Source organism: Cryptomeria japonica, chromosome 5 (genome assembly GCF_030272615.1).
Source record: "Cryptomeria japonica chromosome 5, Sugi_1.0, whole genome shotgun sequence".
NCBI lineage: Eukaryota > Viridiplantae > Streptophyta > Pinopsida > Cupressales > Cupressaceae > Cryptomeria > Cryptomeria japonica.
In genome coordinates, this window is record NC_081409.1 from 469,881,975 (window position 1) to 469,954,063 (window position 72,089).

Below are 72,089 nucleotides of genomic sequence, written 5' to 3' on the forward strand. Positions count from 1 at the left end.
ATATACAAAAACTTAATAGTTCAAATTGACGATATTGTCTAATGATAGTTCAATCACTTAAGCATTATTTCAAATAACTACATATAATTGATAGTTGCCCTCATGTATATAATATATTTATATATACTCAAACAATCAAGTCGCAATTATCGAACTATCATGCATATGAAATTCATATATTTGTAAACACAACAATCATTAATGAAATCGCATCTACTTATACCAAGATATTAACTCATCCTTTGTAAACAACGTTAAGTCACTAGATCTCTTAACTCTTCCAAATATCAAACTACTTATCACTTATTTAGATGAAATAATTGTAACAATTATCAATAACATGCAATAATTAAAATCACTTAAACACGCAAACTAAGCAAACATCAAGCGATTTCTCATGAAAGGTCAATCAACAAAATATGAAGGTCAACGACTGACAGGACGACTAACTGACGACACTCACCCAAGTGTAACTAAACAAAATCGGGTCAACTACTATCTCCTCCACTTCCATCGAAAAATATAAGGCACACTCAGACTTGTGAAGCCATGTGGAGATGATACCCTGTACCTACCCGGTACTTGTACCTGCAATATCCTGCATCACCAAACCACACATGCATATATACAATATAGAAAACACTGCATACACATCGATGAAGGAGAATCATGATGTTCCCTGTCTCACCAAAATGAGTGAAGGAAAATCTTCTCCTTGCATCCAATACACTCGTAGACACAAAACATACATTGCATAGATAAGGTAAAGTGTCAGTACCTAGCAATAGTCCATATAAAAATGTCATAAATCATAAGTACTGAAATACTGCAAATAAATTATGCATCTCATATCCATATAAAGCATGAAATAACATCATAGAAGTCTGAATAACAAACATGGTAATGTATCCACTAAAAGAAAACAATAATAAAATATGAGTCTAATGAGTTCAAACGAGTAGGGGTACTACAAGCTGCCTAAGTCCAAAAAATTGTCAAACTATGATAGAATGTTTCTCTGAATCCAAGATGCATACGAATGATTTTTTTTAAAGCTATATGTTCATGTCAGGCCCATCTACGGTGACCTATCTCAGATTTTGAAGACTTAGAACCATTTTCAAATTGTAGCTTTTTTCTGTTGGTTTGAAAACCGTCAGATGCATGCAATGTGTAATGCTCCGCCAGGAAACCCCGAAGGGGTAAAGCTAAAACACACTCAAGGGGTGCAATATTATTTTTTTAATAATAAGACAGAACATTAAGATAATACATTGGAGTAATCTAAAGCTTCGATAACATAGTGGAAGACTAAACAAACCTAAAGGGTTTCCCAACGTGATTATGTAACTTAACACCTTACTCAATTCATGACATTTGATCCAATTAAGAAGGTTATCTTAATTACATATTATTACTTGAAACATGGATATAATTTGTTAAGTAAATTAACATTATATATAGTAGGACGCGCTCATCCATTATGGTTGAAGATGAGTCTAACATGAGGATATTTACCCATTGAAGTTAAAACATAGATAACATATGAATTCATTCATTAAGGTTAAAATATAGTTAACTTGATGAGTTCATCCAATTTAGTTAAAATATAGCTAATATGATGAAGTTCATTTATTAAGGTTAAAATATAAATAACCAAATGAGTTCATACATTATAGTTAAAATATCGCTAATAGGATGAAGTTCATTTATTAAGGTGAAAATGTAAATAACCAATTGAGTTCATCCATTATAGTTAAAATATCGCTAATAAGATGGAGTTCATTTATTAAGGTTAAAATGTAAATAACCAAATGAGTTCATACATTATAGTTAAAATATCTCTAATAAGATGAAGTTTATTTATTAAGGTTAAAATGTAAATAACCAAATGAGTTCATACATTATAGTTAAAATATCACTAATAAGATGAAGTTCATTTATTAAGGTTAAAACGTAAATAACCAAATGAGTTCATACATTATAGTTAAAATATCGCTAATAAGATGAAATTCATTTACTAAGGTTAAAATGTAAATAACCAAATGAAGTTCATCCATTAGAATTACAATTTAGGTAATATGACAAGTTCATCCAATAATTTTTAACCATTCATTAAGTTCAATTTTACCTTAAACACATGCCATACATCTTGTTCCAAAACACATGATAATTTCATCATAATTAATGTGGTATTTTCATGCATACTTATTTGCATTAACCTTAAAAGAATACATTCCTTAAAGATCCAATTTATTGCAATAATGAGATGACTGCATACATGCCTTACGATAAATCTCATCTAATCCATGTATACGTACTATCAAAATGCCATCCATACATACTATCACTAAACAAGAAACATAAGGACAAAAGCATCACATAAAACCAAATTGATATTGGAGTTCACCCCTAAAGTGCTACATCTCTGGGTCTGCTCAACTACAAGACCCCTTTGATCATTTAATTAAGTTAAGGGTACATAAGGTTCACATCATTTACAATCCTGCCATCAAGGCGAACACAACCAATATACAAATGACCGCATCGGTCAATAATACATAGATGATCCCTACATAGAAATGGATCCGGCTAAAGATATTAAAAGCAAATACAAAGGTCCATTGCATGATGGTACTCTAACTAAAGACCTAACCAACTATGGTCAACCACAAATCAACGCACTACTCCCGCACTAAAGGACAAAACCAATAATGACATCATCACAAGGCAAGAACTAAACTAGAGACCGTTGATATAAACAGGTACCCAAAATCAACCAAACGACAGGGTCCAAACAAACATATCAAGTCTTGTTGTTTCTTAAGCAAAAGCGAGTATAGAAATCAAACTTGCAGCATTAACCGGTAGAGGCAATATTTTCCCATATTGATTTAAACACTAAATGTCGATCAAGTTTTCTAAATGATTTAAGTTCTCAAAATACAATAACAGAAACGAACACCATTACAAGGTCAATTCAATACCACAATTGCACTAGTACAGTCTTGCCTATTTCCCAATTCAGAGAAAAATATAAATTAACAATTTATTCTACTAAATGAAAATTTCATTTACTTGCCAAATTTTCATAACGATACTTTATTTAACTCCTAATATTTCCAATAGTATATTATTTAAGTTTCCAAAATACCCAATGATATAATATTCCTATTTTCCAATTACCCAAAATAATTATTAACTAGTTCATATTTATTAACCCCTAGATAATAACATATAACCATTAATAATTTACTAATACACAATTCCAAATTAAATATCAATTAATATATATTTATATTAATCCCCATTAATAAAATATATATATTAAAAATAATTTAATAGTACACCGCTTTCAAATTAAGTATTAATTAATACATATTTATTAATCCCCATTGATAAACTATATATTAATAATAATTAATAATAAAAGAAAATAAATAAAAAGTATCAAAAATAAGTTTTAGTCTTTAGATGTCATAGGTTTTATTTTATTTTATTTTTTGTTTAAAAAAAAAAACTAAAAGAGATCTGGGGGGACCACTACGCGGCCCACCTCCCATCACAGGAGAGGTGGGAAGCCCTGTAGCCTCCCTCGCGGCCACCACTTGCAGGGGCTCCTGCAGCCGCCGCAAACGCAAGTCCCTGCGGCTGCAGACGCAGGTCCCTACGGACGCGGATGCGGACGCTGGTCCCTGCGGCTGCGGCTGTGGACGCAGACGCAGACGCGGGTCCCTGTGGCTGCAGACACAGACGCAGGTCACTACAGAGCCCACAGGGAGGAGGGGAAGGGAAGCGGCATGAGCTGAGCCTCGGCTCTTCCACCCGCCAAACCCTAGCCCCAAACAAATTTTCATTTTCTTTTTTTTTTTCATTTGATTTTAAATCAATTCAATAACTCCAAAAAAACAAATAAAATAATAATAACTAAAACCCCAATTTCTTTCATTCACGGTCCCATACAAAGACTGAAATGTATTTTCTAGAATGTTCCAAAAACAACAATATGGGAAATTTTCCCAGCAAGATCATGATTTTTCCAAATACCCAATAACTTTAAGTAGGCAAGATTTTCTCAACCACAAAACATATTTGGCTACTTAAGATGGATTTACTCCCATTTATCCACTCCATTTAAACAATCTTGACCCAAAACAACCAATATTCTCAAAACTAAAACTTAAATCTGAGAACAGTCATGGATTTTTAAACCAGAATTTCATGAAGAACAACCAAACACAATTTTTTTTTTATTTTAACAATGAAATAAGAAGGTAAACAAGAATCCTACCTCTTTTAGCATTCCTAGCAAGATTTTGAAGAAGAGTCCAACCTACAGCTGTAGAAATCCTTCCTTTTCTACAAAAATCCCCAATTTCCTCCATCCAAAAATATTTTTTCCCCAAAAAAATCAACCCTAATTTTTTTTTTTTTCAACATAGGTTACATGGAATGCCAATTTGACTTAATCCCCTAATTTTGAATTTAAACACTTTTTAAATAAAATAAAAATGAAAAATCATTCTTTTCAACTATTCAAATAATCTAACTTGCTTTTCTATTTAAAATTAAAATGCTTCTCTCTCATTTAATTTTAATTTTCTCAATATTAACAAAGCTAACATTTATATTTCACAATATTAATGAGGATAAGATATTTTTAATTTAATTAAATTCCCAAAATCAATCTTTCACACTAAATCAAATATATATGAATAAAACTTACTTTTCTAATCAAAATTGATTTTCTTAAATAATTAAAATTAACCTTTCTTTTCCAAAATGCAAAAGAGATTAAATTATTTCTATTTCGAATAACTTTAAATCTTTCCTTTTTAAAATGCATAAACTGAATAAATTCGTTATTTAAAATTAACCATTAAATTAAACTCGCTATGTAATGCCCTGCCAGGAAACCCCGAAGGGATTAAGCCATAACACAAGAATAGAGATGCAATAATTTTTTTTTTTTAAAGTTACACCACATAAGATACAACAAGATACCAAAGATTCAGATTACATAGCGGAAGACATCAACAACTAACTCCTAAAGAGTTTCCCAATGAGATTACTTAAATATCACAATTCACTTAACTCACACAATTAATCCAATAAGCCGATTATCTTAGCAACGAGATAATTCTTAATCAGGATAATTTCTTTCGAAAGATGGAAATATAAATCACAAGCAAAGATTCATCATTAAGATCCATTCATAATCTTCATTCAAGCTTTTCATTTAAAATTACAACCCAAACATCTAACATTCTAATACACTAGGATTTCATCATAACATAAGAGATCTTTCCAAGCATATTTAAATTCCTTAACAACAACTGAGTATAATTCATTACTCTAAGTTACATTCTTTCATATTCCTACTCATTGCATTTTAAAAGATGATTGCATACTAGCATCAACGATAGATTTCATCTAAACCACTTACGCATTCAACCAACATGCCATTCAAGAAAGAACTGCATATAAACATTTAAAGTTAATTCCATTTATCCACTTAACCATACTAACATAAGCTAATCATACATGATAAAGCTAAATAAAGGAAACATAAGAGAATACATCACATAACACCATAATGATCTCGGAGTTCACCCCTAAAGGGCTACATCTCCGAGTCTGCTCAACTGCAAGACCCCTCTGATAAATAGTAAAGTTAAGAATACAAGAGGTTACTCTATACAATCCAGCCATCAAGGCGATACATAAACAATATACAAACGATTGCATCGGTCCATAAATACATAAACGATCCCTGAAAAGAACAGGACCCAGCTGAACATAATCAAAGCTAAAACAAGAGTCCAGGAGAGCATCCATAAAACTGAGCCGTCACCACCCAAGGTCTATCATGAAGCTGATACTCATGAGGGCAGAGACAAAAGGACGACCCACAAAGGTACTCCTAACAGGACAAAATGACAACACACTAGCGAACGTAGGGACAAGTGTCATCACACAACCTGGTATGGATACCATGGCAAGTCTTCATAGGTCCCGGCCCCATACACTGGGTTACCCTGGCAACCTAATCCGAGCTTCCAGCCCATCCAAGCCTCATGTGGACCCACACATCCTCTCGTGAAGACAACGATGGTAGTTTGCCATTTCAGGCCTTCTCACAGCATGTCGAGTCTATGATAGCACTTGTCCCATGTGTGAGGCACATTTATCTTACTTAGAGATTACATTCTAATCTATTGTTAGGTTATCACTTATTAGACTCACTTTCGACGGGTTACCCAGCAGCCACTTTGGGCGCGGCCCCCAATCGAAAGCCACTTTCCCATACGACACTAGACTAAACTCAAACGAACTCAAAAACCAAGGAATAGACATGGTCAGACGAATGGAGTTCAAGAAGAGAGAAACAATCATCTGGACAACACGACTCAAAGATGAACCCTTACAGACGGTACTCTAACTAGAGACCCGACAAACTAAGGTCAACCACGAATCATCATTCGACACCCACACAAGGAATATGACCAACTTATGACAACATCACAATACAACAGTCAACTCGGAATCGAGGACTGAAACAGGTACCCCAAGTCAAGCCATATGACAGGGTCCTACTAAACAAAGCAAAACATGCCATTTCATAATTAAAGGCGAATACAGAAATTAAACTCGCAAGGCAATAATCAAAAATGACAATATTTCCTCAAATTGATTTAACATTACAAGTCGATCAAGTTTTCTACAAGATCTAAATTAGATTACAGTTATCTACCTCATCTAGGGATAAGTTGTTCTTGGTTTTCTAACTCTCAAGATTCAAAGCATAAACAGACAAATTAAGCCATACTGAGTTTTTAACCAATTCATATTAATAAATCTTAGACAACCATTAATCAACTAAAATAAGATATTTAATCTCCAACAAACATCATTAACATAATGGTTCGAAATCAATCTCTACAGATTCATAATTTTCAATCCCAGAAGCATAATACGGATCACGGAATATAAAAATATAGAAAGAGAATCTAAATGGAGATAATCATTTCCAAAGCATATCGTTAAATTTCTAATGCCCAACGATAAATATTTCACTACTTTACAATTACTCAAATGATATGTTCTACGATAAAATTTAACATCATCAAGTAGTAATTACATCGTATTTCAACGGTTTTCCAATAACATTTTATTCTCTATTATTTTTAAACAATACTACCTCAAATAGCCAAATTCCCTGATCAGCTAGAAGGTAAGGTATTAATTTATTAGCTAAGATCAATCAGAGAATAATCGACAATATTAAATTGCAATATTACAGTCGTAGAACTTAATTGGATAGAGGGCATAAGTCACGAAATGAAGTTGAATAACAATTAACCTATAACCTCTATTATAAAATTAATCATTATCAAACTAACATTTGTGATGATTAATGCCTCCTTAATCAAAATTAAGAACTAATTAAACTTAACATTAAAAACAACTCTCATTAAAATGATATAATATCATATGCATTTTTTTTTTTTTAAACTAAAAAAAAATACATTAAAAAAAATGATTTTAAAAACTACGTTTAACACAAACGCGTTTGAAAATGCGGCAAGGGTGGGCCGTGCCCTAACCCTAGCCATAGGGCAAGGTGTGGGCGGCGCCACTGCGGTGCCCGCAGGTGCCGCGGCGCCCTGCGGCCACCGCAGTGCCACGGCCACAGCAACCTACACAACGAGCACGAGGAAAGAACCACACACGGGGAAGCCCAGGGAAAGGGAAAACGAGCGGGGAGAGGGGAGGAGGAGTGGGTGGAGCTCCGCTCCCCGCCCTCCAACCCCAAACAAAAGGGTTTTCAACACCCAAACGCCTAGCTCGATGAAGAAGTAATACACAGCGTTGTAATTCAACGCACAGGCTCGAAATAAAATTTATATATATATATTTTTTTTTAACACAGTTCGGTATTGATAAAACCAGAATAGCAATGAATTGGTTCGAATTCCATATTTCGGTTCACATACAAGAGATCCATTTTCCTAAACTTGGAGATATGGGTTTTAAAACATTTCCTCATAGAACAGCAAACCCCATAAGAATTTAAGAAAACACAGTCTCCTAAGGAGACTTACAATAAAAAATTCCAGAATGGTAGGATTTCACAACCCCCAAATCCAAGATTAAAACTAAAATTCCATTTCAAAAGAATGGAAATACACATACATTTAAAAAAAAAACCAAATGGATAAACAACTCCTACCTGATCTCGCATTCCTGGCAAGATCTGACGAAGAACCCCAATCTTCAGCTCCCAAATCCCTCTTCTCCATCCAAAATCCTCCAATTTCATCTCCAACATATTTTCCAACCAAAAATTCTCCAAAATGACCATCTCCCCAATTTTCCCCAAATTTGGGTTATATGGAAGAGTTGACCCCATAAATTCCATTTTTGGAATAAAAATTCTTATTTACAATTAATTCTCAAAATTTAATCCTTTCTAACTATCACAACAAATAACTTGTTTTTCGATTAAAAATCAATTTTCTCATTAATCCAATTTAACCTTTCAAATTTCAGAATCCAACAGAATGCAATTACATCTCTTGCGATTAAATACCAAACTTTCTTTTTCAACAGTATATATAAAATGCATTAAATATTCACGATCAGCCATTTAATTGAACTTATTCCCAATCTAAAATGAGTAATCCAAAATCATGAAAATCGCATAACGAAATACCCGATTAATTTAATCCATAAATCTCTAATGCACAAATACATATTTACTCAAAATAATTACTACAGACTAATTAATCAATTTATCCATACACACCAAGCATGCAAACCGAGAAGGTCAACCAAACAGACGACTTGCAAACCCAAACAAAAAGGGATTACCGACGACGACTGGCGATGCTCACTGGAGCACGACTAAGGTCAACTAGGGTCTTACGACCACCTAATCCAACTCTAAGGATTAAAAAGAGGCACACTCAAACCTACACACCCAGGTGAAGCCGAACCTCGCACTCATGCAGTGTTGCACCTGAAATCTCTTGCAACCAAAGATCATACATGCATACATATATAATAACTTAATGAAAGGGTTAGCTCAATATTAATACCACGAAATAGGTACACTAACAACTTGCATACAACTAGTGTGAAAATCACATCAATAGCTATGCGTTAAATCAACCATCTGACTATAATCATTATATTAAGATAAACTAATCAAGATTAAACCAAGGTTAGAAGTAGATTAGGGCAGGGGTACTACACGCTACAAATATAAATAGAGCGATCTTTTTAATTAATGATTATACACATAAAAGAAACCTATTTATTTTAATTCCTCAACTACTAATGTGTAAAGGAACACATTAAATCAAATTAAATACTTAGGACAAAATACTCAATTTTTTACCACACGCAAGGCACACAAACTAAGAAACCCAACCAAATACATGACTCGCAAACCCAAACGAAAAGGAAAACTGACGGACCATAGGTGACGCTCACTTGAGCATGACTAGGGTAGACTGAGGCTTTTATGACCAGCTAACCCAAATTCTAAGGATGAAAGAGTTATACTCAACCCTGCGAATCCAGGTGAAGATGAACCTCGCACCTCGATGGTACTGTACCTACAATCTCCTGCAACCAAGAGTCACACTAGCATATATATATATATATATATATATATATATATATATATATATATATATATATATATATATATATATATTCAATGAAAGTGTTAGCTCGAGATTAATAACAAGAATCAGGAGAACAATTAAACTTACATAAGAATCGATGTGAAAGCACATTAACATGTATGTACAATAATCACAATATTTGACTACAACATTACATAATGGTTAATCAACCATCCAAGAATGCCACATAGAAAAAGTCAACCAAGGTTAAACTGGTTTTACAAAGTTGACTAGGGTAGGGGCACTACATCCTCCCCCCCTAGGCTTCGACTTACTCCCAGAAGTCGTAAGGCACGCAACACGTATTAGCCCTGAAACTCAATTAACAATTATCAATTTTCACATATAAATATTTTCACAAACAATTAAAATATTATTGCTAAATCCTTTACGAATGTCATTATCCATTGACAAGATACATCTAAATCCCTACATTTCTTATAACATTCTGGAGAATTATCAATAGTCATATTAGAGATACAAAAAAATATTCTTCCTTTCATTACACCAAATTAAAGCATTGAAAAAGATATGCCACAATTACCATACTCATCTATCAAACATGACAAGAAAACATGCCATCATGATCAATTTCTTTTACCAATACATATTTTTACAAAACTTTATTGCATAGAACTAGCTTCAAATATCAATTTCTATAACCAAGTTAACTTTCAATGAATAAGAGCAACGTAAATAACTCAATTGTTTACACTTTCCAGGCATATAAGAACATTTCCAATGACTATGCCCCATAACATAGTGACAAGTTAACACCATTTAATCCATGATGACACATATTAACCATCCATGTTGACTGGAATGCACAACACAAAAGGCCACATGTGAGCATGTCTAATGCTCGGTCAAAGATAACATGCACGATCAACATCTCTATGCCTGATCTCAAAACAAATAACATGATCATAAATATCCAACATCTCACTCAAGGGCTTGATGGTGCTAGGGCACACCATAGCAGTGCTACCTTCCATACAAGACCCTTGTGAACATCCCTTGTTGCATAAGGTGTTTAGCCTCCAAGAGATAGTCACCACTCATAGGTAGGTAGTGGATCTTAGCTGTCTCACAGCCTCACATACCCCCATCGTCAAGGTTCCCTACATCTACTTCCTCGTATACACTCAACCAAGACCATCTCCTACATTCTTGGAGAGGAATTCACATTTCAACACAAGACCAGCATATGGAAACAACAAGGATAAACCAGTTTAGCCACCAAAGTACAGAAGAATAAAGATAATAATCATCAATTCCAATAGTAAGAAAAGAAAATAATTCCAAAATTGCAACATCAAATCAAGCAAAAGATCGCAAGATCGTGGCTAAACCTTCAAGGTCAAAATAAAATAAATTGCTGGCCCACAAGGAAATAAAATAAAATAAAAATATCATAAGTGCACATAACATCACTATGTGACTAGCATCTATCCACCAATGAGAAAGGAAGGAACAATCATCTAGCTATCGTAGTAGCTCATCATGTGGTGTGGCCTGGTCACACATCCACATGGCATGGCAGTGTGCACCTCGATATCACCCCGCATCACGTCGTCACGTAGCATGGCTCTACCCTAAACTAGTCGATAGGCCGCATGGAAATGTCTACTACATCCCGCATCATGTCTCAGCACGGCATGGCAATACTCCAAGCGGAAAATGCATGCAATGGACGTATTCTGCATGGTAGTGTACCTCACAAAAAAGGGCACACGCAGGTCACACCCCACATAGTGATGTACCTCTTAGGATACTTATTGTAAGCCAGAGGTATACATGGCTAAGGTCTACCCACAAGTCTACCAACGCTAGTCAATTGGCAGCTCATGTGAAAAATAACATACCTTTCATGAAGACAAGGCAAAATATCCCCCAATAAAACCCATCAATCTGCTCAAGGACTGACATCAATATGCTCAAATAAAGGATAGGAATAGGCTAGCACACATGAACCTTATACATTGGTTCATCACAAGGGAAAGTATTGAGTACACCTATAATACGGTTTCATTACAAAACTATATTTTTCCTCAAAATAGGGAAGCTAAAGTCGCTTCGCATCAACATTACTCGTACGTCATTCCATATTATTCAAGGAATGGTGACTTCTAATACTACCCCTTCACATACTGACATATCAACAACTCGTGGGTTGGCACTCAGTAAGGAAACAAATAAGCAACATCACATAAATAGTATGGTTTCCCATACTCATAAACAAACATATCCTCCATGGTTGATTACTTCACCATCCCATGGGCACACATAGCAAGTACGGGTTTCTTACAATATACAAGGAATAGCACCATTACTGGTTTAGTCACATTTACGGGGAGTACTTTTCAGTACGCTATCATCTATCCAAGGAAGGTTTTAATTATACTTTTCACATGAATAACTGAATAAAGTTTATTCTAGATACAAGTACTAAAATTCTTCTTAACCATTCAAAATTACATAAGGAAATAACATCATTCCGATATCTTTCTCAAAATCCACTAAGCATTCGCATTCACATTACTAACTATGCAATTTTCCTTTCTGAAGCTTAAGACTTTCAATTTTTCATAAGAAACCCAAAAGAAAACATACAATTTCATATGCGTTACAAATATTCTTTTCTTTTAAATGTATGCATTCTTAGTAGCATTTCTATAAATCTTATGATTTAGGCAAAGAGAAGGAAAGGATATTTTGAAAATCAAACTATTTCTGACAAAGACACAAGATCAACAAGATCACACTACAAGCTAAAATTTATCACTATGTCTAACATTCTAATTGCACGGTTTTCATTTCGCTACCATTTTAGGAGGGTGCTAAACAACCTAACATGACATTTCCAATTATTATGGTTGCACAGAATGTTCTAGTTTTCCAAACAACAAATATCAAAACAGGTAATCTTATCGATAATGCAAGACCTTTTGAGAACACTCACTATTCTTAGTTCAAACAAAACATATCAAAACTCTGCAACCTATCCTTGAAAATTCAAGGTACGGTAAGAAGATAAGCGAGGAGATATCAGCTAAATAATACACATTTATGCATACACATCAAACAAGCTTTTCATTCGTACTTTCTAAACATAATAAGGAAACTACATATATCCAAATGCAAGTTCAATGGAGCATTGCTAAAATAGATCCTCAATCAAACCGATTTAAAGAAGCACATAAAACAATCTTTCGTGGAATGCATTAATACACTATCGAAGCTACTATAACATGTTCCCTTTTGATACTTCTTTTACAAACAAGGTAATTTCACATAACAACAATTTGCATATTAATGCACATTACTTAAGATAGAATTTAATTATGCTACTCCTACGAGACACATGGAGAATTCTTTAATGTAACATACAATTTTCTCCCAATAACCAATATGAACTTTCAAACCAAATCCCTTTATAATCTAAATACACATAAGTGTTATAAGGCTCACACAAGGGCTCAAGAAGTCGCAACCTTCTCTCACAAAAAGAAAACTCAAATAAGATATAATTACACATATCAAAATTATTTTACTTTCTAGAGAGAGAGAGAGAGGAGGAAGGGTGATAATCATTCAATTTTCTACATAATAAGCATTCTATACCTACAACACTAGTCCTTTAAGTGAACAACACTAAGCTAGATCATAACCTTAATCAAGCACATTTCGTACTTTTAGATTCAAGACAACACTAACCAACCCAAATGGATTAGCCAAAAGAGTAAAACAAACAATAAGGAAGGTACATACGACTATCTTTCAGAATAAGAGGAATTGTAGACCAAGACATCAATAGGCAAACAAAGGTTATATATTACTCCAAAGCACCCACATCAAGAAGGTGAAAATAGGGTGTGAACACACACGTTACACACAAGTTGAGGTCTGCTCAATCATACTCATACAACAAGGAGGACAATCATACAACATAAGGTAGATACACCTCACACTAACTAAGGGCACAAGCGAAACCAAAGATCCCAGTGTTGCAACATGGGCTCTGATACCAAATGTAATGCCCTGCCAGGAAACCCTGAAGGGGTAAAGCTAAAACACACTCAAGGAGTGCAATATTTTTATTTTTTTTAATAATGAGACACAACATTAAGATACATTGGAGTAATCTAAAGCTTCGATAACATAGCAAAAGACTAAAAAAACCTAGAGGGTTTCCCAACGTGATTATGTAACTTAACACCTAACTCAATTCGCGACATTTGATCCAATTAAGCAGGTTATCTTAATTACATATTATTACTTAAAACATGGATATAATTTTTTTAGTAAATTAACATTATAGATACTAGGACGCGCTCATCCATTATGGTTGAAGATGAGTCTAACATGAGGATATTTACCGATTGAAGTTAAAACATAGATAACATATGAATTCATCCATTAAGGTTAAAATATAGTTAACTTGATGAGTTCATCCAATTTAGTTAAAATATAGCTAATATGATGAAGTTCGTTTATTAAGGTTAAAATGTAAATAACCAAATGAGTTCATACATTAAAGTTAAAATATCGCTAATAGGATGAAGTTCATTTATTAAGTTTAAAATGTAAGTAACCAATTGAGTTCATCCATTATAGTTAAAATATCACTAATAAGATGAAGTTCATTTATTAAGGTTAAAATGTAAATAACCAAATGAGTTCATACATTATAGTTAAAATATCGCTAATAAGATGAAGTTCATTTACTAAGGTTAAAATGTAAATAACCAAATGAGTTCATCCATTATAGTTAAAATATCGCTAATAAGATGAAGTTCAATTATTAAGGTTAAAATGTAAATAACCAAATGAGTTCATACATTATAGTTAAAATATCGCTAATAAGATGAAGTTCATTTATTAAGGTTAAAATATAAATAACCAAATAAGTTCATACATTATAGTTAAATATCACTAATAAGATGAAGTTCATTTAATAAGGTTAAAATGTAAATAACCAAATGAAGTTCATCCATTAGAATTACAATTTAGGTAATATGACGAGTTCATCCAATAATTTTTAACCATTCATTACGTTCAATTTTACCTTAAACATATGTCATACATCTTGTTCCAAAATGCATTATAATTTTATCATAATTCATGAGGTCTTTTCATGCATACTTATTTCCATTATCCTTAACAGAATACATTCCTACAAGATCCAATTTATTGCAATAACAAGACGACTGCATACATGCCTTACGATAAATCTCATCCTAATCCATTGATACATTCTATCAAAATGCCATCCATACATACTATCACTAAACAAGAAACATAAGGACAAAAGCATCACATAACACTAAATTGATATCAGATTTCACCCCTAAAGGGCTACATCTTTGGGTCTGCTCAACTGCAAGACCCCTCTGATCATTTAATTAAGTTAAGGGTACATAAGGTTCACATCATTTATTTAAACATTAATCGGTAGAGGCAATCTTTTCCCATATTGATTTAAACACTAAATGTGTATCAAGTTTTCTAAATGATCTAAGTTCTCAAAATACAATAACAGAAACGAACACCATTACAAGGTAAATTCAATACCACAATTGCACTAGTACAATCTTGCCTATTTCCCAATTCAGAGAAAAATATAAATTAACAATTTATTCTACTAAATGAAATTTTCATTTACTTGCCAAATTTTCCTAACGATACTTTATTTAATTCCTAATATTTCCAATAGTATATTATTTAAGTTTCCAAAATACCCAATGATATAATATTCCTATTTTCCAATTATCCAAAATAATTATTAACTAGTTGATATTTATTAACCCCTGGATAATAACATATAACCATTAATAATTTACTAATACACAATTCCAAATTAAATATCAATTAATATATATTTATATTAATCCCCATTAATAAAATATATATATTAAAAATAATTTAATAGTACACCACTTTTAAATTAATTATTAATTAATACATGTTTATTAATCCTCATTAATAAACTATATATTAATAATAATTAATAATAAAAGAAAATAAAAAAAGACTATTAAAAATAAGTTTTGGATATCATAGGTTTTATTTTATTTTTGTTTAAAAAAAAAGCTAAAAAAAATCAGGGGGAACCACTGCAGGGCCCACCTCCCATCACGGGAGAGGTGGGAAGCCCCGCAGCCTCCCCCGCGGCCACCACTTGCAGGGGCTCCTACCGGCGCCATGGACGTAGGTCCCTGCGGGCATGGATGCAGGTCCTTGCGGTTGTGGACGCAGGTCCCTATGGACATGGACGCAGGTCTCCGCAGATGTAGATGCAGGTCACTGCGGAGCCCGCAGAGAGGAGGGGAAGGGAGGCAGCGTGAGCCAAGCCTCGGCTCCTCCGCCCGCCAAACCCTAGTCCCAAACAAATTTTCATTTTCTTTTTTTTTCATTTGATTTTAAATCAGATCAATAACACCAAAAAAACAAATAAAATAATATTAACTAAAACCCCAATTTCTTTCATTCATAGTCCCATATAGAGACTGAAATGTATTTTCCAGAATGTTCCAAAAACAACAATATGGGAAATTTTCCTAGCAAGATCATGCTTTTTCCAAATACCCAATAACTTTAAGTAGGCAAGATTTGCTCAACCACAAAGCATATTTGGCTACCTAAGATGGATTTACTCCCATTTATCCACTTCATTTAAACAATCTTGACCCAAAACAACCAATATTCTCAAAACTAAAACTTAAATCTGAGAACATTCATGGATTTTTAAACCAGAATTTCATGAAGAACAACCAAACACAATTTTTTTTTAATTTTAACAATGAAATAAGAAGGTAAACAAGAATCCTACCTCTTTTAGCATTCCTGGCAAGATTTTGAAGAAGAGCCCAACCTGCAGCTGTAGAAATCCTTCATTTTCTCCAAAAATCCCCAATTTCCTCCATCCAAAAATATTTTTTTCCCCAAAAAAATCAACAACCCTAAAAATATTTTTTTCCAACCTAGGTTACATGGAATACCAATTTGACCTAATCCCCTAATTTCGAATTTAAACACTTTTTAAATAAAATAAAAATGAAAAATCATCCTTTTCAACTATTCAAATAATCTAACTTGCTTTTCTATTTAAAATTAAAATGCTTCTCTCTCATTTAATTTTAATTTTCTCAATATTAACAAAGCTAACATTTATATTTCACAATATTAATGAGGATAAGATATTTTTTATTTAATTAAATTCCCAAAATCAATCTTCACACTAAATCAAATATATATGAATAAAATTTACTTTTCTAATCAAAATTGATTTTCTTAAATAATTAAAATTAACCTTTCTTTTCAAAAATGCAAAAGAGATTAAATTATTTCTATTTTGAATAACTTTAAATCTTTCCTTTTTAAAATGTATAAACTGAATAAATTGGTTATTTAAAATTAACCATTAAATTAAACTTGCTACAAACATAAATAGAGCAATATTTTTAATTAATGATTAAACACATAAAAGAAACCTATTTATTTTAATTCCTCAATTACTAATGCGTAAATGAACACATTAAATCAAATTAAATACTTAGGACAAAATACTCAATTTTTTACCACACGCAAGGCATGCAAACCAAGAAAGACAACCAAATACACGACTCGCAAACCCAAACGAAAAGGGAAACTGATGGACCACAGGTGACACTCACTTGAGCATGACTAGGGTACACTGAGGGTTTTACGACCAGCTAACCCAAATTCTAAGGACGAAAGAGTTATACTCAACCTTGTGAATCCAGGTGAAGATGAACCTTGCACCTCAATGGTACTATACCTGAAATCTCCTACAACCAAGAGTCACACCAGCATACAAATATATATATATTCAATGAAAGTGTTAGCTTGAGATTAATAACAAGAATCAGGAGAACAATTAAACTTACATAAGAATCGATGTGAAAGCACATTAATAGGTACGCACAATAATCACAATATCTGACTACAACATTACATAATGGTTAATCAACCATCCAAGAATGCCACATATAAAAAGTCAACCAAGGTCAAACCAGTTTTACAAAGCTGACTAGGGTAGGGGCACTACACAATGCAAGGTTGTAAGATAGGTTAAATTTCATTCCATTTATTGTGGGCACCAATTACCACCACGATCATGTCTAGGTGGGCATGTTTATGGTAGGCATGATCTTGTTGTTCCTTGCAACTCGTTGGAACATCCAGATCCAAGACCTACTGATGCCATCTCTCAAGTGCCCTAAGTCCAAAAAATGTTCAAACTTAAACAGATTCTTTCTCAGAATCTAGGATGCATATGAATGATCTGTTTGAAGCTATAGGTTCATGTTAGGCCCATCTATAATGACCTATCTCAAATTTCGAAGACTCGAAGCCATTTTCATAGGGTAGCATTTTTTCGGTTGGTGTGAAAACAAAATTGGGTCATGTACTCATGAATAGTCATACAAAATATGAAGTATAATCATAAATACAAAATGCATCACAAAATTCCATTTATGCATTTATAATCAAACAATACAAAAATTACATATACAAAAATTTGCCTCTAAATATTAATAGATCAGCTCATGGCCATTTCTATAGAATTTGGCTATTTAAATGTACAAAAAATTTATTTATAAATCAGCTCATGGCCATTTCTATAGAATTTGGCATTTAAATATGCACAATTCAACTTATGGCCATTTAAATATACAAAATTTGGCATCTAAATATGCATAAATCAGGTCATGGCCATTTCAATATACAAAATTTTGCATCTAAATATGCACAAATTAGGTTATGGGCATTTATATATATAAAAAACAAATATAGAACAATTCGCCAATGATATATACAAAATTCTCAAAATCATTCTACCCTAAACCATAGAATCGTTGTAATGCTCCAACACATTGAAAACTTGTAGATGACCTGAAATCAATCAAGTGGGCTTGCTGGATCATCCCTAACCCTTATTGTGTCAAGTATTGCCTTCTGGTTAGATTCATTAACTTTCCATAAATTCTTGTTATGAGGTCTACCATGATACTTAATCAATTGAATATTTGTTGCAACAACAAGGTTGGAGAAATGAAGAATATGTTTGTGTGTTTCAAAGTCCTCAAACAACCAAACATCAGATTTATTCATAGGGTATCTTCTAAGCCATGTCCCTATGACAACAATAGACCCTATTGGGTACTCAATACCCTCTCCATCAATGATTGTGGTTGTCAATTTTCTTTTAGGCTCAATACAATGACACAAATAGTAATCCATTCCTTCTTCATTGTTCTCATCTGCAAAATTGCATACATGTGACCTACATTTTATAGAATTATAATTAATACCAAAAATAATGTGAGATGTAATGAAATGAGCTAAAAAAAATCCTACAAAATTAACCAAAAAAATCACTTGGTTCCACTAGGTCTGATACATGGTCGAAATCCACCAATTCTTCCATTTGGTTCAATTGCAATGCTTTGGGAGCTTGATATGTATCAATGGGAACCAATGGTCTACAAGACCATTTATCAACCCACTCTTTTGATTCACATTCTTCCCACAAAAAAATTATACATGAAGAGAAAAAACATGCAATCTATCTAGTATAAATTACTAGTGAACTTGCATTTGAACTTCTAATCGAGTGTATGTCACTTGATCCTACAACTATACAACAATATTGATAGTTTTCAGTATTAGATTCACTAATCAACCAAAAATATCTATGAACCATGGACATACCTGCATTACTTGGTCCCATTGTAGAGTTACACCATTGCACAATTGTTGTTGTATATATCAACTCAACACCACCTTCATACTTCAATTCTTCTCTAGCTAGGGCTCTTTTTATGTATTCTCCTACGCAATCGTGCTCTCTATTTCCATGTCTAGCCTCAGTGATAATCCAAAAATGTTGTACACCGCTTGTCACATGCATCCTAGTCAACCAATAGAACATCCTTGCATTCTTGAATTGTGAGGTGCAATTATCTGACCATATTATGTGTTGGTTGTATCTTATGTTTCTTTCCCTTAAATTATCATAGAAAAATTTAAATCACCCTTGCACAAACTTTGACGAATGAGTATGATATTCACTTATGTAGAAGTGATACTCTCTTAAAACCTTTCTATCCTCCTTTGTGCTATCATCTGTATGCATGAATGCTATGTGTACAAAAATAATAATTTGTATAGAATGGTAATACATATATTTAACTTCAGTTTGAGTTTTTAGTGTATAATTCTTAGCAAAATTAATGATAGAGACAATGGTACCAAGAGGAAATGTGTCCTTACATAACTTGAATTGCTCATCTAACCACCGAGCTCTATGTGTATGCATTATATAATCATAAACTAGTTTCTCTTGAAACATTTTCATAAATTCAGCTACACATATATCATTTTTCACTAACTCACATCTCTTCAATTCTTTTCCATCTTTAACCCCATATGTGACTATCTTGTATTTTCCAAAAGAAACTAATATCTTACCAATTTCATGTGTGCTCTCCAAATGTACACATCTTGTTAAATCTTACAAATCACAACATGTAGCACAATAACCTTTCAAACAAATCATCTTATAATAAATGCAACTATCATATCTTTTACATAACATACTTGAAATAAATTATCTTAGTGACTTAGGAGGTGCTTGTATACTATATTCTTGTAAAACATTGTTAGTGTGCAAAGTAGAACATATAAGATGATAAATATCATAGTGCATGGAAAATTCAATATGCATCCTACAACAACACATGGTGCATACATGATTAATCCTAACATAAAAAGGTTTAGCCATTTCAAAAAATCTTTAACCAATTCTTATTTCAGGAAACTTTTGAAGGAATCTTTCATATAATTTTGTTTGAGTCATGTCACGACCCAAATTTAGATTACAAAATTTTACCTTAAATTAGACATTTGTAAATGATAACATTTTTATATTGATGATATTATGATCCTACTAATGCTATTTTAACATGATGATGATACATTTTTAACGTGATGATTGATGTTTTAAATTTAGTGACTTCTTATGATGCTATTGAATGAAACATTTTTTATCTTGATGATTTGACGAACTTGTCAAGTGTTAAGTAGATGTAGGGTCGACCATCGAAGGTGGACAAATAATTGAGGAGGGGTCTTCTAGCAAGTCAACAGTAACCTAGGGAATATGGCTTGTGCATTCACACACACAAACGTAAGAATTAAACAATAAAATTAAACAATAAAATTGATTTAGGAAGTCAATAATGAATAACATTATGATATATTGAAGCATAAAATATTAAAATAAATAAAAGATTAAAAATAAATGAATTTAATATATTAATTTAATAACTTTTAAAATTAACACATGAGTTCAAATTTGAATAGAAGGTTAAACTATTTGAATCTTCCTATCAACTCTCAATTTCCTCTTCTGACTGGCTAATCAAACCAGTCAAAATCTTGATTAACTCTCTTAATCGACAAATCTATTTGAGCTTTCTCCACTTCCACTTCCAATCAATTTTGAATTCTTAGTCAAGATCCACAATCTGAGGATTGATTCTCTCAGCCCAGAAATAATTAAAAGCCTAGAAAGAGATATTGAATAATCATCTCTTTGCACTCTCATCAATTAGAAAATGCCAAATTTTGGGAGCTCTCCTATCAATTTTTCCCCTTTGTATTCATTATCTCATTGCATTGAGATCATTAATGGAAGGTGAATTTGGGTAAGGAGTGGATTGGCTAGCAAGGAAGAAGGTGCCACCTCCTTTCACTCTTCCAATTTTTTCGGTCTTCGCCTCCCTTTCTTCACCTATTCTGCAAATCTAATAACTAGAAAAGGGGTGGTTAGGGAGGAGAATGATTTGTAGAAGCCATCACTCTCTCTCTCTCCTATGTATTACCTCCCTCTACATCTAGCAAGGTAAGAACATTTGAATTTCCTTAGTTACAACAAGAGGTATCGCCCCTCCCCATTTTTCTTTGTTCCTATTGTATTTTTTGTTGAATCGAATTGTTATAACCATGTCTCCTTTTTTCTCCAATTTGAAAATATGACATGGTTCAATTTGTTGTTCTCCTAATCTCATAGATAAATGGCTCAATCTGCACTAATTATGAATAAAGTTTTCTTTCTTAATCAATCTTGATGTCTAAATCACCCCCCCCCCCCCCCCCAATTATGTTAATCTACAATTTGTTGGCTAAGTCGATATCAAGCACATATGATACTCCTTTGGTTACCATTTTGAATCACCCTCCCCCTCATTATCTTCCTTGGTTCTATGAATAATTAATTGGGTTGATCTACTAAATGATTGTTGGATAGTTCTAATCAGGTATCTATACAGGTTCAAGTACTTTTCATCGCCCCCTTTCTATACTCTATGATTTTATGTCTCACCATTTGAGCTAGTAAAGATAACAATTAGATTTTCTTTTGTGACTTGACAATATTACACGTATATAAGAGGTGTTCATCTATTGCAGATAAATATAGTTGGATAATATTTTTTATATTACCCAACGTATCTTTTTCTTGATATCTTTGACATAGTTTTGGATTACTTCTTTATGGAATCTCTTTTGCCAATTTTTGTATAGCAACTACCTTCACTATCTATTGAAATTGCTAGAGATGAATTCTTATGAATTGATTATTGCCTCGGTAAAGAGTACTTTACTCTTATCATTTATTACTATCATCCTTCCCTCTATTTCTTTAATGTATAAATATATATATAGAATATGCTAATTCTTGAAGATGTATGGAGTTTAAACCCATATTTGGGTATGTTTTAAGGAGAACTAATAAATACAAAACCAAGTCTTTACGATAAATCAATCTAATGAGGAGGGGTCATTTAATTTTTAACTATTTAGGAAATATGTGTTAGTATGGTTAAATGAAAATTATAAATAGTTTACATAATATTGAATGATTAGCCTTGATTTATTTGGTCAATAGGACTAGTTTTCTACCAAAAACTAATTGGTTGGGTTATATGTATATTTATATATAATAAGTAGGTTGTGATTGTAATATTTCATATTACCTTATTAAGTTAAGCGATCATTCAATAAGATCCCTATATGATGTGTTTTCATTTGAATGGAATCTAAACTCCATAAATGGGTTTAATTAAAAGAAAAATAACAAACGTAATATAATAAAACATTAATTATCAATGTGAGTAAAATATACCTAGGAGGGGTAATTTTATCTTTTGTCTATGAAGGATGTATAATGAAAATATGTTCTTGATCATCGGTTAAATAGGGAAGGGTTTTTTCACCTACCCTAGTAGGATTAAAATTGGCTAGTAACTTAAATTCTTTCTCCCTACCATAACACATGTAGCTAAGTTCAACAGGTTGGTTGTTAGATACTACATGCACACACAGGTCCATTCTTGAAAGTTGATGTCGGCTTGCTAGGATACTCCATCGTGAGAGACAGGAGATTGTCATGAGCATCAGGAAGTGCAAGCTTCAATTGGTTGGTCGGATAAACTACCTGGGTTATTTGTTCGTCTTCTAGATTGCAAATGGAGGTGAGTCCGATGGCGAGGAAGACACTACATCCGAAGATAGAGAATTATGTATATCATACATTTTTATGTAATATTGTATGATGTATTAATTATTTCTTCTAATAGACCAATGTGGTCTCATAATCAATCTATGTAAGCTATGTAAAGGGCCTATGAGGCTTACTATCAAAAATGCGATAGGAAGTCACCAAGAGAATGTAACTAACAGGAAATGAGGAAAACTACTAACCACTAACCCACTAACACATGTCCTACTTGTGCATGATTTGTGGGATGTGTACCTTCATGCTTAATTTTCCTTCTTTTTGTGACTACTTGTTTAAGTTAATACATACTTTATGTTCACATTAATCGTATACATGAACCATTGTATAGCGTTCTCTTTGAATGCATGACATTCAAGTTAGATGCTCATTGTATTTTATAATTTTCATATACTTGTGGTTATATTTATTTAACTCATTTGTATATTTGCTAACTAATTGACTAGATGATCTAGTTTGCCCATTCTTCATAACTTGTGGGTCTTACTTTCTTTTCATTGAATGTAGTATTTGCACTCATATTAATGGTGATTGATATTTAAATGCATGATAGTTAACTGAAATCTTGCATTTATGGAAATGGAAATTTACCAAGATTTAATTAGGAATCAATTATGTTAGTTTATCTAAGGTTAGGACTAGTGGGTTCTTAGATTTTGGTATCAAAGCCCTAGATTAAGCACTAGGACCTTGAGTTCACCACTCTATATTGTGACACTTGATCACTTGAAATGCCAACTAGGTAGTGTATGAGTAGTTGGTACTTTATGTGTATGTGTATTTGTGTGTGATTGTTAATCTCTCCTATTTGATGTAACACTTTCTTACATAGCATATCCATTGATAATGTTTGTGTTGAGTGATGCATTTGATAGCACTTTGTATGAAATATACTTGTACTAATGTGAATGCATTCTAAATGTGTGATGCAAGGGAGAGTATGACCTCTTTTAGTGACACATAATTTTAGAAAAGACCCTAAATTTTTGTCTGCATTAGTGCTTGGGAAACAACTTAGCATATCTTATATAGGAAATAAATATATTAATGATTTCATGGTTATCTTTTTCATCTCCTCTAAAAAGAAACTATATAGCTATATTGAATTCCTTATTGAATAACAACTCTTCCCTATTTAACCTTATATTATTTTATAGTAATAATGGGAAATACCCTAGTAAATGGTCTATCATTTGTAGGAGTGGTAGGAAGGATAATATAATTATTGATTAAGAGGCATGGGTCTTTACTTAAATTTTAATTGAATTATCGCTACCTTAACATTTATTCTTAAGACATCGATGCCTTAGATTATTAATCTTGGTCTCAACTAGATAAATAAGCATGATACTACTAATCTCATTATGAAAAGAAATATATATATTATGCATGTCATCTCAGAAAGAGTACATGGAATTATTTTTTAAACCACTAGAAACCATATAAGAGTAATGAAATTACTAAAGATAAAGAAGTGCTAGATATTTATTTTATTTCACATACATTCCTTGACTATTTGATATAAATCTATATTGATTAGTAGATATGTGACCAAATTCACTTGTGAGACCTAAAGTAATCATGTATGTGTTGGCAATATGGCGAAATTGATTATGTGTTGCATTAATGGTTTGCCATTGATGTCAACACTAGCTATTATGGTTGGTTACCCATAGATAGGTTTTGTTTACTGGTAGAAGATCTTGTGTTACCGACATGGGTTTAAGGTTTAACCAGTAGAGCTTTTACTAAGAATATTTGATAGAATGGTTAAGTGGTGTTGGTGCAGATTTTAGATGGAATTGAGGATGCAGAAGGTGATCCCTGATTGTGCCTTAACTGATTGAAGACATCACTTTGGCATGGCAGACCCAGATTAGGTCCCGTACCTATCTAGGTTATGGACTGGTATCATGTTAACATGTTCTCTACACGTTACCAGGATGTTTTATGGATTGGTTATTATTGTTTTGGTCTTAAGACGACATGGCATATCATTGTAATATGGATGTATGTAATGATCTTATTGTAATATCTTTTAGGTGGCTAGCCTAATTGGTTTAGGCCTTAGGGTTTGTATAAATTGATGTAAGATCTCATTGTAGATCATGGTTATGGTGGTAATGGTCATGGTCATGGAATGTAATATCATATGCAAAGGAGATTTGGTCAATCATAGGTGATCAAATTGGGTTTAAGTAAGAGGTCAAAGGCCTCCAATATTGAGCTTAACGGAGACTGTAATCAGGCATGGCAGATACTATATCTGATAGTTCATTCTTTTGGATTGTTGTCCAATTATTTTGAGGTGGTTATAACCTCTATGTAGTCAGTGAGACTCTTTTGTAATGAGAAGTATTCTCTAGGTAGTGTGCCTTCCTGCATGTGCATGCCCCTTATTGTATCATATACTTTCTGCAGAAGTATCATCTGACTGTGGGTAGGCTTCCCACCCTGGTTTTTCCCTTTATCAGGTTTTCCACATACAAATCATGGTGTTATGTGGTATGGTTGCATTGAGTTAATTATCTATTTCATTCTTAAGTTCTATTGCTTACCGGTATCTATTTTTGCTATTCCGGTATTCAATGTTTATGTGCACCAATTAAAGGTTATAAAGTGGTTTGATTAATATAATCTGTTAATAACTGATTCACCCCCCCTCTCAGTTGTTCACCAGCTATCCTAACAATTGGTATTAGAGCTTTGGTCCTCTTTTGCATAAGCTTAACTGCTTGAGGTAGATCCTATGGTAGCTAACACTTCAAATCCACCGACAACAATTTTTAGAGGAGAAATCCCTAAGCTTGATGGAACAAATTATGGGATACAGAAAATATGAATGGAGACTCATCTTAGATGTCTTGAAAAGGATATTTGGGAGATCACTAAGAAAGGATACACACCTTATGATCCGACATCTGACAATCTTTCTCTTGTAGACCTGGACAAGAATATTGAAAATGATTGCAGAGCTAGAGAAGCCCTCTTATATACACTTAGCGATCAGAAAATCATGGGATTAACTAATAAATAATTGAAAAAGGTTGTGTGGGATAAATTGCAAACTCTGAATGAAGGTGATCCTACTGTAAAAGTTGCTAAACTTGATAGTTAATGGGTAAGGTATGAAAACTTGATGATGGAAGATAATGAAAGAATTGTTACATTTATGGAAAGAGTAAATGAGATTGTAATGAGAATTCAATGTTGTGGAGGATCTCTGAGTGAAGATGAAATAGTTTCCAAAGTCTTGAGATCCCTTCAACCAACTTACAAGATGAAGGCAACTATAATTAGTAAATTGAGAACAATGAGAAACACTTCAGTTAATAGAGACATTTTGATTGGGAAATTATCTGCTTTTGAGCTTGAAGAATTTGGACCTTTTGGAGATACAAAATCTGAACCTACTTTTCATGCATCAACATCTACAGGAAAGAGTGATTGAAAAGCCTTATATTCAAAGGAATTGGAAGATATGAGGAAAGAGGATGGATAATTTGAGAAAATTGAAGCCTTATTTGCTAGAAGAGTACCTAAAGGACTGACATGAAGTAAGTATGAAGGAAAAGCACCTTTTAAATATTTTGCATGTAATAAGATTGGTCATTTTGCATCCAGATGTCCTGAAAGGAATGCAAGATTTGAAGAGAGAGTTAAGAAATCATTTAAGCCTATTCAAAACATATATAGATTCAAGAAAAGTAAACAATGCTACATAGTGGATGAAGAAGGAGTAAGTGATGACTCTGAGGATGAACCGGTAGCAGACTCTGCTAGTGGACCCAAAAATGGAAAGGAATTGGTGTTATATGCTATAAAAGAAGATGAACTGGAACCGGCTATCAAGAATGAAGAAAAGGCCCTGGCAGCAAAAGTTGAAGACAAGGATGAATGGGTAATTGATAGTGGATGCTCACATCATATGACTGGAGATAAAAGAAAATTTATGTCCCTATAAGAATACAATGGCGGTCAAGTCAGATTTGGAGATGACAAAGCATTTATGATCAAAGGTAGAGGTATTATTTCTCTGGATGGCAAGCATAATACTGATAATGTCTATTATGTAGAAGGTTTAAAACATAATCTTTTAAGTGTTGGTCAATTGGTGGACAAGGGTTTCCAAGTTCAGTTTAAAGATAGAAAATGCAAAATCATTAACAAAACTAGATTGGATATTGCAACTGGTACTCAGACTGGAGGTAATATCTTTCACTTGAACACTAGTAATAAGACATGTTTGATTTATCATATTAATGAGAGTTAGTTATGGCATAGGAGGTTGTATCATGTTAATTTCGATTGTATTGTTAAGATTAGTTCAACAAAGGTAGTTAGAGATATACCTAAGGTTATGAAACTTCATAATCCGGTATGTAAGGAATGTCAATTGGGAAAGCAAGTTAGAAATTTTTTTAAGAGCATGCATGATAAATATAATGATGTGCTTGATTTGATTCACACTAACTTATGTGGTCCAGCAAGGACTAGAAGTTTTCAAGGTGATAGATATTTCATGTTGATAATTGATGACTATTCTAGAATGATGTGGGTGACTTTTCTTAGGGAGAAGTTTGAAGATTTTGAGAAATTCAAGATCTTTAAGGCTAAGGTAGAAACTGGATTGAAACAAGCTCCTAGAGCTTGGTATGCAAGGTTGGATAAATATCTTTTGAAGCTTGATTTTACCCAAGGCAGTGTTGACAGTAATTTATATTATAAGATCACTGATGATGATATTCTGATTATTGAAGTATTTGTTGATGATATCATTTTTGGAGGTGAACATAAATTGTGCATGGAATTCTCTAATAATATGCAGAATGAATTTGAAATGTCCATGATTGGTGAGATGAGATTTTTCTTAGGTTTGTAGATTACTCAAACTGACAAAGGCATTTTTATCTGTCAAACTAAGTATCTAAGGGAATTGTTGAAGAAGTTTGGTATGGATAATTCCAAACCGGTAAGTACTCCTATGGTGACAAGTGAGAAATTGTCTATCAAAGACACATCTACATCGGTAAATCTGCCAAGGTATATGTCTATGCTTGGTGGCTTGTTATATCTAACTCAAACTAGACCAGATATTATGAATGCAGTAAGTATTGTTTCAAGATATCAAAGTAATCCTAAAGAAAATCATGAATGTGTAGTAAAGAGGATATTTCGGTATTTACAAGGAACAACAAAATATGGCTTATGGTATTCTATAGATGATAACTTCACTTTATGTGCATATATAGATTCAGATTGGGCAAGTGATAATGATGACAGGAAGAGCACTTCTAGTGGAGATTTATGTCTTGGAAAGAAATTGGTTTCATGGATCAGCAAAAAATAGTCATGCATTTTTTTATCTACTATAGAAGATGAATTTGTTGCAACAACAACCAATTGCACTCAATTCTTGTGGATGAAGCAAATGTTGAAGGATATCAAGGTAAATTGTAGTGAACCGGTGGTTATCTATTGTGATAACTATGCAACTATCAACATGTCTAAGAATGTGGTATTTCACTCTAAGACTAAACACATCAATAAAATATAACTTTCTGAAGGACAAGGTGGAAGAAAAGGAAGTCAAATTGGTTTATGTGAACACTAAATAACAGATTGTAGATATGTTCACTAAACTATTGTCTAAGGAATCATTTGAGTATTTGAGAGACAAGTTAGGGGTATCTACCCCTCTGGAAGAAACTTAATTGATGGAGCAGACTATCAGTCTAGTATGCATCATCATCTTTATCCTTTGCTCTGGGTTGATCTAGTGGTGCTACTACTCAGGGGGAGTAGTCAGCTTTGAGATTTAGAGGCTTATATTCTTGTTTTGATATTTTTGTCAGATTTTTGGCATTGATGTCAAAGGGGGAGAGATAGTGATGTGAAAAATAAAGTCAGAACTTTACTGAGATATTATTCACAGGGAAAGATTTATTGATATTCAGGAAACTGTTGGTTGTCTTCCACAGGGGGAGACTTCTTTGGCATTTCTTGGTACTTAGATGTTTTTCACATCTAGTGTTGTCATCGATGCAAAAGGGGGAGATTGTTGGTAATATAGAGGAATTGATTATGTGTTGCATTGATGCTTTGTCATTGATGTCAACAGTAGTTGTTATGGTTGGTTCCCGATAGACAGGTTTTGGTTACTAGTAGAAGATCTTGTGTTACCGGCATGGGTTTAAGGTTTAACCAGCAGAGCTTTTACTAAGAATATTTGATAGAATGGTTAAGTGGTGTTGGTGCGGCTTCTAGATGGAATTAAGGATGCAGAAGGTGATCCCTGATCATGCCTCAACTGATTGAAGACATCGCTTTGGCATGGTGGACCTAGATTAGGTCCGGAACCTATCTAGGTTATGGACCAGTATCATGATAACGTGTTCTCTACACGTTACCAGGATATTTTATGGATTGGTTATTTTTGTTTTGGTCTTAAGCTGACATGGCCTATTATTGTAATATGGATGTATGTAATGATCTTATTGTAATATCTTTTAGGTGGTCGACCGAATTGGTTTAGGCCTTAAGGTTTGTATAAATTGATGTAAGATCTCATTGTAGATCATGGTTATGGTGGTAATGGTCATGGTTGTGGAATGTAATATCATATGCGAAGGAGATTTGATCGATCATAGGTGACCAAATTGGGTTTAAGTAAGAGGTCAAAGGCCTTCGGTATTAAGCTTAACTGGGACTGTAATTAGGCATGGTAGATGTTATCTCTGGCAGTTCATTCTTCTGGATTGTTTTCCAATTATCTTGAGGTGGTTATAACCTCTCTGTAGTCAGTGAGACTCGTTTGTAATGAGAAGTATGCTCTAGGCAGTGTACCTTCCTGCATGTGCAAGCCTCTTATTGTATCACATACTTTTTGTAGAAGTATCATCTGATTGTGGGTAGGCTTACCACCATGGTTTTTCCCTTTACTAGATTTTCCATGTACAAATCATGGTGTTATGTGGTATGGTTGCATTGTGTTAATTCTCTATTTCATTGTTAAGTTCTATTGCTTACCGGTATCTGTTTCTGCTATTCTGGTATTCAATGTTTATGTGCACTGGTTAAAGGTTATAAAGTGGTTTGATTAATATAATCTGTTAACAACTAATTCACCCCTCCCCCCCTCTCAGTTGTTCACCAGTTATCCTAATAGTATGTTCTAGTATTTTGCATGAAATTGTAAAAGTCAATAATGGAAAATTGATAGGCATAACTCTTACATATTAGTATGCACTAGAGAGTATAAAATTGAGCTCTAAGTTCTATATTAGGACTTTATGGTCTACCTCACTAAAAGATGTGAATTTTGGTGTAGGACAACCTTAATTAACCAAAATGGTCACTAAAAATGACAATTGTTGTGGGATCATGGATGACATGTACCATACTCTAGACAAGAGGTTGGACAAAACTATTAACACCCTGAATCAACCAGGGAAAGGGGTACATCTCCTAGAACAAGAGATCGAGAGAATGAAAGACCAGAATAGGAACCGAAACCAAGAAGGCAGTATGATCTATGACCTAGTGGCTACATTTTTGGCTATAGAAGGAGCTTCCAAATCTTGGATGAATCAACCATAGGGAAATAATAATTGACAGAATAGAGATAATCATATTCGAGATAGAGTTAGAAGGAAGTGATATGGAAGAAATAAGAGGACTCATTATGATAACTATATACCGAAGGGGCCTAGAGATGGGTGTTATATCTATGGAGGAGACCATTATGCTAAACATTGTCCCCATCAAACATCTAGAATAAAAAGGAAGGACTCTTCAAATAAGTAAAGCCAAGTGTACCATTATTTTGAATAAAAGTGTAATGTGTGACAAGCCACACCAATAAGACATAATGTGTCATGTGGGCCTAGCTATTAATGTTTCTCAAATTATGTAAAGGATTTTTCTAGATTATTGTGTGTTGAGGAGTGCCTCTCAGAAGATGGTCTCCTTGATGTTTGGATCATGGTTAGTATAATAAATTTTGAGTGGACTTGTATTCCCTCTTATGCTTCATGTTTGGATGATTGCTTTGTTTATCAATGTCTTATATGGAGTATTATAAACTATAAAGTATGAGGGTTGGATTAAATTGAGAAATAAATCTAAGAAGATGGGACTAATGAATATTTCTCTATTTTATAGGTATGTGAGCTACATAATTTTTATAAGAATGGAATATTGCAAGAATGAAAGTAGTAATATATAAAAGATACATAAGTTTGTCATTTTCGATCGACACCTTAAATTTCCTAAATTGTTTTTATCCCTTATGACATTATGGGAAGTCTATTTTTCATATTCAAGAATTTTGGTTGTGATGTTCCTACTTTATATAGTAGGTATAATAAAGTTAATTTTATAAACGCTTTATCATAGGGAATTATGCAATGTGGCCTAGTACATGCGTTATGTTGCACTCGTAAGCATGTGAATTTTCTATTGGTCATGAGTGTTGGAACCTTCGCTAAAGGTAATCATTCCCTTTAAGTCAACATATTTAAGGCCCTTGTATCTGTGGGCAATTGACACTCATTTGATTGGTTTCAATATGTTGTCATCGATTGCAACATATTCTGGCTTTCATATTTTGGTTTGGTTGTTTACTGATAGACACTTCATCGGCACCGATAGGTATCTTCACCGGTAGAAAGGAATTCTTTGGTTATCGACATTACAGGCCGACATGACTTACATTCAGGATACTAATATTGGAGGCCGACATCATTTGGGAAATCCAGAAATCGACAATTGATTTTGATATTCATGTATTTATGTATTGAGCCAACTTGTATATTCATTTTGTAATTATCTATGTAAGACAATATAAGGCATGAAGGATTGTAAAGGTATATAGTTCAATTGATTAAATCATTTTTTGATATGATGGAATGTAATGTGAGGAATGTGGATTATGTAAGAGGTTATTCTGATAAGGGTTTAAGGTTTCAGAACTGGAACAGTCAGAGCTTAACCAGAAATGTATTCAGGCATAAAAGATTCTATCATTGTAGTTCACTCATTCTTCCGGATTGTAGTTTGGATTTGTATGTATCAGTGAGACTCCTTTTGTGATGAGCAGTGTGCTCTAGGTTGTAAGCCTTCCTACAAGCGCAGGCCCCCATATTTTATAATATATTTTTATATGGCCAGTGGATTGATATTGTGGGTCACAAGTCCCACTATGGTTTTTCCTCTTTGAGGTTTTCCACATATAATTCTTTGTGTTATGGTATTTATTTGTGTGATTAGCTTATTGATTACTTTACATCTTTCAATCTTATATGTACCAATTTACTGGTTGGTGAATGCATGTTTTAATAAGGTTGAATTTGAACATTCTGGTAGAACACTGATTCACCCCCCCCCCCACATCTCAGTGTTCTTGGATTCCAACAATTGGTATCAGAGCACATTTCAAAGGACTTTCAATCTTTACAATAGATATCAAACCAGCAGACATTGGAGAGGTTTACACAAGCTAAGAGAGCTACTTTTTATCATATGATTGAGTCAAAGAAGGAGATCAATGATAAGTTGAAGTTGATTGATAATAATTAGACTAATATTTATAGAGTATGTTGCAACACAAATTTACTTACAACAAAGATAGATAAAGGGATTAAGGATATTTAGGAGAAAATTGTAGGTATAGTCAATTCTTTTGATGGCACAAATTCTTTGACTACATCTATTGATGGTCAGATTTTGGTTTTGGAAGCCCAAGTTTCAGCTCTTGAGAGGGTAAAAGACAAAATCATTAGGAGAAATAGAGGTCTTAGAGGATTGGCGAGTCCCCGGTTGGACTCATTTAGTGTAAATTAAGAAGGAATGCATTGTTTTGGTTGGGAGGCCCACACCAGAAGAGCTTAATGAGAAAGAGTCATATGCTCACATGCTAAATGGACTTGTATCTATTTTTGGCACATTCAAATTTGGCTGGGATACCTATCTAGAGCTTTTGGAGAAAGCCTATCCAGAAATTTTCAACTATATTCAGCTTCGGTAAGATATTTTGGGACACACTCTTTGTATAGTATTTCATTCTTCATCTTGATTTTTGGTATATTTTTTTGGCATTGATGTCAAGGGGGGAGGTATAGGTGAAAAATATATTCTTGGCATCTGGAGATATGGAGGTGTAGATTATTTTGTATAGATCATGATCACAGATGGATATTCAGCTCAGGGGGAGCACTCTCAGGGTGAAACTGACAGATGGAAACCATTATCATTTTTCACATGTGTTGCCATCAATGCCAAAGGGGGAAATTGTTGGAAATTGACACTCATTTGATTGGTTTCAATATGTTGTCATTGATGGCAACATGTTCCGGCTTTCATATTTTGGTTTGGTTGTTTACCGAAAGACACTTCACCGGCATCGACACCTACAAGTATCTTCATCGGTAGGAAGGAATTATTTGGTTATCGGCATTGCAAGCCGACATGACTTACATTCAGGATACTGACATCATTTGGGAGATCCAACAATCGACAATTGATTTTGATATTCATGTATTTATGTATTGAGCTGACTTGTATATTCATTTTATAATTATCTATGTAAGCTGACATAAGGCATGAAGGATTGTAAAGGTATATAGGTTAGTTGATTAGATCATTTTGTGATACAATGGAATGTAATGTGAGTGAGTGTAAGATAATTTTAAAGTGATGAATGATGATTATGTAAGAGGTTATTCCGGTAAGGGTTTAGGGTTTTAGAAATAGAATAGTCAGAGCTTAACTGAAACTGTATTCAGGCATAGAAGATGTTATTAGTGCAGTTTACTCATTCTTCTGGATTGTAGTATGGATTTGTATGTAGTTAGTGAGACTCCTTTTGTGATGAGCAGTGTGCTCTAGGCTTTAAGCCTTCCTACAAGTGTAGGCCCCCATATTTTGTAATATCTTTTCATATGGCCAGTGGATTGATATTGTGGGTCACAAATCACACTATGGTTTTTCCTCTTTGATTTTTTCCACATATAATTCTTTGTGTTATGGTATGCATTTGTGTGATTGGCTTATTGATTGCTTTACTTATTTCAATCTTATATGTATTGGTTTACCGGTTGGTGAATGCATGTTTTAATAAGGTTAAATTTGAACATTCCAGTAGAACACTGATTCACCCCCCCCCTCTCAGTGTTCTTGGATTCCAACAGTATCATGGCCTACTTGCTTGAACTTGTTATGTGAAGAATTCTATAGAGCTAATCATGTGTATCATACCTTGTGATCACAATAGTCCTTGTGCATTTAAGAGGGTCTAGTCACTAAAAAATCACGTTGTGTACATGTGGTAGAATTTTCCCTCACATATGTCTTCTTGAGTTGAGAAATGGGAAGATATTTGCAACTATGATTGAGTGCATAGTTGGACATAAGGATACTCAAATTATCATGTTTTGTGTTGATCTTAATAAAATCCTAGAAATGAGAGGATTGAAAATAAGCCTTATAACTTAAAGAGGTCCTTGACATGTTTGATGTACGGTAGCATGCGCATTGCTATGAATGTAGTGATATGATATCCAATGCATTAATAAATGTAAAGGATATGATTGCCTACATGAATGACATTGGATGAAATAGGCTTACATCTTAGTTTTGTGTGATGACATTTTTGAGATTTAATATGGACATGACATTAATAATTAATAATCAAATGTGACGAGATAGGTCAAATGATAATCAAATGTGATGAGATAGGTCACATGATAATCAAATGTGATGTGATAGCTCACATAATTAAATGTGACAAGATGGGCGTAAAGCCTAGGTCACATAATTGAATGGTGACATGAGTTAACTAATTCAAATTATTTCATGTATGCATGTGCTGAATTGCAACTTCTTCTATTTCTTTATTATTATTAACTCTATTTACCAAGACTTGGGTATTGAGCTATGTTTCTTGTGAATAGGCAATCAAATCCTTAGGCTATCATTTTTGTGATTACTATGTGATAAGTTTGAATAAACACCTTCTAGCCTACAAGTTAATATTGTATAAAAACATTTAAAGGTATTTCGATCCATTCCTATTGTGCATATCCTTCTATTGTTGGCAATTGAGAATCCACTAAATTGTAAATAAGAATAGCCTCTTAAGACATGTGTCTAGCATTAATTCTATAAAATAATTGGATTGATAAAAGGAATCTAATTAGATGCACGAATGTGGTATGATATGACACCGGTTGTATAAGGTTAATATGATTCATTATACATAAATATTAGAGCGTAGATGTCTATTGGATGCTCATTGAGATTTATACATTATTGTTTTAGCATGTGTACTAAGACATCATGGTGATGTCTCTTCCTAGTGGGGAAGGATGTCATGACCCAAATTTAGATTACAAAATTTTCCCTTAAATTAGATATTTGTAAATGATAACATTTTGATATTGACAACATTATGATCCTACTAATAACATTTTAACATGATGGTTGGCATTTTAAATTTAGTGATTTTTATGATGCTATTGAATGATATATTTTTATCTTGATGATCTGATAACTTAGTTGAGTGTGAAGTAGATGTAGGGTTTCCCGTCAAAGGTGGACAAATAATCGAGGAGGGGTCATCTAGCTCATCGACAGTAACCAATGAAAATGAAATACCTACCCAGAATTAGCAAGCCAAAGTTTTTTTTTTACAAAATTTGAATGGATATATAATAGAGGATGGCTCCTAATTAAAAAGGAAGCAACCATTTGCGGAGATCATTTCAATTGAATGAACGATCGTAACAAATGTCATCTCAATCCGAAGGGGAATATGCGAAAGCTTTACAAAATTATTATGAAGCCATGTGACCGGAAATTGACCCCTATGACCGAAGTTATATATTATATAATATAGGTCTTGAGTAATGGGGAACATACTAAGTCTTTGGAATATTATTTCTAGGCATTAGAACGAAACCCGTCTTTACCACAAGCTCTTAATAATACGACCTTGATATGTCATTATGTGTGGCTATATTTACTATAGAATGAATTCATTTAGAACTACGGAAAAGAAAAAAAAAGAGGCTTTCTACATATGCACCATCCAAAACAATGGTTTTTTATCAGCTGTAGTCAAAAGAATATCCCTCATAGGAGCCCAAATATGAATCGGTAAATATAGCCTGGATAGTCCATGGATAAAATAAAATCAATTCAATTGATGGAAAAAGAACCATAAAGATCAATTATTGAAAGTTCAGGCTGATACGATCAAATCTGCTCATGGGCCAAAAAAAGGATTCAATTTATGTAATAGGGTTGATTTACTAGGCTATTGAATAGCGGTGTAGCATCGGATCCTAAAGACGTGAAGCACTTTCTTGGTAGGAAAGTATTCTTCAAAATTTCTATACAGAACATAGATAGTTACCTCTTAAAAATATTTTTATCTGAATAATTTGAAGTAGATCTCTTTATTTCTAATACTTCATCTTTTTTAGGGTGGGAGAAAGGAGAAAACCTGATCATTTATCAAAAGTGAAGTTTGAAACTCATGTCATGGACCCATTCTATTTTTTTGGTTAACCTGAACGTATTTCTTCTATAAGTAGAGCTATGCAACTAATTGACGTTATGCCCTCAAAATTTGTCAAATTTATTGGCTTGTTGTCAAATTCCATCAAAATGACTATGCCTTGCAGATTCCACTTCTAGATTTTTTTCATTTTAATATACACATGCTTCTGTTTATTAAGCATGCATGATATGCGAATTACTTTCAATTTATGCCTTGAAGGCATGGGAATCATCAGTATCTATTTTAAGTAAGTAATCATTACCCTAGGCAAAGAATAATGTATTAAATACTAATGTGAGCAAACAAGATGTCATTGACAATGAGAATTTCAAGTTTGGATTCATATGAACAAGTAAATATAAAAAAAAATGTGTTCAATCATTACGATCAAAATAGTGATATTAACATAGCCTTTGCAGGTACCAACACCCCTTTCTATTCTATGATAACCATTCCACTCTTTTTGGAATGGATATAAGAACCATGGTTGTGCTCCACTGAGGGAGCAAGGCATTTCTACTTTCTATACATGATACATGTTGTGAGCTGAAATGGGTGGTTGTGGGCTATATCTCTCTAAGTAGATGTATCAAGAGAATGAGAAGAACCATGGTTGTGTTCCACTAAGGGAGCAAGGCATTTCTACTTTCTATACATGATACATGCTATGAGCTGAAATGGGTGGCTATGGACTATATCTCTCTGAGTAGACGTATCAAGAGAATGCAGTGGCTGTGGCATTGTTGGTGCTATAGAAAGAAGAGTTGGGCTATGGTGCAACTCAAAAACATGTATGTTGTACCATCATTAAAAGTAAAGCTACGATGGGCATTTTCTACTCTACTGGGTAGTCAAAATTAACTCTTATATGCAAAACAAAGGAATAAATATAGTTTCTTAAGTGCTCACCTAGCCTGTCAAGCAAGACACCAATTTGGAGTGTGAGACATTCACATATGATCTAGGCTGTAAATTTCTACCAAAACGCATGACTACAGGAGCACACAGAAGTAAATGATCTTTAGTTCTGTGTCAAACAATTTATAGCTAAGGAAAACTACATTTAAAGCCAGACACAGAACCATAGAAGGCCAAGGTGAATTAAAAACTCTTAGCTAATTAATAGGAAAAATAGGGGCCAACTTACCATCATCTAGATTCATTATAATCCTAAGACTTTCTAATCAATCACATTTCTGTCTTATTTATTTTTTTCCCTCTTTCTAGCTTTGATGGATGAGGCACATAAATCTTATGATCTAAAGCCCTGTTTTTGCTTATTGAAATTTTTGTTATCTTAACTAACTTAGGATTGTTTTTGTGCACTATAGCTGCCACATCGCACAATGAGTTCTAAGTAAACCTACACAATATATGATCTCACAAGGGATGGCATTGCTCATATTCATGGTCTGGATAAAGTAATGGCAGGGGAATTAGTAGAATTTGTAGATGGTACAATAGGTATTGCCCTGTTGGAGCTGTATTAATGGGTGATGGCTTGATGATACAAGAGGGAAGCTCCGTAAGAGCAACAGGAAAAATTGCTTAGATACCAGTAAGTGATGCTTATTTGGGTCGAGCTGTAAATGCGCTAGCTTGACCTATTGATGGTAAGGGGAAGATTTCATCTTCTGAATCTTGATTGATCGAATCTCCCGCCCCAGGTATTATTTCAAGACATTCTGTATATGAACCTCTTCAAATGGGTCTTATTGCTATTGATTCTATGATCCCTATAGGATGCGGTCAATGAGAATTGATTATTGGGGACAGGCAGACCGGTAAGACGGCAGTAGCTACAAATACGATTATAAATCAAAAAAATCAGAATGTAATATGTTCATGTCGCTATTGACCAAAACGCTTCTTCCATAGCTCAGGTAGTTAATACCTTCGAAGAACGTGGCATAATGGAGTATACCATTGTGGTAGCGGAAACTGCGGATTCTCCTGCTACATTACAATATCTTGCTCCTTATATAGGAGCAGCTTTAGCCGAATACTTTATGTATAAAGAACAACATACATTAATCATTTATGATGATCTTTCCAAACAAGCACAAGCTTATCAACAAATGTCTCTTCTATTAAGAAGACCCCCTGGCCAGGAAGCTTATCCAGGAGATGTTTTCTATTTACATTCTCATTTATTAGAAAGAGCAGCTAAATTAAATTCTCAGTTAGGTGGAGGGAGTTTGACTGCTTTACCAATAGTGGAGACTCAAGCTAGAGATGTCTCAGCTTATATTCCAACTAATGTAATTTCCATTACCGACAGGCAAATCTTCTTATCAGCTGATCTATTCAATGCAGGAATTCAACCTACCATTAATGTAGGTCTTTCCGTATCTAGAGTAGGATCCATAGCTCAGATGAAAGCTATGCAGCTCAGATGAAAGCTATGAAACAAGTAGCTAGAAAATTAAAATTAGAATTAGCTCAACTTGCAAAGTTAGAAGCTTTTGCACAATTTGCTTCTGATCTTGATAAATCTACACAAGATCAATTGGCAAGAGGTCAACGATTACGTGAATTGCTCAAACAATCTCAATCGGATCCTTTAACAGTGGAAGAACAAATAGCTATGATTTATACTGGAACGAATGGATATCTAGATGCATTAGGTATCGTACAAGTTAAAAAATTTATCCTTAGGTTATGCGAGTATTTAGTAAAAAATAAACCCCAGTTTGGAGAAATTATACGTTCTACTAGGATATTGATGGAACAAGCAGAAGGCCTTTTAAAAGAAGTTATTCAAGAAAATATCCAACTTTTTCTTATGTTGGGAATAAGATAAAAGAGTTTAATAATCATTTTGCAACATTTACAAAGCATAATGCATTATTACATCCAATAGGATTTGAACCTATAATTAAGGTTTAGAAGACCTCTGTCCTATCCATTAGATGATGGATGCTCTATTTTCATTATTCCTTGAAATACTTTATCGGGAACAAAAAAGTATGATTTTTTCTCCATCCACAACCAGATTCGGGAAAGAAAGAGAAATAATAGATATGTAACATGGGCATAAAAGATTCATGTGAATGAGAGAGAATTTGACATGAAAATTTTGAAAAAGGAATATAAATGAGCGGGTAGTGGGAATCGAACCCGCATCGTTAGCTTAGAAGGCTAGGGGTTATAGTCGATGTTGATTAATGCCTCTAATTCAGAATTGAACACAAAAATTTCATTTCATTCAGCTCCTCCATGGGAGAGAGATAGAATGGGAGGTCTAATAAAAAATGATTATTCACATAATAATAAATATTTGTGAATAAAAAAATAAAAAAAATTCAAAAATAGTTTTGCTCTGCTCCATAACATCTATGTTAGTTTATTTGTAGTTCTTTCTTTCCTCTTAATTTCAAGTGAACAACCTTAAATATAGAATACCTATTCACTTTATAGATGATCCCTATAGAAAGATAAGATTGAAAAATCTTAATATTGGGCTAAAAAATTCATCTAATTACTTTGTTCCCTATTTCTACTGATTGCGATCCTAGAGGAAATCAAATTCCACTGAGCTCAAACAAAATCACGATGACTCAAGTAAACCAAAGTCATTGTTATCTAGCTATTTGGCTCCAACTTTTGCTATTCTAGCAGCTGAACATTTAGTTATGATGAAAAATAATCTTTTGATATCCATGGACCTTTAATTGATCTGATTAGATAGATCGGTCTAATCCTTGAAAACATTCTACATTCTATTTCGCCATCTTGGATGGAATGGAAAATAGGGTTTTTTTATCATTCCAAATCCAAATTACGAGAATGTGCACAATTCCTTTCATAAACCAGGGTTTTCATAGGAGAGGTTTGGAACCTATATAGAAATATAGCTTTTTTTTTTCAAAATATAGACGAGAGTTGAAAGATCCTTCAACTATGTTGAATATTATGATAGAACGAATCACACTTTTACCACTAAACTATACCCGCCACAATTTCATTGTATCATACAAATCGATCTTTTGTCCAATAGGGAAAAAATGAATTTTTAGATTCTAATAAGAATTAATGCAAGTTCCTATCATCATATTTCCCTATTCCTGAATAATTCAATAGGAGATGGTTCCTTTTAAATCCACCCCTTACCTTATTGTTTTTACTCTTGCAAAAACAATCCTTTATGGATATTCATAAATAATACCCTATTACTTAAGTAATATTTTTTTTAGTAACCACTCTATAATAGCTATTAGAATTATTAACACATTCCTTAGAATGGTTCAAATGATTTTGTCATAGTTTTTCTTTATGAATAGAAAATGAAAATTATGATCATTTTCATAAAAATTATCCACTCCTAGTCTTTGAAATCTCTTTTTTACCCTTCCAATATGATCTATCCATTTTCAATCTAGAACATTTCATCCAGATTATAGCTTGAAACAACCAAAATCATTAAAATAAATAACTAGAAGTGCTTATCTATTATCTTATATAATAAAAAGTGATTGGAGAGGAAATAAAAAAATGATATCACTAGGTCAAATTTTGATATCCCTTTTACTACTTTTATAGTATTATTTTTAGCTCTCAGATTAGCTAGAGCACTGTATGCTTCATAATTTGGTTAATTATTCTTATCTAGGGAAGATAATGGCCTGGCCAAATACTGGCCGGGCTAGAGAAAGCGGAAAATCATTTGGAATGGAATAAAGAAAAAAAATCGGATTCTCACAAATCTTGGTCTTTATTTAGTGAAATGCTATATTCATTTTAGATCTCCCATCTAGGAGAGATGGCTGAGCGGACTAAAGCGGTGGATTGCTAATCCATTGTACAAACTATTTGTACCGAGGCTTCGAATCCCTCTCTCTTCGTTTAGTCACTTAAGATGACTACTCAAAACCTATAGAAATAGGCCCTTTTACAAAATCTACTTTCTAATCTTTTTTCATCACTATTCTTTATGCCCAAGATTTCATCTTGGATCGTTTGATAGGAATCCAAAGATAAATAGAGAAATAAAAAATATCACTACTATGTAAACGAATAGTGTAAGAGTAAGCATCATGTAATCTCTGGGATTCTTATTAGAAAACGGAATAGATCATCAATTTTTGTATCATATACTTATTAGCCGAGCAAAGAAAAAAAGCAGAAACAGAATTGAATCTATTCTATTTCTCTTTTCTTCTTTGCTTGGAATTGAACAGGATAAATAGGAACTCAAGTACCAATTAAACTATCCTAAACTTTTTTAGGATTATCACAATTAATAAATTTATCTATCATCTTTTCAAACAAAAAATAGAAATAAGTATATAAATTGTCTAAAATAGAAGAAAATTTGGAATACATAGATAAATTCTCATCCTTACTCGTTCTTTAAATAAATATCAAAGATATGCGCCTCTATTAATAAAATAACATATTCTAATCAATACCTAATAACCCAAATTCCAACTGTGATGCAGTTGATATTGACTAATCCGAGGTATTTTGATTTGTTGAGAACAATTGATGTATCACAAAATAAACATTAGAACAAGGAAAAATAGTTTTACACCAATTTGGTTAATGAAAATTATCCAATAGAAATAGTTAGAATGTAACTATTGAAACAATAAAATAGTTTCTGTATCAAGTGAATACAAAAAACTTTTTTTAAGATTTTCATTATCGAAAACTTATGGTAGCTTGCCAAGCAAAGGCTAATAAAAAAAAGAATAGAGGGATAATTGGCATTACATTAACAATTGGATCAAAAATCGCATAAGCTTCAGGCAATTTGGCAAAAAAGAGATTATTCAAATGAAAAGCAGCATCGTCTAGACAAATATGGAGGTTGAGGATAACTGGCATTTTGATTCTCCGATGAATAAAAATGATGTAAAGATCCAAAAGTATTTGGCCAATCAATCGAATTTCTTCAACAAGATTAGACTTTTAGTCTTCGAGTTGGAAGGGATAATTTCTTCATAGAATATTTTAACCATTCTGATATAGAATGACCAATGAATGTATATTCTTGTTTCTTTTTAGGTTCCCCTATAAATATAGATCTGAAGAAATGATCCCTCCAGTTTTTCTATGCATAATTGCATAGCACTAGATAAGAATGAATTAAAATGAAACATTGTATCAATTGATATTAATTTATTAAAATAAAGCAACAATGGGGTGTGGCCAAGCAATAAGGCAGTAGGTTTTGGTCCTGTTATTCCGAAGGTTCGAATCCTTCTGTCCCAGGTGGAACAGTATTATTGAAAAAAGAAATAAGAAGAAAAAAAATTCTTTTATGATTTCTCATCCTTTCATAGACTATACTTATAGAACAAAAATATGATTTCAATAAGATCTAAATATAGAAAGGGATATTTTTGTGATGTACGATGGGAATACAGATCAAATTGAGATAGAGATAAAGTCTAATTTATGAAATTAGCCTATTGGATGTACGTTGGTCCTGCTCATATTGGAACCCTATGAGTAGCTAGTTCTTTCAAAAATGTGCATGCCATTATGCATGCTCCTCTAGGAGATGATTATTTTAATGTAATGTGTTCTATGTTAGAACGCAAAAGAGATTTTACTGTTGCAACTGCTAGCATAGTAGATCGTCACATACTAGCATGTGGATCTCAAGAAAGAGTTGTGGATAATATTCTCTGGAAAGATAAAGAGGAACATCCTGATCTTATCATATTGACACCTACATGTACCTCTAGTATTTTGCAAGAATATTTACAGAACTTTGTGAATAGAGAATCCATAATTTCTGATTCCAATGTAATTTTTGCAGATGTTGATCATTATCAAGTAAATGAAATTCAAGCAGTGGATAGAACTTTGGAACAGGTGGTTCAATATTATTTAGATAGATGTCATAGACAAGAAAAATGGGATCAATTTCTAACCGATGCACCTTATGTCAATATAATTAGAATTTTTACATTGGGTTTTCATAATCAACACGATTGTCGTGAGTTAAGACGTTTATTATGAGACTTGGACATCCAAATTAATCAAATAATTCCTGAAGGAGAATTTGTAGAAGAGCTTAAGAATTTACCAAAATCTTGGTTCAATTTAATTCCTTATCGTGAAGTGGTCTTGATGACAGCAATGTATTTAAATAAAGAATATGGTATGCCTTACATATCTACAGCTCCCATGGGAGCTGTAGATATGGCAGAGTGGATCCGCCAGATTAAAAAAAATGTGAATACCTTGGTTCTTAGTTCATCAAGTAAAGGAGTGGATTATGAACCTTATATCAATGGACAGACTCAATTTGTTTCCCAAGCTGCTTGGTTTTCAAGATCTATTGATTGTCAGAATTTGACGAGCAAAGAAATAGTCATTTTGGTGATACAACGCACGTTGCTTCAATCACTAAGATACTTGTTTGAGAAATGGGGATTCGTGTGAATACTTATTGCAAACATGATGCAGAATGGTTCAAAGAGAAAATTCAAGGTTTCTACGATGAAATAGTGATCACAGATGATCATTCTGAGGTACGAGATATGATCGCTCACATGGAACCATCTGCAATATTTGGTACTCAAATGGAACATCATATTGGTAAATGTCTTGATATTCCTTGTGGAGTTATTTATGCACCAGTTCATATACAAAACTTTCCCTTGGGATACCAATCCTTTCTAGGTTATGAAGGTACTAATCAAATAGCTGATCTAGTTTATAACTCATTTGCTCTGGGTATGGAGGACCATCTTCTAGATATTTTTGGTGGTCATGATACTAAAGAAATAATATCCAAATAATTGTCTACGGATATAGGCCTAATTTGGAATCCTGAAAGTCGACTAGAATTAAGTAAAATTCCTCATTTTTCCAGAGAAAAGGTAGAAAGAAATACTGAGAAATTTGCATGACAAAAGGGGATTGAAACCATTATTGTCGAAGTAATGTACGTAGCTAAAGAGGCGTTGAATACCTAGCTCACTAGAGAAATGAATAGATACATATATATATTCAAAATGTATTATAGAAATTGAGTTAATGACTATTAATAATTACATATCCATTTTGTATCAGATCAGAGATCTATCTTATCATAAAAATTAGCCTAAAAGCATGTGGTAGAAAGCAACGTGAAACTTGAATGACATGATTAGTTCTATAGATTATGGCATCCGCTATTTTGACTCGAAGATGCTCTTAGCTCAACATTTATCTCCTTAAAAAGATATGTTTAATAGACCAGGTATCAATTTCTTTTTTTTTTCAATTAGGGGCAGAATCTAGGGTTAATGTAAATTAAATCAATGAGATATAACCACTTTGTAAGGAGATATCAATGTTGCTTGCTCAATCCAAAAGAACATGTTTGGATTTTATCAGGTTCTAACACAAATCTGAATCAAATAGATGATAGAATATCTGAGAAGCAAGAAACAATAAGTTGGGAAAGTCCTTCAGAGAAGGAATCGAATGGCAACGAATGGGAGATTGATTCATCTTTTAATTCGATTCCAAATGAATATTGGGAACCTGAAAACCTTTATGAATGGAGGGAATCGATAATTCATAAAAACAAAATTATTGAGGGACTAGAAAATGAAATTGAGCAACTAGAAAAAAAATTAGTGCAAACAAAAGAATTTGATTTCTCTTCAAGATCAGAAGATTCCATAATTTCAGAAAGGAAAGAAAGAGTTGAAGAAATAAAAAACTACAAAGAGCAACTGCAAAAACTCAAGGAAATAAGGGATAAATGTAAGAAAATATTGGAAGAAATGTTCCAAGAAAAAATGGAACAAGAAGAATCAGATTGAATAAGAGAATATTATTCCTTTTCAGAATCAGAATTTTTCAAAGGGTTCTTTGATGATTTGTCAATAGATGAATCATCTATAAGTATTAATTATACTAAGAAACCAAGTGAAAAATTAAAATTGTTGAAAGGGCGGCAAGACACTTTTCAATATTTTAGGGGATTAGAAAAGAATAGAATAGTTGATATATGGAAGGTTAAAACATTTCTTAAAAATCCTTCTGTAAATTATGATATTTTATCAAATCCTGGATGGAATCTCAAAAAAGAGATAAACCAATTAAATTGTATTCGATTTTTGAATCAGAATTTATCTTCAAAATAAAGAAGAATTAACATTAAATGATGATTTTCAATTGAAAAAATGTGTTCTTAAAATAATGGATCAATTTTCTCTATCAATAACTAAGCCTAATCAGGGTTACTATAATGAAATTGTCCTGGATGTGGATTATCACATGAATGAATTATATGAACTTAACAAGAATATATTATTGAACAAGATCTTCAATTACAGAGATAAATTAAAGCATTGTTCTTTCTTTATGCTACTCAATATTCTTGATAAAGATAATAAATATACAAATCAAATAGCAAAGGATGATAACATCAAAATTTTCATTCAACTAATATTGAATAAATACAAGATTCAAATTGACGAGCATTTTGAAAAAATGTTTAAGAGATTCCATTTGTTGAAGAACATCTTTTTCTCAAAAGTATTTAATGAATACTCTAAGTATTCTTTAAAATCAGATTCTGTATTGGACGATTTAGAATTTGAAACTGGATTGGACGATTTAGAATCCGAAACTGTACTAGATGAGTATGTTTTTTTAAAATCATTCCAGAAGTATTATTTGGAATGGAAAAAAGTATTGAAAAGATTCTATATTGAATTCGTAAAAACATTCAATAGATATTCTTTTCAATTGACAAAAGTATGGAATAAATATTATTTGAAATTACAAAAAGTATGAAATAAATACTATTTGAATTTACAAAAAGTATGGAATAAATACTATTTGGAATTCAATTTTGAATTACGAAAAATATTAAATAGAATCTATTTAATCAAAACATTAAGTCGCAATCTAAAAGATCCAATTCAAACAAATTGGATAAAATTGAATAATGTAACGCAAGATATAATTACCCAACATTCATCAAGCTGGAGAAAATGTCAGAAAGAATGGTTCAAACGCTCTATTTTTCGAACTGTTGAAAATAAAAATCAGAATTTGAACGCTTTTGTATTGTCCATTCAGATCGAAATCTTTCAAAAAAGATTAGAATATGTTTTGTCCATTTCCAAACAAAACAATTTAAAAAATAGAGTGTTCGATCCAATTGAATTATGGACTACTCAACATTGGGGTTGGTTTGGAAATCCGAATAAAATTTTTGATAATAAAATTTATAAGATTATCTCGGACAAGATTAATATCAATCTGATTGAAAATGAAAAAAAATCTAAATCAATTCCTAATCTTGAATCCTTGATCGATGAACAAATAATATCACCATTAGGTTTGAATGAGAAACCGATAATTGAATCGATTATTGATGTATACGATAATGGAAAAAAATACATGGAATTATTGAATAACGCAGATCTTTCAGAAATATTCGATGATCGAGACAATTGGTTGAATCCTTTAAAACTCTCTAATCAAAATTCATTGAGAGCTTCTTTTTACAAAGCAAATACATTTGAATTTTTAGATTATTTACACTGTCCTCATTTAAATTATAAAAAAAGATTAGCTTCTTACATGGAGAGGATTCATATAAAAAATAAGAATGTAACATATGGACAATTATTAAATTTAGTTCCCAATTTAGTTCTGATTCATAACAATCTGTTTTCTTTGTGTATTGGTGAGATGAGAGTTTTGTACTCAGAGAAAGAAACTATCTCACTCATAAAGTCACAAGTAAATCGATTATTGGATCAATATTTATGTGACCAAGCGCTAATCCATGATTTGCATAAATCGTCTAATTTATTTAAAAAATTGAACTCTATTATTCATAGTAATATAAATTTTTTTTTGATTGAAGATATTTATAAAACTCCTTTAATAAGCCCACAAATTGTCAATTTTGACAAAAACTCTTGCTATCTTTTTTCAAATAGTTCAGATTCAGAAGAAAACACCTGTAACCAATATTTTAAAAACAGTTTTAGTTCCAACATATATCTTATTCAAACTTCTTACCAAGATGATCTACTGTCCGAAATATCTTTGCGAATGAATCAATTTGCAGAAAAAGAAAAATATAGTTCAACAGAAAGTTTGAACCACATAATGGAAGACAAAACCATAGGTGACTTTTTCAATAAAGAAAAAATAAAGTTTTTCTTTTCAGAACTAAAGTTCTTAGTTTCTCATAAGACCCTTCAAATAAATATTTTTTTTGAGAAATGGGGTCTGTTTCAAACATATAGGGCATGGTTATGGCTTTTTACTTCCACGGGTTTGAAATATACTATAATGCCCATACCCTAGTTAGGTTTGTAAAACCCGTTTGACCATGATTGACTTCCTATGTGGCATTCTTGAATGGTAGGTTAACCATGGTGAAATGTGTAGTTTAGATAATATTAATAACTGTGCATACTTATTATTGTGCTTTTGCATTGATTCTCATGTAAATGTAATTGTTCCTAACCCTTGTGATGAATCTTGAGCTAACGCCTTCATTGAATATGTATATGTATATGCATGCTTGTATGAATTCATGGGTGCAGGAGATTGCAGGTACAACACCGCTTAGGGCAAGGTTCATCTCCTTTGGGATTTGCAAGGTTGAGTATGCCTCCTTCATCTTTAGAATTCGGATTTGGTGGTCATATAACTCTCGTCTTGCCTTAGCCATGGTTAGGTGAGCATCGTGTGTGGATTCATGGAGCTTGCTTTTCATTGGGATGCATGTCGAGAGATTTGGAGGACTCCCTCGAGTTGCGTGCCTTGCGCGAGGTAAGTGAGGTTTGTTATCCTAAGTATTAATTCAAATTTATGAGTAGACGAGCACATTAGTAATTTAGAAATTTAAATGGGTAGCTTCCTTTATATGATTAATCATTAATTTAAGAGATTGCCTTAAATTATTAATGTAGCAAGCTTAAGGTATTTAACTTGGGTTAGCATGCTCATTTATGCATTTGTAGTTGAGAAATTAGAATAAATAAAACTCTTGCATTAGATTAGTCATTTATTTAAAAATGTCGCTTTATTATGTTATAGCGAGTTAATTTAATAGCTAATTTTAAAATAACGAATTTATTGAGTTATGCATTTTAGAAAGGAAAAATTTTAAAGTCATTTGGGAAATAGAAATAAATTACTCATTTCCGCATTTTGGAAGAAAAAAGGGGTAAATTATTATTATTAAACGAAATTATTTCCTTTTTACTTGTAAAGTCGATATAGTATAAAAGTTTGATTTTTAGAAAATTAAATTAATCAAATGCCTTACCCGGTCAATAGTTTCGAAATAAAAAAGTAGGCCTAAAATTAATATTGAGGAATTAAAATTTTAAAACTCAAAAAGAAATAGAAGCATTATAATTTTAATAAGGAAAACAAATAAGATGTATTAAATAATGTAAATGAATGACTTCCATTTTCATTTTCATTCATTTTATTTTAAAAATAAATGCCTAATTTCGAAATTGAAAATTAGAGCAAAATTAGGGTTTCTCTTTTTAACCTAGTTTTGTAAGCATTTTGGGGGTTCTTTGGCTTGGGAGTTTTTTTTGGGAAAAATGGGGGGATTTGCATTGGAGTTGCAGGTGGAGCTCTTCATCAAAGAAATCTCTTCCCGGAATGCATTTGGAGGTAGGATTCCAATCTACCTGTTTGTTTATTGTTATGTTCTCCATGAAATGTTGAAGAAAAGAAAAGAAAGAAATGTTTTTTTTGACCATGAAGGTTCTTGAAGATTAGTTTCAGTTTCTTTTAAAAATTTGGTTGTTCTTGAAACGAATTTCTGGTTCTTAAAGAAATTAGTGGCTTCAAACCGGATGTGGGGATATTTGTTCCATAATAGAGTGTTTTGGGTAAATCTGGAAATTTATTTTATGACTGTAAAAATGAGGGTTTATTTTTTTACATTTTCATTTGGGGTGTTTTGTTCATGATATTAAAAAAAAATATATATAAAAACAGAGAGGCTGCTGGAAACTGTTCTTTTTTTTTCCCTGTTTCTGGTTGTGTGGGCGCACTGGGGATTTATTATATTCTTTAGACTGTTTTCTTTATTTACTATAGCAAATAAAAATTTTTTTAAAAAAATGTGTTTTTTGTGCCCCCACGGCAGCTGCTACCAGCTGGTAGCAGCGCTACCAGAGGTAGCGAACTGCTACCAAATGGTAGCAGCACTACCAAAGGTAGCGCCCTGCTACCATTTGGTAGCAGCGCTACCAATGGTAGCTAGGCTACCAAGGGGGGGGGGCCCACGTGGGTGTCCACGTGGGTACCCTCTCCCTCTTTTTTTTGAAAACTAAAAAAAAGGTTTATTTCATTTAAATTTTAATTATTATTTTTAATTATTTTATATAATTTTTTTTAAGAAAAAAAAGAAAAAAAAATAGAATATATGAATATATATATAAAGATAAAGAAAAAAAACCAAATTAAATTAATAAGTGGAGTTAATTTAGTTTAAGAGGTTTTAAATTCAATTTTTTTTTTATATATATTATTTAATTTTAAATTCGGTTTCTTGCATTATTTAATTCAAGATTATGAATATTAGCTGGATTTAGATAACGAACATTTAGCAAATCCATACTTGATACAAATGATTAAATGTCATATTTACTACGTCCAAGCTTGGGTTAATACGTAATATTAACATGGACTAGTATTAAGGGTGGGTTAAAGGTGAATTTTTAAATAAAAGTTAACTTAGCAAATCCATAAACTTGGTCGACATTATTAGTCAGAGCAATATGATAAAACGAATACCTCTACCGGATAATGCCTATGCTGAATTAAACTTCTATTATTGAATTTGGTTATGTAATGGTAAGACTTGACAAGACAGTGTTTGGTTGCAAGTTGGTCAAGCCCCTAGTTAGGGTACCATCAAACAAGAGAATCTAGGTTGGGTTGTTTTCTTGTTATGTTTCGTTTTGACCCGCTTTTAAAAGGGATCATTATGTAAATTCCGACCGAGAGGTCTTTTGTATATTGATTTTATTCGCCTAAGTGGCAAGATGTAAAAGACTTATAGATCATGTGTTCCTAATGATATAATACCAAAGGGGTCTTGCAGTTGCGCAGACCCAGAGATGTAGCCCTTTTAGGGGTGAACTCCGAGATCATATCTGTGTTATGCGATGTTTTTAGTTTACTTTGTTTTATGTTTTAAATTATCATGGATGGTTGTATTTCTTGCATAAGTGTATGGTGGAAATTTAATAAATTCAAAATCTAGGTGCATAACATTATTTATCTTGATAAATGTAGTAAATCAGATTCATAAAACATCGTAAATTGTGATTATGGCAAAGTATTCAAAATATGTTAATTTAAATTGTAATAGCGGAAAGAATCTTGCTAGATTACATTATTGGATTAACTTGCTATCAAGTATATAAATGGGACGAATGAGAAATGGGAAACAAAGTTGAATTAATGTTATAAATTCTAAGTGAAATTTAAAGGATGAACCTCAAATAGATACTTACCTTTTTACCTTAGTAAATGGGAAACGTCATGTTAATTATGTTTCATTATATTGGATATAGTTGTTTGGTCAATTACGTTTTAATCTTAACAAATTAACCTTACCGAAATTTAACTTGATAATTGGTGAAACTCAACTAGTCTACCATAATTATAACCCCAACAAATGAATTTCTTTATGATTGCTAAAGATGAACTTAAAAAAGAAGGGATTCAATTAGTTGTTGATACATTAAATCTAGTAAAAGAATCTCTCTCATATTATCTTCATTTAACAATAAAAAAATGATATGCAACAAGATAATTGTATTTCAATCCTAATGGAAGAACATCACTATGGTCTTATTATTCAAATCTTGAAATGAAGAATTTCATATAGCTAACGATATTTTAATTTAAAGGATGCTCTCGTGTGCCCTAATACACACCCACCTTAATGAAAATTAGTCCAATTATTTGCATCATCAAAACTTCAAATGAATTCTATGGTTACTCACATTTTATCTTGCACATAAGAATCTACAACTCATTAGTTGGCTATGCATGAAAACAAATGAAGAGACCTCACTCTACTAATGGAAGTTTAATCCTTAAGAAACGAATTTTTCTTATTAACCATACTGTTTAATATTTTAAAAGAGATATCAAATGTGGGTGAATATTTTAAGATCAAATGAAGGAATCCTCGTTTTATTAATCGTAGTTTAACCCTAAATGAATGAATCTCGTTAAGCATATTTATAGCATTAAAGGATGACGTCAAGGGTGGATGGTTATCTTAAAAACCTAATGAATGAACCTCATTATATTAAACGCTTGGAACCTATTTGGAGGCCTCTAAATGAAAATTATGAATTTAAGTGCATTGAACAAATAACCTATCAAAGGCCTCCAATCCACCCAAAGTAAATGAACGCTTCCTAAAGATATAAGGTGTTAAACCATTGAACACATATGTAATCAAGACCTATGCATTATCTCGTAATTATGATATCCAGTTTAATGGATCTAATGATGCAAGTTGAGTTAGGTGTAAGGTTATGTAATCGCGTTGGGAAACTCCTTAGGATCGTTTTAGCCTTCCGCTGTGTTATCTAGTTAGAGATAATTTTGAGATAACTTCAAACTATCTTAATGTTGTAACTTTTCATTAACGCTCTTAATTATTAATAAAAAAAATAAAATTTACACTCTATTTGAGTGTTTTTAACTTAAACCCTTAGGGGTTTCCTGGCGGGGCATTACATATACTAAAAATATGCTTTTAGCTACTTTTCTGGAAATACCAATAAATAGTAGTGATCAGTTGGTATCAATCCTGCACAATATTAGGCAAAATTCGGATCACAATTTGGATATTTTGTGGGCACTTTATCATCATAATTAAACAATAAAATTGATTTTGGAAGTCGATAATAAATAACATTATGATATAATTGAAACATAAAATATTAAAATAAATAAGAGATTACAAATAAATGAATTTAAAATATCAATTTAATAAATTTTAAAATTAACACATGAGTTCAAATTTGAATAGAAAAATAAACTGTTTGAATCTTCCTATCAACTCTCAATTTCCTCTTCCTGACTGGCTAATCAAACCAGTCAAACTCTTGATTAACCCTCTTAACTGAAAAATATATTTGATCTTTCTCCACTTCCACTTCCAATCAATTTTGAATTCTTAGTCAAGATCCACAATCTGAGGATCGATTCTCTCAGCCAGGAAACAATTAAAAGCCCAGAAAGAGATATTGAATAATCATCTCTATGCACTCTCATTGATTGGAAAAGGCCAAATTTTGCGAGACCTCCTACCAATTTTTCCCCTTTGTATTCATTCTCTCATTACTAGAAGGTGAATTTGGGTAAGGAGTGGATCGACCATCAATGAAGAAGGCGCCACCTCTTTTCACTCTTCCCATGTTTTGAGTCTTCGCCTCACTCACTTCACCTGTTCTACAAATCTTATAACCAGAAAAGGGGTGGTTGGGGAGGAGAACGATCTGCAGAAGCCATCACTCTCTCTCTCTCTCCCACATCTATAAATGTAAGAACATTTGAATCCTTGTTCCTGTTGCATTTTTTTGTTGAATCAAATTGTTATAACCCTGCCTCCTCTTTTCTCCAATTTGAAAATATGACATGGTTTGATTTGTTGTTCTGCTGATCGATCTGCACTAATTATGAATAGAGTTATCTTGCTTAAGTGTAAATCAACCCCCCTCTCATTCTTTTAATCTGTAGTCTGTTGGCTAAGTCGATATCAAGCACAGATGATACTCCTCTGGTTACCATTTTGAATCTCATAATATTCCTTATTTCTATGAATAATTAATTTGGTTGATCTATTGAATGATTCTTGGATAGTTCTAATCAGGTATCTATACAAGCTCGGGTACTTTTCATCGCCCCCTTACTTGCTATACTCTGCGATTTTGTGTCTGATCGTTTCAGCTGGTAAAGATAACAATTGTCTTTTATTTTTTGATTTGATAGTATTACACATATATAAGAGGTGTTCATCTATTGCAGACAAATATAGTTGGTATATTCTTTATATTACCTAGCGTATCTTTTACTCGATATCTCTGACACGGTTTTGGATGAGATGAATTATTATGAATCTATTCTTGCCTCAGTAAAGAGTACTTTACTCTTATCATTTATTACTATCATCTTTCCCTCTATTTCTATAATATATAAATATATATAGAATACGTTAACTCTTGAAGGTGTATGAAGTTTAAACTCCATATTTGGGTATCTTTTAAGGAGAACTAATAAATACAAAACCAAGTCTTTACGATAAATCAATCTAACAGAGGGGTCATTTGATTTTTAACTGTTTACGAAAGATGTGTTAGTACGGTTAAATGGAAATTATAAATAGTATACATAATATTGAATGATTAACCTTGATTTATTTGGTCAATAGGACTGGTTTTCTACCAAAAACTAATTGACTGGGTTATATGTATATTTATATATAATAAGTAGGTTATGATTGTAACATTTCATATTACCTTATTATTTTAAGTTAAGCGATCATTCAATTGGGTTATATGTATATTTGCTAACTAATTGGCCCGATCATCTAATTTGTCCATTCTTCATAACTTATGGGTCTTACATTATTTTCATTGAATGTAGTATTTTCACTCATATTAATGGCGATTGATATTTAAATGCATGACAGTTAAATTAAATCTTGCATTTATGGAAATGGAAATTTACTTAGATTTAATTAGGAATCAATTATGTTAGTTTTTTGAAGGTTGGGACTAGAAGGTCCTTACAAGTCAAATACAAATAGTGTTTGGCATGTGGCTCGCAATTTCTAGATCCAATTCGCCTTCTAACAACATCTATTTGGCTAGCTGAAACCCTTGTGTTGTCACGCCAAAAACATAACTTAATGTTCTTAGTTCATCATCAACAACCTTGTCTTTTCGTGGTAGTCTACCCGAGAACGCCCAAAGAGAATTATTGTTAGGATCTTCTATTTTCTCCCGGCTCTCTAATGCTTTACTTAATGTTGTTCTACTTATATTTAATGACTTGTTTTTCTTATTTAATGATCTTTTTTTTATTGCTCATTATGGTTGATGTAATAACACATCGAGTAACCTTAGAATCTTTAGTACATGATTTTGTATCAATTGCTTGATATGCATCAAATAGATTTCTCACAATAGTTCTTTCAATATTATTTTCGGATGATCTTAAGCCAAGAGTTTTCATTGTCTCTATAAATTTCAAATTTCTGATCATTTCAACAATTAATCAACATCTTGCATTTTGATTTAAGCTTTCAAAATAGTGTTGCCATATTATTTTAACCATTCTTCTACAAGTTCGTTTGTGTAATTTATTGGGCATTGTCTTCAAAATATTCTCATCAATGTCAAGTAGATACTTTGGTTTCCTATGAATAATTCTAGAGGTGTTAACGTTGGTGCATTATGTGCATTAGGTACATTCATCACATCACATTGAGCTAGTGTATGTTCATCATTTGATTGATTATTCATTGTGGTCTCTTCTTCAATTGCATTAAATTCATTTGGTAAATCAAATTGAGTTGGTGCATGTGCATCATTTGATTGATTATTGATTGTGGTCTCCTCTTCAATTACATTAGGCTCATTTGTTAAATCAAATGTTGTTGGTGCATGTTCATCATTTGTTTGATTATTGATTGTGATTTCTTCTTCAATTGCATTAGTTTATTTGGTACATCCAATTAAGATGTTGCAGATGACATACCTTCTTGTCCCACTGTTCTTAGTTCACGTAATCTCTTCATGCACTGCCTTTGTCTTTCCTTTTTAGCTTCTCATTGTTCAGATGTCCCTCACTTGTTCTTTCCCATCATTAATAACTTTTGTCCTAAATAGAATCATTTTGCACATATATGTTACAAAAACTTATACAATAAAATCACCATAAAATTAGTATTATCGTTATTTTTAATAGTCAAAACTATTAAACAATCAAAATAACATTGAACAAAATAATTAGAACAACAATTCAATCATTTGAACTCATACAAAATAAAATGTTCGCTTACCTTGACATAAAACTATCACAAAATCAGTTGTAGTGGGGCCTTCAACGAGTTCCAAAAGTCCTTTTGTGGCTGTTGAGGTCATTGACCAAATCAAATTATGTGAAAGAAACACATAGGGTTACTTTTAGTTAACTTGTTCGCATATTTAGTCCCTAAAAATACCCCAACAAACCAAAGTTCATAGTTCCCATAACCCATAGGTGTTTCTTATGTTAAAAACATGTGCATGTTACTTATAGAAAATAAAGGGTGAAGGAAAAGGATGGGAGAGAGAGAAAGGTAGAGGGAAATAGAGTTGGGGAGGCAGGGAGAGGGAGAGGGAGAGAGAGAGGATGGGAAAGTAAGGGAGAGAGAGAGAGAGAGAGAGAGAGAGAGAGAGAGAGAGGATTAAGGGGTCATGTGGGGTCCTAATGGGACAACACATGTGTTACGACACCATATGACCCCTTATGACACCATATGACCCCTTAGAATACCATATGACCAATTAGGACACCATATGACCCCTTAGGACATCATAGGGTCCTAAGGGGTCATGTGATGTGATAGAAGTCATATGGTGTCGTTAGGGGTCATGTGGAGTCCTAATGGTGTTACAACACTATATGGCCCCTTAGGATGCCATATGACTCGGGCTTAGGACATCATATGGTTCTAAGGGGTCATGTGGTGTCTTTAAGGGTTATGTGGGGTCCTAACACATGTGTGGCCCCATTAGGATCCCACATGACCCCTAACAACACTATATGACCCCTTAGGACATCATATAATCCTAAGGGGTCATATGATGTGCTAAGGCATCATATGGTCTTGTTACAACACCATATGAACCCTTAAGACACCATGTGACCTGGGAGGACATCATATGCTCCTAACAGGTCATATGCTATGCTAAAGGGTCATATGATGTCACTAGGGGTCATATGGGATCCTAATGGTGCCACATATGTGTTACAACACTATATGAATCCTTAGGATGCCATATTACAAGTTAGGACATCATTTACTCATAAGGGATCATGTAGTGTGCTAAGGGGTCACATGATGTCGTTAGGGGTCATCTGGGGTCCTAATTAGGCCACACATGTGTTACAATAGGTCATATGACCCCTTAGGAAACCATATGACCCCTTAGGACATCATATGCTCCTAAGGGGTCCTATGGTGTGCTAAGGGGTCATATGGTGTCATTAGGGGTCATGTGGTGTCCTAAGGGGCAACACATGTACTAGAATGTCATATGACCCCTTAGGACACCATACAAACCCTTAGGACATCGTATGGTCTTAAGGGGTCATATGGTGTCATTAGGTGTCATGTGGGGTCCTAATGGGGCCACACATGTGTTAGAACACCATATGACCCCTTAGGAAACCATACGCCCCCTTAGGACATCATATGGTCCTAAGGGGTCATTATGTGGTGTGCTAAGGGGTCATATGGTGTCGTTAGAGGTCATGTGGGGTACTAATGTGACCACGTGTTAGAACACCATCTGACCCCTTAGGACACCATATGACCCCTTAGGACATCATATGGTCCTAAAGGGTCATATGGTGTGCTAAGGGGTCATATGGTGTAGTTAGGGGTCATATGGTGTCCTAAGTGTTCATATGGTGTTGTAACACATGTGTGGCCCCATTAGGACCCCACATGACCCATAACTACACTATATGACCCTGTAGCACACCACACAACCCATTAGCACCATATGATGTCCTGAGGGGTCGTATGGTGTCATAAAGGGTCATATGGTGTTGTAACACATGTGTGTCTCCATTAGGATCCCACATGATTTAGAATTACTTTTATGTTGAAAAACATGCATTGTTTACCTGTGACACTATAGAGTTGAGCAAGATGAACCATTATTACAATATAAAAAGTAGTGCCAATATTGCTTACAAAAAAAAGTTCAGATCACCCCCTGAGAGCGAGAATGAGGTTCAAGGATGAAAATAATATACTAATATGCTCCCTCCTGAACCATATGACCCCTTAGCACACCATATGACCCCCTAGGACATCATATGGTCCTAAGGGGTCATGTAGTGTGCTAAGAGGTCATATAGTGTCGTCAGGGGTCATATGGGGTCCTAATTGGGCCACACATGTGTTAGAATACCATATGACTCCATATGACTCCTTAGGACATCTTATGCTCCAAAGGGGTCATATGGTGTGCTAAGGGGCCATATGGTGTCATTAAGGGTCATGAGGGGTCCTGACAGGCAACATATGCATTAGAACACCATATGACCCCTTAGAAAATCATATGCTCCTAAGGGGGCATATGGTGTGCTAAGGGATCATTTGGTGTCGTTAGTGGTCATGTGGGGTCCTAATGGGGCCACACATTTGTTAGAACATTGTATGACCCCTTAGGACACCATATGACCCCTTAGGACACCATATGACCCCTTAGGACATAAAATGATCCTAAGGGGTCATATGGTGTGCTAAGGGACCATATGGTGTCATTAGGGGTTCTAAAGGGCTACATATGTGTTAGAACACCATATGACCCCTTAGAACATCATATGCTCCTAAGGGGTCATATGGTGTCGTTAAGGGTCATGTGGAGATAATGGGGCCATACATGTGTCAGAAAACCATACTACCCCTTAGGACACCATATGACCCTTTAGCACATCATATGGTCCTAAGGGGTCATATGGTGTGCTAAGGGGTCATATGGTGTGCTTAGGGGTCATGTGGGGTCCTAATGGGACAACATGCGTTATGATAAGATATGATCCCTTAGGACACCATACGACCCCTTAGGACACCATATGACCCCTTGGGACATCATATGGTCCTAAGGGGTCATATGATGTGTTAAGGGGTCATATGGTATCATTAGGGGTCTTCTGGGGTCCTAATGGGGTGACACGTGTTAGAACACCATATGACCCTTAGGACACCATAGGACCCCTTAGGACATCATATGTGTTGGCCATTTGGAGTTATTGATTATGTGTTGCATTGATGTTATGTCATTGATGTCAACACTATCTATTTTGGATGCTTTACCGACACCCTTTTGGTCCTGGTAGGTTGTGTGGTTTCTGGTTGGATTGGATCTAGCATGATCCGGTATGCTTCGGTATGATTTGGTTATGGAATTAGATTACTCATGTTCATATTCAATTAGTTGGATTTGATCTAGTGATCAGATGCTATCATGTTTGGTTGGAAGATTGGTTTGTGGTTCTGGTGAGGGTTTCACTGACAGAGCTTTGATGATATGCATAAGTGGTGTTGGTGTGGCTTCTGGTGGAGATTCAGGATGCTAATGGTGATCATGTTTGAGACTTGGCATATTTGGATCATATTTTTAGAGTGTGGACCTAATTTGGGTCCCAGTGTATCTAGGTTATGGACCGACTTAATGTAATGTGTGGATTGGACCTCTCGATGTGTTTCTAGGATGTCTTATGGGTTGGATATTATTTGTTTGGTTTTAGCCCAACATGTTTTGTAATTATGTAATTGGTTTATTTTCTAGTGGCCGACTTGATTGTTTATAGTTGAGGTTTTGTATATATGATGTAAGATCTCATTGTAGTTCATGGAAAAGGAAGGGATATGGATGTGTGTATGAGAGAATAATGTAATATCATTTAGGTAGAGGATTTGGTCAATCATTGGAGATTGAGTTGGGTTTATGTAAGAGGATTTAGTCCTCTGGTATTGAGCTTAACCAAAACTATACTCAGGCATAGGAGATGTTATCTTTACAGTTCATTGATTTCTCTGGATTGTAGTCTAGATTTCTTTGTATTTAGTGAGACTCCTTTTGTGATGAGGTGTGCGCTCTAGGGTATTGGCCTTCTTGCAAGTGCAGGCCCCTCAATTGTAATTCACATACTTATTGTACAATTATTATCTGGCTGTGGGTAGGCTTCCCACCATGGTTTTTCCCTTTATCAATTTTTCCACATATAAATCTTGGTTTCGTGTGGATGGTATTTATTCTCTGATTATTGTTTATGCTTAATTGGTTTATCTTCTATTCCGGTGTTTGGTTAAAGCATTATGGTATTAATGTTTTTGAGTTTTGGTATTAAAGTTTTAAATTGCTTAAGGTTTTGGTAATCTATGACAACTGATTCACTCCCCCCCCCTCTCATTTGTCTTCTAGTTATTTGAACTATATAACAATTGGTATCAGAGCTCTGGTCCTCTCTCCAGAAAGCTTAATTGCTTGAGGAAGATCCTATGGTGACTAACAATTCAAGTTCATCTAGTTCATCTAGAGCTATCTTTTAGAGAGATATTCCTAGGCTTGATGGAACAAATTACACAGTATGAAAGATTTTGATGGAGACTCATCTAAGATGTCTCAGTAAGGAGATTTGGGAGATCACACAGAATGGTGTTACACCTCATAATCTAGCATCTGGCAACCCACCTCTTGAAAACTTGGATAAGGAGCTTGAGAATGATAATGGAGCAAATGAAGCCCTCTTGTGTGCACTTTCTGACCAACAAATAATGGGATTAACTGGCAAATCATCTGCAAAAGCTATATGGGATAAGTTGGAGACTCTTAATGAAAGTGACCCTACTATGAAGATTGCTAAACTTAATGATTACCAAGTGAGATATGAAAACTTGAAGATGGAAGAAGATGAAAGGATTACTGCATTCATAGAAAGGTTAAATGAGATTGTTATGGGAATTCAATGTTGTGGTGGAACTCTGAGTGAAGATGAAATTGTTTCTAAAGTTGTGAGAGCCCTACCACCAGCTTACAAGATGAAGGCTACTGCAATTAATGAATTGAGAACAATGGCTAATACTTTTGTGAATGGAGATACCTTGGTTGGGAAATTATCTACTTTTGATCTTGACAAATTTGGACCTTCTAGAGCTGTAAAGTCTGAATCTTCTTTTCATGCATCTGCATCATCAATCGGCAAGCAAGACTGGAAATATTTATATACAAAGGAATTGGATGATATGAAGAGACAAGATGATGAGTTTGAGCAACTTGAAGCACTATTTTCTAGAAGAGTACTTAAAGGACCAGTAGGAAGTAAGTATGAAGGAAAAACACCTTTTAAATGTCTTGCATGTAATAAGATTGGTCATTTTGCATCTAGATGTCCTCAAAGGAACTCAAGATTTGAAGAGAGAGTTAGAAGATCTTTTAAGCCTAACCCTGGAAATCAAAACAAGTATAAGTACAAGAAAAATAGAGACACATCATGCTACATAGCGGATGAGGAAGGCATGATTGATTCTGATGATGAACCGGAAGAAGAGTCTTCTAGTGGTTCTAGAAATGGAAAGGAATGGGTGTTCTTGGTTATCAAAGAAGATGTTCTGGCACTGGAAGAGAATGTATTTGAATAGAAAGCAATTGATACTAAAATTAAAGACAAGGATGAATGGGTAATTGATAGTGGATGTTCACATCATATGATTGGAGACAAAATGAAGTTTCTATCTTTGAAAGAATTTGATGGTGGTCTAGTTAGATTTGGAGATGACAAACCATGTATGATCAAAGGAAAAGGATCTATATCATTGGATGGTAAGCACAATAAGTAAAAAATTTTATTTTGTTTAAGGTTTGAGGCATAATCTTTTGAGTGTAGGACAATTGGTGGATAAGGGATTTCAATTACAGTTCAAGGATGGAAAATACAATATCATTAATAGATCTTGTTTGGAGATTGCAACCGGTACACAGAGAAAAGGTAATACATTATTTGAATTCTAGTGAGAAGACATGTTAGATTGCACAAATTTATGATAGTTGGCTATGGCATAAAAGGCTATGTCATGTAGATTTTGATTGCAATGTAAAGATAATTTCAACTAAGGCAGTTAGAGATATACCTAAGATTGTGAAGCCCTATAATTGTTGGCATTATGTGAACCGGTATGAAGACATAATGACATGTATGTTGTCATTGATGTCAATATGTGATATGATGTGAACCGGCACATGTGATAGGTGAAAAGAGAGAACCAGCATATGTATGAACCGGTATATATGCCAAAGTGAAGCGGCATATTTGTTCAAGATGAACCGGCATGTAGTAATGGGAACCGGCACATGGAAGCATTGTGTAACTACCAATTGGTAGGTAGTTTCCACTTTAGGATTTTTGGTTGGAGTACCTCAAGCCTATCTGACTCAATTGGTGATCTTTGTGTGATGAGTTAACAGTATAACAAAGAACAGGTCATGTTGCCATGTAAGCTCTGTGTGTGTGAAGGATCTTGCATGAAGAAGATTATTCCTATCTACCTCGGGAATGAGCAAAGTTTGTCAAACGGTGATAACACGTGATGGGTTATCAGCCACCATGAAATCGGTGGATAATGGACGATGGAGAATTTCTTGAGATCGATTCAAGATTATTGCATTTAATGTAGTATGATTCAACGGTCAGGATTGAAACGCTTGAATTGCTTAACCTAATAGGTTCAGGGTTTAGGGTTTTTGCTACCGACCTGTCTATTTCCTATAAGGTCGATGTTGTGTTTCTTTCTAAGGTTGTTGGAAAAATTTGTGAGTGTGTATCCAAGGGAAGTGATATGTGATTCTTTCCAGACCAAAGGAGAGAAGAGATACCTGCAAAGTGAATGTGTAGAAGGTGAAAAGGAGCCAAAACGGATCTGCATTAGCATTGAGTGCTATTGCCAGATCATTGTAATTCCTGTTGATCTTTAACCACTTCAACAGTTGTGAAATCCCTTAACAGGGTAGCCTTAACTAGGCTTGATACAAATCCCTTAACAGGGTAGCCTTAACTAGGCTTGATACAAATCCCTTAACAGGGTAGCTTTAACCGGCTTGATTCAAATCCCTTAACAGGGTAACTCAAAGTTAATGAGTTTTGGGAAGCTATAGAGCTCTGGAGATCCTTTAGCCATTGAGTTCTTGAAATCCTCTAACAAGGTAACCCTAACCGGGTATTATAGCCATCCCTTAATCGGGTGATCCCTAACAGGATCGGTTCCTAGCAGCCTATTGTAATGTCTTTAAACGGACAAGTCTCCTAATAGAGCGGACTTCAAAAGAGTTCAAAAGCAACTTGTGGGTATTCATCCCAACCGTGGTTTTTCCCAGTTGGGTTTCCATGTGAAAAATATGTGTGTCATGTGTAATGCTTTTATCTTGTGATGCTTTGTTATTACCTGTTGAGCATATGATGGTTCTGTGTTTTATGCTTGTCTATAAAACATATTGAACTAACTGTTATGAAGTTCTGATGTTAGTTTACCTGTTCATGCATGAGATTGTAATGGTACTATAGAATTGAGCTAAGAGGAAAGCTTAGTGAGTGACCAGTTTATGATTGTTTGAGCTATTTAGGGTGTTACCGGTTGCTCTCTATTTTAACCAGTACCCCTGTTTGCCAATCATTTGGAGTATTTGTTGTCAAACCAATTTTGGACTGTATTTGTGTTTGTACTGATTCACCCCCCCTCTCAATACTAGTTTGGTACTTTTGGTTCATCATTGAGTTATCAATTGGTATCAGAGTGCTCTAGTTCCTCTGTGTTGTAAGCTTAACCGCTTGAGGTAAAGATCCTAGTCAAATGATGAAGAGGGAAGGTCCAAAGTTTAACAAGGAAAATTTTGGTATATGGAAAGACGAGATGAAGATATTCATCAAAAGCATGGGTGTTCAACACTGGAGTTATGTTGAGAATGTATATGTTGTCCCTACCGGTACTCTCACCGATGACCAAAAGAGAGAGATACAAGAAAATGGGCAAGTCATGGAAGCCCTCATTAGTAGTCTATCTGACATTGAGTTTATTGATGTTCAAGACAAGGAAAATCCCAAAGAGGTATGGGATGCTCTTGAAAATATCTATGGTGGTGATGAACATGTCAAATAGGCTAAGGAAGAAAGCCTGAGAAGGAAGTTTGAAGATATGCAGATGGTTGAAGGTGAGACCATTCAGCAGTATGGAATAAGAATCAAAATGGTTGTTGGAGAAATCAAGAGTGCAGGTGGTAAAATAGAAGATTCCACTATGGTAAGAAAAGTCTTGAGATCCCTGTTGCCAGTCTATGCAATAAGGGTTACTACTATTTAGGAGTTGAGATCAATAGACAAGTCTAAAGTATCCTTGGACTCCATCATAGCCAAGTTAACAACCTATGAGCTAAATAGTTTTGATGGCAATGTTCAAAAGACTGAATCAACATTTAAAGCCTCTTCCATACCATCCAGAAAAGGAAAAGAGGATAGCACTAGTGGGGAACCTAGTCAGAGCAGAGAAATGAATGATGAGGAGATTTTGATAGCATTTGAAGCTCTCCTTGCCAGGAAGCTTCCTAAAGGAACCGATAAATACAAAGGTAAGCTACCTTTGAAATGCTTTTCTTGTAACTGGACAGGACATATTGCTATAAATTGTCCTAATGGCGACAACAAGGACAATCCAGAAAGGTTCAAGAAATTCAAAGGAGGAAACCAGAGTGTAAAGCGGAAAAATCGAACCCTAGTCATTCTCCCCTCCCCAACTCCAAGGAGAGAGAAGGGAGAGTCACTAGGGTTGATGGTTTTCACTTAGGAGAGACTTTACATTCAAAAGAGGGGTTGAAACCCACAAGATCCAATCCCACGCAATGCAGGATTGGATTCTAAATGAGTTTCAAGGGTTGTGACATCAAGGATACCCTCTTTTGTAAAGAATGTAGATAGAAAGATTGAAATAGGAATGCATGTAAAGTAGGAAAGATTCACTTATAAGCAGAGATAAGGATATGGTATGAAGCTGCGGACCTGGAATTAGCAGTAAAATGTTGAGACGGTGCTGTTCTACAAATTTGAACGAAAGTTGATAGGACGATGGCGCCCGGCATGCACACGGTCCTCCAAAAAATCTGCGAAACGAAGGGGGATCTGTTCGTCTCTGCATAAGGATTCCAGATCTTCAATTACAGCCGCGTACCTGCAACCTACACACAGAAAAGAGAGGACGATTGGGGGGTTAGGGATGAGGGGTTTGCCTTTAGGTCAAACCCCAATTTTGGAATTAACCAAGAAATGAGAATGTTGTAAATGTAAATGTTTGTAATGTAAACAAGTACTGATACCTTGTTATAAGAATGTTTGTATTCTTACATGCGAAGGTGTAATGTATGTTGTATGTAATGTGTTGTAAGTGATCTCCTCTTCAATGGTTGAATCCTTGTCTTGAATGCAACACTTAGCCTTGAATGGAGACTTAGAATGCTCAATTGCTTGAAAGAATGCTTGAATGCTTGAATGTTTGAATGCTTGAATATTGCTTCCGCGTCTTGCTCGCATATGTTTTTCTCTTTTTTTGACCTCCTCAAATGGGAGAGGAAATGTAGTTTATATACTTGTCAATTAGGGCTGATAGACTGATTTTCCCGACCTTAGGCCGACCAGGAAACATTATTTTCCAATTTGCAAACTTAAAGACCCGAAGCCCCATAAGAGACCGGGCCCAAAATAGGGCCAGGGACCAGGGCGCTGGGTGCCATGGTCTTGGGGGACCAGGGTGCTGGGTGCCCTAGTCTTGAAGGACCAGGGCACTAGGCACCATGGTCCCACCTCCCGGGACAGCAGGGTGCAAGGAGGATCAGGCCAGGGTGCTGAAAAATGCAGTTTTTGGTGTCACAAGTAGGTTTCGGGGTCTCCATTCAGGTTTAACATTGCATCGCCATCGTGAAGACCCAAATGCAGTTGAAATTGCAAGTGTTGTAATTTTAGGATGCTACATTTAGCCCCCACTTTAGTGGGAGTATAAGCGTACGCTCATACTTCCAGTAAAGTACAAGGAAACAACATTGAAAAACTTTCACCACGTCAAGGAGGCAAGATACACCAAGCCCCCAGTGGACTAAGGATCTTACGACTTCAATTGACAAAGTAAAAGGGAAGATCATGAGGGAGAACCATGACTGTCAGTAGTAAGGTTCCCTCACTATGAGTCATGCAAGAAAGATATCAAAAATTTTCAAGGCAAAGCTAAATTTGTCAAGAAATTTTCAAGTATCTTGAAAAGATATAGACGGGATGTATGCCCCCCTACATTAAAGCGATCGCACACGCCTCACTGGGGGTGATTGCTTTAAGGTAGTGATACATATAAGAAATGAGAAAGGAGCACGTTATCACAAGGATTTAGCCCCCAAGTGTGAGATAAGCCCAAGGATAATAGACACAAAACACAAAGCACAAGGTGACTTCGCTTTCCTCGGGGTCAGTATGCTGTATGATAATTCATGTATATCATATGTATGTATGCATAATTGTTCTTCATTCCCCAATCAAGGAAGGTCACCTAGAAGAAGGGAACACATGTGTCTTTTAAGTCAACACGAGAGAGACCAAAAGAGATCTCAATGTTTTGCATCATCCTCAAGTAGACAACACTAAGGACAACAAATAGAAGAATGAGAATAACACATAGAAGAAGTAACAAAAGAGAGGAGGAGAGAGTCTGCTATGCTAATGAACTAGTCTAGCACGTCATCTACCCCCCGATCTTGCTGATCAATATTTCAGGAAGGTAGGAAAAACACTAGAGGAGGAACATCCAACATAGCAGATGGAGCTATCACAAGATCCAAACAAGGGCTATGTTCATATCCCAAGCCACGGTGTTCTTGTCTAGGAGCTAGGATAAGTGCTTTAGAAAATGCGTTAGATAAATGGTTATCAATATCAACATATTCATATTCACTATCAGAATGAACAGGAGTAACATTTTCATCATGAATAACATTTTCATCTATATCATCATCAAGATTTATAAAAATAGGATCTTTAACTTGCACAGGATCAAGACCATCATACATCTTATGTTTAGGAGATTTCGGCTCGATTCTCGGCTGAGGAGAAAATGGAATAATACTGGCTGAAGGTGTTTTTGGGGATTGCAAAGTTTGAGAAGCAGCTGCCTGAGCTCTAAGATGACGCTTTCGTCGGCGTTCACGTGCAGAACGATTTCGTCTAGTCTTAGTAGGAAGTTGAGAAGATTGAGGAGGAGGAATGTTCTCATCCTTATCACTTGGGTGTTTAGGTTGTGGTCTCTTAGGTTGAATAATAGGAGAAGAGGAAGGTCTCTTCTCTCCATAAGAGGAAGGAGGAGGAACTACTCCATATAAGGGAGGAATATTGGTTTAGGAAGGAGACCAAGCCCATCATGACGAGGAGGTATAGGTCTACTTTTAGAAAGTTTATTAGATATAGGCATAGTCACATTCATAGGGATGGGTTGGGAATCTTCTTGAGGAAAGACATTGGTTTTATCTTTCAAAGGAAGAACTTCCTTCTCAAGAATGATAGGAATATCAAGTTTGGGTGTTCTAGGTTCACTTAGAGATAGGATCATATCCTTTTTCCACTTTTGATAAGATTTGAAAAGATGATCACTTCGCGGAGGAAGAGATTGGAATTGTTTAGGCCAAAAGTAATCAATAGGAACGCTAGAAGTTCTTTCAGCTGGTTTAAAGAGACTATGATTGACAGTAACAACTTCACCATTATGGGGAAATTTCAAGCACTTATGAATAGGAGAAGCAATAGCTTTCATGGAAGATAGCCAAGGATAGCCTAGCTTCACACGAAATTGTTCAGATGATGGAATAATAGCAAAGTCCACATCAAGGGATTTGTTATGGACCTCAATAGGTAACGTAATAGAACCAATTGCAGGAGAAGAAAATGCATCAAATAGTTTCACAACCACATTTGTTTAATCATAGATCACTTGATTCAATTGCAAAGTAAAAAGAAATTCTTCAGTAATGACATTAATCATACAAGAAGGATCAACAAGCACTCCACGGCAAGGTGTATTCTTGACTTTTGCAACTATATATAAAGGACCATCAGGTGCCCTAATAGTTTCACTGGAATCAAATATGATGGAAGGTTCTTTAGGGATTTTCTACTGCTCTACAAAGTTAATCACATTTGGAGTCATAGACACAAGATCATCATGTGAGACAGAGGAATCATTAGTATCAATCGCATTAGAGGTATGAGAAGGCAATGGATCAGTAAAAATCTAAAGATTTTGGTTTGGGGAAGCTACAGATTTGTTGCCTTTATCATTCACACCAGAAACAGAGATAGTATTATTATCAATCAAATCTTGAATTTTACCCTTTAAAGCAAAACATTTTTCAGTATCATGCCCAGGATGACGATGAAATTGACAAAAAGTTTTGTTATCAAAATAGGGTGAATTAATTTTCGCAGGATCTATTTGCCTTATAGGAGGAAGAGTAAGCAAATTTTGTTCCAATAACTTATTCATAATACTATGCAATGATTCATTCAAAGGAGTAAACTTTCTTTCTTTCTTGAAAAACTTAGAAATAGGAGGCACACCTGATGCTGCATTCACATTATTGTTGATGATGTTTTCATTGAATTTAATGGACTCTTTGTTCGGTTTAAACTTCCCAAATGGTTGTTGACTACTATCACCCTTATCACTTGGAGCCATAGGATTTGCTTGTTCCATTTGACTCACAGTCAGTTGATAATTGTGAAGAGTTGCGCACAACCGTTGGAAAGAAGTAAACTCAGAAAACAGGAGTTTTTCTCTAATATCTTTTTGTAAATTAGAAATAAAGATTCTTTGAATATCATTGTCAGGCACTCGAAAGGAAATTTGAGCATACAAATGCTTATATCTACCAATGAAATCAGTCACTTTTTCCTTAACACCTTGTTTACAATGCATTAAATCAATCAAAGTAACTTTAGGGCTTATATTGTTTTGAAATTGTTGAATAAAAGCATTTGCAAGTTGTTCGAAAGAAGAAATAGAATAAGAAGGCAACGAGCAATACCATTGTAGGGCTTTATCTCTTAATGTTCTAGTAAACAGTTTTGCAAGCAACCTTTGGTCATAAGAAAAATTGGTACATATTGTTTGAAAGGTCTTAACATGTGTTAGAGGATCACCCTTACCATTATAAAGCTCCAAATGCGGAATTTCAACATGTTTAGGGGGGATAGCTCGAACAATGTCAAGAGAAAGTGGGCTCGCAACATCAAATGTGGGCACACTAAACTTAGATTGATTCATAGAGGCAATTTGTTGCTGTAAAGAAGAGACAGTTTGTGCAAGATTGTTAATGGTCGCTTCAGTCGAAGAGTTCATATTAGACGTGTTAGATTGTGATGGAGGTGTTATGTTATTGAAAGAAGGTAGAGAGTAAGGTGGTGGGACACTATGATAGTTAGTCATAGGAGATGATTGGAAAGGAGGAACACTACAAGGAGGAATGGAATGGTTAAATGAATTGCCCCCTTGCGTCATGTTTATTTGTGGAGATATAATAGGAGCACTCATTGAAGGAATGAATGAAGAAGTTGGATTGAATGAAGGAAGAGGGTTGATTGAAGAAGAAGGATTGCCCCCATGACTGGTGATCATAGGAGAAATGTCTTGTGTTGAAGTAGTCATTATGTTTGATGTAAAAGTAGGTATACTAGCAATAGGAGTTGTCAAAGGAATAGAATGATTAACTTGAGTAGGAGGTTGTGTATAACCTAAGGTTTCGGCACAAATTTTCATAGGCATCACATTCGAATCCACAATGTGTGCAATACCATGCAAAATATCAATTCCATTCTTATCATTTTGAACCATACATTTTAGACCCTCAATTAATGAAAGAGCTTCACTATCAGGGTATTCTTGAGACATCCATTGTCGAAAATCATCAAATTGGTTATCCAATTTTGAAAGTTGTTCTACAGAAACCTCATGGAGAGCTTCTTCATCATTAAGAGGATTAGAGGAATTACCCATGTCCTTGTTAAAAAGGCCATTCAAATTAGGTTCCATCTCCTCAGTAATTAAACCTTGGAAAGACTTAATTCTAAGGCTTCGTGTAACGGGAATAGTGTAAGTAGGGCTTATTGTCATAAAACTCATGCACTAAAGAGAGAGAGAAGATTTTGAATTTTAGAGGTAGCAAATTTCAATAAAATCAGCCAATCTCCTAGATTTAAGCTGTTAAATACAATCAGGACAATCTCCCAAAATTTCGGAAAAAATGTCCGGGACCGTGGCTAACGGAGTGCACACGGTCCTCGCAACTTTTTTCGAAATTTTTAGGGATGAAAGTTATGATGATTTTAAAGCTAATCTGAAAAAATTGAGTGATTTTACGATCTATAGATAGGCCAAATTAAAGTTGCAATCTCAAAATTGAACCCTACCAAGATTGTTGAAAAATGTAAATTTTGAATTTTGAAAAAGAGAGGGAAACTGAAATTTTGAATTTTATGATTTTAGAGGGAATGCTAAAAGCAATGTAGGCTTTGAAATTTAAAAGTTGACTCGATTTCATGCAAAATTTGAATTTGAAAGTGGAAATCAGAGTTGTTGCAATTAAACACTTAATTTCAAAAGTCACAAACTGCAAAAATTTGGATAAAGCACTGAAATTTCGAATGAATGCTAACACACTTTTCAGATTTAGAACTGTAAGAAACACAATTTTGACATGAATTTTAATTTCAACAATTTTTGAATGATTAGAAGCCTCAATCCAAGCAATTGCTAGACCAACTTTGACTTTAATTTTGAAAGTGTTAGAATTGATAAAATTAGCCAAAATTCTGGATTTTAGCAGAAAAATACAGTAAGATCTAGCTCCCGAAATTTCAGAAAAAATGTCGGGGACGATGGCGCTCGGGGTGCACACGGTCCTCGCAACTTTTTTCCAAATTTTCAGGGATGAAAGATATTGTGATTTTGTTGCGGAATCCAAAGTTACAGCTGATTTGGAGGTGTTTTGATTAGTGAAATTATCAGTCAAAGGTTGAATCAAGAAGGTCTTAAAAATTAGGGTTTTGACATTTAACCACTTAATTTTCAGAATTAAAGCACAAATATGAATTGACAATTTGCAATAGAAGGGTAGATCTGAAACAAGCATCAACAATTAAACATTTCACAAGTTTAATTACTAAAAAGAAAATTTTAGGGTTTTTATGCAATTAACCTCTAAAATTTGCAAAAGATCAAACATGGAAATCTAATTAAGGAAACAAAATTTTCAGATCTAACCATGAATAATCAGAATGAGGATGTTCACGTCGGGTTCACCAAAATGTAAAGTGGAAAAATTGAACCCTAGTCGTTCTTCCCTCCCCAACTCCAATGAGAGAGAAGGGAGAGTCACTAGGGTTGATGGTTTTCACTTAGGAGAGACTTTACATTCAAAAGAGGGGTTGAAACCCACAAGATCCAATCCCACGCAATGCAAGATTGGATTCTAAATGAGTTTCAAGGGTTGTGACATCAAGGATACCCTCTTTTGTAAAGAATGTAGATAGAAAGATTGAACTAGGAATGCATGTAAAGTAGGAAAGATTCTCTTATAAGCAGAGATAAGGATATGCTATGAAGCTGTGGACCTGGAATTAGCAGTAAAATGTCAAGACGGTGTTGTTCTGCAAATTTGAGCGAAAGTTGACGAGACGATGGCGCCCGACGTGCACACGGTCCTCCGAAAAATCCGCGAAACGAAGGGGGATCTGTTCGTCTCTGCACAAGGATTCCAGATCTTCAATTACAGCCATGTACCTGCAACCTACACACAAAAAAGAGAGGACGATTTGGGGGTTAGGGATGAGGGGTTTGCCTTTAGGTCAAACCCCAGTTTTGGAATTAACCAAGAAATAAGAATGTTGTAAATGTAAATGTTTGTAATGTAAACAAGTACTGATACCTTGTTGTAAGAATGTTTGTATTCTTACATGCGAAGGTGTAATGTATGTTGTATGTAATGTGTTGTAAGTGATCTCCTCTTCAATGGTTGAATCCTTGTCTTGACTGCAACACTTAGCCTTGAACGGAGACTTAGAATGCTCAATTGCTTGAAGGAATGCTTGAATGCTTGAATGTTTGAATGCTTGAATATTGCTTCCGCATCTTGCTCGCATATGTTTTTCTCTTTTTTCGACCTCCTCAAATGGGAGAGGAAATGTAGTTTATATACTTGTCAATTAGGGCTGATAGACTGATTTTCCCGACCTTAGGCCGACTAGGAAACATTATTTTCCAATTTGCAAACTTAAAGACCCGAATCCCCATAAGAGACCGGGCCCAAAATAGGGCCAGGGACCAGGGTGCTGGGCGCCATGGTCCTGGGGGACCAGGACGCTGGGCGCCCTAGTCCTAAAGGACTAGGGCGTT

The 72,089-nt window shown here is 34.1% G+C and overlaps 2 pseudogenes; both read left to right on the forward strand.

The window, feature by feature from the left end:
- The first annotated feature begins 15,921 nt into the window (after positions 1–15,921).
- LOC131050115 (ATP synthase subunit alpha, chloroplastic-like) lies at positions 15,922–39,665 on the forward strand (annotated as a pseudogene).
- A 3,599-nt stretch (positions 39,666–43,264) lies between these two features.
- Positions 43,265–44,796, forward strand: LOC131050134 (light-independent protochlorophyllide reductase subunit B-like; annotated as a pseudogene).
- Positions 44,797–72,089: the final 27,293 nt, after the last annotated feature.